Source organism: Lytechinus pictus, chromosome 3, assembly GCF_037042905.1.
Source record: "Lytechinus pictus isolate F3 Inbred chromosome 3, Lp3.0, whole genome shotgun sequence".
Lineage (NCBI taxonomy): Eukaryota > Metazoa > Echinodermata > Echinoidea > Temnopleuroida > Toxopneustidae > Lytechinus > Lytechinus pictus.
In genome coordinates, this window is record NC_087247.1 from 61,877,663 (window position 1) to 61,949,751 (window position 72,089).

At 34.2% G+C, this 72,089-nt stretch overlaps 2 protein-coding genes across 3 annotated transcripts; both read right to left on the reverse strand.

Moving 5' to 3' along the window:
- Window positions 1-461: 461 nt before the first annotated feature.
- Window positions 462-38,833, reverse strand: LOC129255436 (multiple epidermal growth factor-like domains protein 10). The gene is made up of 23 exons (XM_064096042.1): window positions 38,787-38,833; window positions 32,393-32,513; window positions 30,140-30,378; window positions 20,959-20,999; window positions 20,488-20,557; window positions 18,976-19,158; window positions 17,788-17,900; window positions 16,190-16,353; window positions 15,654-15,759; window positions 15,103-15,249; window positions 14,435-14,572; window positions 13,748-13,876; window positions 13,085-13,213; window positions 12,449-12,583; window positions 11,879-12,007; window positions 11,341-11,469; window positions 10,786-10,914; window positions 10,176-10,332; window positions 9,524-9,735; window positions 7,736-7,825; window positions 5,953-6,078; window positions 5,161-5,352; window positions 462-4,059 (listed from the first exon to the last, which is right to left on the reverse strand). The coding sequence occupies exons 1-23, from the start codon at window positions 38,831-38,833 to the stop codon at window positions 3,854-3,856; spliced, it is 3,132 nt and encodes a 1,043-aa protein (XP_063952112.1). The 3' UTR covers window positions 462-3,853.
- A 2,113-nt stretch (window positions 38,834-40,946) lies between these two features.
- On the reverse strand, window positions 40,947-64,592 carry LOC129256847 (multiple epidermal growth factor-like domains protein 11). 2 transcript variants are annotated; one of them, XR_010293138.1, is made up of 8 exons: window positions 64,199-64,592; window positions 61,753-61,949; window positions 59,360-59,461; window positions 52,469-52,569; window positions 49,145-49,237; window positions 44,600-44,710; window positions 42,493-43,583; window positions 40,947-42,159 (listed from the first exon to the last, which is right to left on the reverse strand). XR_010293138.1 is itself a non-coding variant. In XM_054895040.2 (7 exons), exons 2-7 carry the CDS (start codon window positions 61,884-61,886, stop codon window positions 43,444-43,446), a joined length of 681 nt encoding a protein of 226 aa, XP_054751015.2. In that variant the 5' UTR covers window positions 61,887-61,949; window positions 64,199-64,566; the 3' UTR covers window positions 41,424-43,443. The 2 variants fall into 2 exon arrangements, 1 of the variants encoding a protein (XP_054751015.2); XM_054895040.2 differs by having other exon boundaries at window positions 41,424-43,583; window positions 64,199-64,566.
- Between the last annotated feature and the right edge of the window lie 7,497 nt (window positions 64,593-72,089).

The window sequence follows — 72,089 nt, forward strand, 5'->3', positions numbered from 1 at the left end:
AGCTCCGAGTATTTATCTTGCACTTTCAGGGATTTGATATTCAGAATCTACAAAATGTATATCCTGATATTTCCAGCCCAATCCATGCTTCCGGTATATCAAATGAAAAAACAGATATTTTATTTTGATCGGGCACCAGATCAAATGAATTTTCATTTCATATCCTCTACATGTCTGTTTTATGGCATATACACATTTATATAATCTGGAAATGGATTGGAAGAGTTAGAGCCTCATTTTGGTGGATTGACCAAAACTATAGATAGGCTTTAAGAGAATAGTTTCATAAAAAGCAATGGGCTTACTTAGAAAAGATGTGAATGGTCAAAGGTGGATGGGGAAATAGAGGAACAACAAATCAAGAGATCATGATATTCAAGCTTTGAGAACATGAACAGCTGCTTGTAACTCTGATGCTGATATTTTTTAACACAAAACAAAAATGAACACCAAGTCAAATGTTGCGATATGAATACTAATATTATATTTACAATTACAGTATGACATTAATATATATTTTACAGACTTAAAACTTCAGACTTCAGGCAAGTTAAGATTGCACCATACTGTACAATAACCTTCGTCTGTACAGACCATAGTCTAATGCAAGGTCAAGAATGTATAAATTTCCATACCAATAAAATCAATAATACTTAACTTTTCATAATTTCATATTATTTAATGTCAACATCAAATTTCCATTTTTGTATAAAAAACAAACTCATTGTGTACAGGATTGCTTTTGTGACATTAAAGATACGTCAACTGTCATTTGATATAATAAATATCCTTTACAATTTCTTTTTTGAAATAAGTTGCTGTTACGTTATGATGGACATTCTGCATTTTATTGGTATATATATTACACATACACTGTTTATTTGAAAATAGTCATTGAGATGATTGAGAAAATAATATAAGACCTACCAAAGACACATTTCATAAAGTTACAACTATGGGAACAATGCCATCATGGCAATTACCATGGTAACAGGGCTAAGCAGCCAATCATAATCAAGGTTACCATGGTAAAGTATAATGGCAGAGTTGTAAGTCTTTATAAAACAGACCACAGGTATCAATTATTTTATAATTCATAGTGATTGATTTGATAAAGAACAATAATAACAAAAAGCATTAATGATCTTGTTGAATCTAAATTATTTCATCTGGAAAAAATTACATTATACAAAACACAGACCATTTGGTAAATCAATGGATTGAATAAGTATAATTATATTTTGAAGAATTCAATTGATTTATTACAATATACTCAAGTAGAAAGAATTATTGTTATTGGAATATGGAGAAAGGTGATAGAATTGCTTTTGCTATTGATAATATTTCAGAATTTTTAAATTACGCACAAACATAAATGAAAGAAGATCAGAAAATATGTATGAAAATACAGGTATGCAATTAGGAAGACACATTCATGCATTTAAAGAGCAGTAATTTGCCAACCAAAAAAAAAAAAAGATTCATTAAACAATCACATTGCAAGGTCATGAAGTTTAAATTTTAGTGCTTGAAGGATTTTAATTTCTTGTCATGTATTTTAATTTGTTGTCATATTTCACTTGGGCTGACTGACAAATATTTTATATAATTCAAATGTTTTTCAGAAGAAAAATACATTGAAAGTACATTTAACAAGAATATGTTCATTTTCCCCCACCAGGTTTAAACCATTACAAAGGAATACTTCTGAGAACGACATGGAGTCCATGTTCTCTTCAGTCCACAATGTTATTAAAATTATGCAGAAGATCAGCATAACACTGGAGAAAGGAAAACATTATTGGGCATTTATTATTGTATTTTACCCAAAATATCCAGGGAAAACATTTTTCTCCAGTATTATGTTGCCGTTTTAGACCATGTTTCCTCTTTTCAATTAATGGGCAATAAAGTATATAAAAACTTTACATTTTATATTACAACTGAGCATGATTATATACACAGAAATTATAAATATTCACAATCATGAAAATGGAATTCATTCCAAGAGTTGATTTACATATAAAGTACATCATATACAAAATTATTTTTCATAAAATAGCATACTAACTACTATATTACAAGGTTTTTATAGTTAATATCAAAAAGTTGTCTTTTACATCACCAACATACAATCTAACTTTGGGATTTGCTTTGGTGGGTAGAAAATACATCTTAAAATGTATTGTTCCATATTATACATGTATATAATAGTTACAACAATGAGACTAATGTCAGAATGGCCTTGATTGGTCAGTCTGGAGGTCGTAAATACTGTATACGTAGAATATTTCACGGCATCTGTTTACAACTTCACTTTAAATAAAATTTCTTCCTTTCTGAATCAATGCAAAGTGAATGACAATGCAATAAAATTGCAAACATGGACTTGTGAATTTTTAATGTTGAAGCAAATCGTGAAATATCATATCCACAAGATGGCATATACAGTAGCTGATGACTATTATAAAGGTACATGTATAAACTAATCAAAAGCAAGCTGTCGCATTGGATGTTTAATACAAACAACTTTTAAGACTCGTACATGTTATTTATACAATTCAACAAACATATTGTACTTGTACGTTAACAAAGCATCATGTCATGTCGTATTTGGTTGAGTTCATTGGCAAGTTTACAGGCAACAGAAACGTTATATAAATATTAGAAGAAGCAAGTGGTTTTCGGAAGAAAAATAAACTTTAACCGTTTTAGAAGACAGCCAACAAGCTAATGTACATGCAAATCAAGAATACAAACAAACTTAACATGATTTTTACCCTCTTTCTATAGTACACGAGTTGCATTTTTTTTTAATTTAGAAAAGGTGAAAACATAGATGAAAAAATAGACTTTATGCCTCTCAAGGCCTGTTCTTTGCAATACTATTCAATCTTTTAATTAAGAAATTCAATTATGATAAGCCTATGACTGATTCCAAGGAGATATATTTTAGGAATTCACTTTTAACATTAGATAGGGTTGGAATCAGTGATGTCATATGAAGAAGCATAGCTACATGTACAAAATTAATCTGCATTTCTCGTACTTCAATTTCCTAGATATCATCAATTACATTTTCAACTAATTTTCATCTATGTCTAATCATTTTAATCATACTGATATTTCCAGGTTGTGATGATCAGCTAGTGAAATTTCAACCAAACGCATGTATACCAGAATTCTACTCAACAGCATTACTTGCATACATCTTTTATTGGAAATTTTTACATAGCAGTTGGCTGTATTCATCATAATTTGAAGTACTACTAATTTGGAATAAGTACATGAGCAAACGAAATACTGAAAACTAATATACACATCATACGATGAAGTCAAGTATATTGTATCAAATTGGATTTACCTTGCATCATAAATGAAAAAAGAAATGCATAAAAATTGAAATACTGATATTGGTTTGCTGAAGATTCATAAGGATCCTTTCATACAAAAACAAACAAGGCATAACTTGTTTTTTATAAACCAATTGTATCAGACAATCAATTTGCTGTATATTAATGATATGTACCATTTTCATATACAAGAATGATGACAGAGTAACTTTAACTATAAAGGTACATTTTGAAATTGAGTATACAAATTGATCCAGATTTAAAAGATTATCCAATCACTGAATGCGGGATTTGGATATCTATTTTGCCATGATCTTGAAGAAGCAGATGGCACAGAGTTTAGTGTGAGTCCTTTGGTATGCCACATTCACATGAACTAATGGAAGTGTACCTGGTAATAGTTCGGAAAGTTGAAACTAAAAACAACATCTAAGTTACAATTTTCTGTAACTCTAAAAGTATAGCAAGTATCTACATTGAAGTCTACTATTAAGTAAAGCCTATGAATTGAGAGTCGGTCTTGATCTCTTACTGAGTTCAATAAACTCATCTTCTTCAATGTGTGGTGTGGTTGGTAATGATCCAGAGAGACTGGTAGAATGTAACCCTCTCGGTGTGTTATCATACATATGAGATTGGTCTGGCAGCTGAGATGGTAACGTACTACTCTTCATACTTGATTCCTCCATTGATGATAAAAGAGGTTCTGTGAAAGAAAAAAAGACAATGCAAACATTAAAGTTAGATATTATTTCTCAAACCTTGCCTAGTCTCTTGTGAAGAAGACAAGGTTTAAATAAAATCATTACCGGTTTAATATTTAACCATTGACTATCCAATCCTCCAATTCTTATATAATTATTCAGGTATACATTATCCTCATGGCTGATGAGTTAACTTCAATAATAGTCAGGTAGATATGATCAAAATTATATGACCTTTAATTGGTGTGAACGCAATATAAATGCCTTGTGATTCATATATGTGGATTTGATTTTGCATTTGCTATTATTTGATATCAAACATGATATGTTTATGGGGGTGGCTTATGACGTCAATCTTAAAAAAAAATGCCCTAGGGTGCCCAAGTTGCACCTGTCGGATTCTTGAAGTAGACACCCTATACTACAACTTTCTTCAAAAAAATTGCACATATACACCCAACTTGACGGTCATGTTGTGGTTCTACTTGACTATAATACATTTATTGGTGATTGTGTTTACTTCTTCAAAAACATAGGGTTAAGGTTCAGATTGTTGTTTTTGAGGGAAGCAGTTTGTTTGGGGCTTCTTTGTTGTTTTTCTGTTTACAATATCATCAGGACAAAAACAGTGTTAGGTTTGAGGTTAAGTTTTAAGTTTGTATTACTGTGAAGAATTTTCCATTGATTGTCTCCAGAGCAAATAGTATACAGCCTCTTTTAATCTACTCTTCATTATATCATAAACAACATACCGTAAACATCATACACATTTACATTCAAGTCATTTCTCTACAAATATATGCCCAGCAAAAGAAAGATTCGTAATTTTCATAATGGATTGTAACCTAAACAAGCCCAAACAAACACATTGTGCTTAATATAACGAAATTGATCTTCTGTTACAAATAGACTTTCATATCCAAAGTTCCAAACAGATAAAGTTCAAGTTTGGGATAGGTCAGGATCACAAAAATGAAATCTTACATTTCAGTCCAATAAATCTGGCTCAACTTAATTTCAAAGCCTAGTTATGGTTAGTGACATACAAATCAACAACTTTATAGATCTATAAACGTTAAGAGCATCAAGAGAGTATATTATACCTTGACATGGCAATGCTGGTGTATTTCTTGGTATACTAGAATAGTTATCAGGTACTGGTGGTAATGGTTGAGAAGCTTTCCTAGCTTGAGCTAACATCATTTCATCTATATCAGCATAGATGTTCTCTGTTGAATCTCCAGGCATAGAGTAGCGGTTCAAAATCGGGCTGCTGTTCTTAGCCTGTTTAAAAACTGAAATAAGGAGAAATATTAAAGTGTCAAATTAATAAAGACTGCTAACAATGATCAATATATTTCAAACTTTAAAGTGGTCAATTATTGACTCTTTATTATAACAAAAACATATATTTTTCCTATCTACATGTAATACACGATATAAAATACTGACTAAACTATCAAATTGGGGGATTCACAATCCAAAACATAAATAAGGAACAAAACACAACAGGTAGTATCAAGTTAACAGTCCTGTCAGCTACAAGGATGGGGCTTTCAACCTTTCCACATGCATTTAGTGTATTATTTAAGAAAACCGGCAACTACAACCAATTTACTTCCAATCAAGGATGCAATTTCAACACAGCCTTTTAATCTGAAAATAACTTTATAATTTGGTTATACTTCTACTTATTTTCTGCATCAATCAAGGGCACTAGCCAATGAGAATATTATTTTATTCAAATACAAAGCAAATACAACAAACAGGCATCGATTCGGACAATGAGATTTGCTACATAACTACATCTGAAGTGCTTCCACAAGACATGGTTCAAATAAACTTGTTTTTCTTTACTTAAATGTAATAGAAACATGTGAGGATGATATACTTACTTTTTGATTTTCCAGGTTGTATTTTATTTGGTTCTTTGCCATCAAACTGATTGATATTAGTTCTAAGAGGTGGGACAGCTGGAGGTATACACTCATAAGAGTTAGTAGCTTTTTCACAGTTAGAGTCTACAGCAGGAAAGGAGATACAATATAATTTGTACAAAAGTTATGTTACTATGTATGCTGAGCTAGATTTGAAAACATAAATATTCGTTATGAAATTTGGTGGTAAAAAGCAAAATCATGATACTGCATTTTAAATCACAATGCACTTACAAGAAGCATATTGAGATTACAGGAACTCTATTTTTATATTTCTAATTAGTATGATATTTCAAACATGGTAATCTCATTGCCTTAAAAAGAATTCCACACATGTAGTTCAATTTATTATGTAATTTTATACTCACAGTATAATAAGAGATTTTTACTCACATCATCAATAATTAGATATATATATTTTCATATATGCTTCGAAACAATACAATGAAATTTTGGGGGTTACATTGGTTGGGAAAACTACATGGCATATGCCCGTTATACTGTAAATACACAGTACTGTTCCAGTATTTCAGTTTGACTCAGTAAGACATATTAACACCATCTAATCTAGTAATGCATAAGATCCACACAAAAGCAATATAATTCATAAACAAATTGCAGATTATAAACAATCCTTTGCATTTCAATTATCTGAGCATCATATCTACAAAACTATTTATCTTACACCTAATTTTTGTCTCTTGTTGAATCAATTCTAATTGTTTTGTGTTCACTCTGCACGCATCTCCCACGTATTATCCCTATGCGCATAAGGTGCAGTTTCAAAAGAGGTGGTCAATATGTAGTGGACCCACTTTAAAGTGGAATTCACACACAGACTGCTCACAAATATATTTGAGTCTCTTTGTTATCATGACATATCAATTTAAAAAAAACTTATGCTTATGCAAGTGGACATTCGAATTTGTTAAACTTAAAAGATTTGGAAGGGCAAGCCATTGTGTGAAGGGCTTGCCTTCTTACATCTTATTATATTTTGCATGGCTGATGATGTGATATGATAATAATGATGTGATACGGTAATGATGATTGCAGTGACTGTGATGACAACTGTGATGAGCATGTGACTATAACTGAATATTGAACAGAACAATAATTGGTCAAGAAAAATATAATAACAATCCCATTAATGTTACCAGTATTACACTACAAGCTATTCAATATGACACTTACATCACACTCTGATAGATATCTAATAGTATACTACACCTTAAGTGTGTTACATAGAGCTGAAATCAGGTTTGTTTATTTCAAATCAATACCTGACATATTATAGAAGTCTGCTTATTGTGTATATCACATATTAATGACAATTTCGCTCTTGTTATTACCAGCACAGCTACTACCTCTTACAGAATAAAAATACTATTAAGGTATGTAATTGATTTTTAAAAATATGATAATGAAAGTGTGCATTTTGAAGTATGACGGAGGACAAAAAAATGAATAATGATTATGAACTGATTAAAGTATTTCATTTTCATGCTGTTTCACTCTTTGGCAAACACTTGGTATGGCCATTACGTACTATTGCTGCTCATTAAGGGATAGGGAAAACAATTTGTAAACTGATGCAATGCATATTCTAGAGCATTAGTAAATGCACACACATATATAATACATGTATCAGGAATATATAACACAATAAATGAATGTACACATTGGGAGCAGTGTGTTAGTTCTGTTTTTGCCTGCAAGATATTGATTTAGAAATGTTTACCCTCTTCATAGTGATCCTCATCACCCCTCCCTGGGGGAAGAGGAGGCGGAATCGTTGTTTCATATGAGTTGTCAACCTTGTCTTCCATGACTAAAAAGCATACAACAATTTCAAAAACTCTTTATAATGGAATTTCATTTGTATTTGCAAAGTAAATTTTTGGTTGATTTCGATTCCACAAGGAATTAATATGAACTCAAACTCTATATGAATTAGCATTTTCATTTATCAATTCTCATAAAAAAAGGTTATATTTTTTAACTGAAGTGCTGAAATTTCCATGAAATATTACAACCCAACCATTTCTTTTCTTATATAATTTAATCACTATAGATATGAAAGGTAGCACTTCATACTTTAAGAAAATGTGGTTTGTTTACAATGACTTCTATGTATGTCTAATTATACCATTTAACTAATCATGCCCATTTTCTGTAACTTCCACTCTCGGGGAAAAGGGAAATAAGAACTTTAAGTAATGACAATTACTGGTGAGTTTCTAGCTAAGAGCTTGGAATATTTCCAAAATCCAAATCAACTATGTACAGCCCAATACAACTTTCATTCATCAGCATCACTAGCCTTTGGCATAGAGTCAAATATCTGAGAATCAAAACAACAAACATATATTTCATATCCTGAACATAAGTATTGGGAGCTACTTTTACAGTTTCAACAGGAAAAATAATCTATACTTAAAGGAGAATGAAACCCTTGAAACCAGCTGAATCCATATCAAAGAGAAAAATCGAAGAAACATATTGTTGAAAGTTTGAGGAAGATTGAATGAATAATAAGAAAGTTATGAGCATTTGAATATTGAGATCACTAATGCCATGTAGATCCTCCCATTGGCAATGCGACCAAGATCTGTGATGTCACACACGTACAACTCCCTCATTACTTTAGTACTTATTTCACTTATATTCTCACTTTTATAGAGTCTATCACAAGGTGAGGTGTTCTCTTTATGAGAGGACAAGTACAGAGGTTTCACAACATTATATCATTGATTAATCGTTTGTCATACGATTAGAATGAGCAAAAAGAGATGTTTTGGGGTATATTTTCAGTGTCCAAAAGGGGAGAGTTGTTCATCTGTGACATCATAGATCTTGGTCGCATTGCCAATGGGAGGATCTCCATAGCATTAGTGATCTCGACATTCAAATGCTCATAACTCTTCTATTGCTAGTCCTATTTTACTCAAACTTTTGTTGATCTTATTCTTTGATTTTCTGCTTTCACAAAAGCTAACTTGCTCCAAGAGTTTCATTCTCCTTTAATTATAAAAAGAGAGTTTATAATGGGTTACTTTTTTCAATGGATGGCCTCTACATTTGAATACATGAGACAAGGAAACAACCAGGATAAATATAACAATAATGATAATAATAATAACCAATATCTCTAACATGCTTTCCCAATTGGCCCAAAGTGCTCACGATTTGTTTACCTAATTCATACCAAAAAAATGATATTAAGTTCATTTCATTCACTTATATAATTGATGAAAATAAACATTTACTATGGTTGGATTACAATTTAATATTCACTGATATGGAAAACAATAATTATATTTATATTTTTGATGTATTTTTTCTTTGTCCTTAAATATGCTTCACAATCTAAGCTCTTAACCCATTCAACCCATAGTTTATTATGTATTATGAGCCATTAAAACAAGTATACAAAGTTAATGATCTCCCATCTCTCAATAGAAGACACCTTAATATGCAAGAATTGTGAAAGATAAAGCAATTAAATGTTACATCATACTCAACTCACCAAATGATTTGCCTCCAACAGCGCCCCCACACATGCCGTCATCTTCAATATTTTTAACTGGTGCCATAAATAAAGGATTGACATTCTGTAGTTTGAGTTTGTTGTTACCCTTAGCTCCTACAGGTGAGTCTCTGGCTGCAGGTAAACTATGAGCGTTACCATTGGATACCACAGTAGGACCAGACGAGTTCATCATATCACCTCTTGAATATCTAGAAATAAACAGAAATTTGGCCAAATAAACAGAAATCTGGCCTTATAAAAAGCTGAACCAAACTAATACCCTGTCATATAATTAATATCATCAATCCGTTTTTGCTATCTCACCAAAAAGATTGCACTTTATGTGAAAAAAAGCTATTCTAAATTTTATTACCTAAATGTACGAAGAAATGTTGAGATAAATTGTTATGAATATGAAAAACTAATCAAATTTTCATTAGTACACAATTAATACTACTGCCATCATTTTGTAAGAAGTTGAATATTGGCAGCTTAAGCTTTTTTTCCATTTTCACAAGTATGCAACTAAGAAATTGAAAGCCATTACTGCAGAAGACAGCAAAACCAATATCATGAATATACATTTTTTTAATTTTACAAAATAAGTCTTTATCATGGAAATATCATAAAAGATTCATGAAGTACTCACGAGATAGCAAATCCATAGTCTGGTTTACCTCTGTATCTTCTTCTCCATAGGAACACCAACATTAGTAGAATAATAAGAATGAAGATAATAATACCCATTATAATACCAATCATTGGTCCACCAGACATCAGACCTGTCTGTTGATTCTTGATTCCAGCTATAAACACAAATGGAAATATATTCAAGAATATACATTAAAAATTAATTGTGATTTCAATGTGGATATGTATAAAGTTATAAAGTGGTCAACAGGGGAAAATTATTAAATGCTAAAACTATGGAGGGAAATTTGCATTCTTATCCTTTTCAAATTTGAATTTAGCATATCTGAACACACCTCACTTGTTGAAATTTTTAAGTTCATAATAATGGCTTCAATTGTAAAGAAATATTTCCATGTGGCTTCAGACAAATTTGAGACAACTTAAGGGCTTGCAAATCTATGATACTATGCCGGGATACTATGGTACACTGAGTTTGACTACCTCAACAATTAAGACTGAATTATAAAATTAATCAAATACTAGTAAATGTGAAAGATACCATAAAACCCTCCAGAGCCATTTATGAATGGAAGTTGACAATATGAATTATATCACTCCACACTTACCAATATTACACTTGCCACCATAGACATTATCAGGACATACACACCCTCTGACTGAATCACATACATAGTTAGAATTAGGGCAGTTACATGTTTCCTTGCAGTTTGATCCATAGAATCCTGGCCCACAAACTATAACAGGAAAAGGATGCAATCATTCTTTATTTCTGGGGTTTTTTTTTCAAAGAGTGTAAAACACTTCCCAGTAGTTACTCCAAACAAACGTTATTCACATTTTCTCATTTCATCACAAGAATACAGATGCCTATCTATTGCATATTACTATGTTACACATTATAGCAGATTAAGGACTTTTAGTAATGAAATAGAACAATGACAAACCCTTTTGGGGGGTAAACAAAATCATAAAGAGGCTTTTCTTTTCTCTTTTTTTTTTAGTTATTTACTATCATATGTATGAGTCCACGGGATATTTTAACATTATTTACAGGAGAATAGATTTGATAAAGTAATATCTAAAAAACCAATTTGGAATGTCAAATCAAGAAAAGAATTCACTAGTTAAAACAGATGAAATTCCTGTTATTACAGACTTACCTTGTTTACAATCTTCACCATAAAAACCAGCTGGACATAAACACAGCCCACTCACATGATCACATTCAGCTTTTCCTGGGCATGAACATGTGTTATTACAGAACATACCATAGTGACTTGGTGGACATTCTGTAATAAAACAAAAGTAAAGTAGCCTTGATGTAAATATGTATATAATTGAAATAACCCATGATAGGACAGTTCTAATGAAGAACAAATCAAGATAATTAACATATTTGTAACTATCACCAGTTTTCTCCTGCCAGTTTCCTGGCACGAGAAAATGTTCTTTTGTATGAATATCTAAATTTTACCAATTTCTTTGAATATGATCATATGAAACCCATTTTTAGAACTTGATTATCATCACTTGAACAAAGACAGGATTAAAATTATAAACAGGCACTAAATCCCTTCATAGTGAAATCAGCTTTGACATTCTTATCACTTTTGTATTCAAGGAAATGTTAAATGATGTGATAACTTATCGTATGAGGGGAGATGGAATTCTAAAGATAAGATTGGTAACCCTTCTCACTTAATTGACATGTATCACCAATCCATCCAGGTGAACAATCACATTGTCCAGTTACAGGATTACAGTCTGATTGATGCTGACACTTGCAGTCAAACTGACAGTTGATTCCATATGTTCCTGGTACACACACTGCAAGAAATCAATGACGAAAACATATCTTAATTTAAAACTCACATGAATTCAAACATAAATTGAAATCTGTGCATTTTCAAGAGGGTATGATGACTCAAAGGATAATGTATTCTCATATTTGGTGTTTATTTCTTACAAATTATGTTTCTTTGGTTAATTAATTGATTGATTTTACCTAATTATTTTCAACAAATCTCTATTTTTGAGACAATCAAACTTAATTTTATCCATATATTTAAGGGGTAATTTCATTGCTTTGCAATTTAATGATTATAATGATAATATATTTACATGATAATATGATAAGTCATTCAATTTAATAACAATAAGTTTTTTTATGACAATGGGGTTATTAGCCAAATTTTCAATTGCCTCTTTATCTAAAATACTACTGGAGACAATTTTTACAATGAATTTACAATAAAGTGAATAACTCACATTTTTCACAGCGATGCCCTCTATAACCAGTGCTACAATCACAATGTCCATTCAGTGGGCTACATGATGCTGTACCTTTTTCATTGCATTCACATACAAAGTTACAGCCTTCACCATATCTTCCTTTAGGACAACCTGAAATAAAAGAAAAGACAAATTTATGAAGTAAAAATCTCTTCTCGTCATGAATCTTCAATATATCAAAACAGCTATCAAAACATTTACTGTACTACAGTAGATCAAACAATCAATCAGTCTAAATATAATCAAATTATTGCAAATTTTTACATGGTGTACATTGATAAAATTCATATAAATGACTCACTATATTTTCAATTTCCTATTTATCTTTAACAATTTCAGAAGCAATCAACTTTTTTTAATTGAAATACCTTAATGACAAAAGAAACTATCTCAGCCAATCAAATATCTTTTATGATATGGGACTAGCGAGTCTTTTGGTCGTAAATGAAGATGAAGTATATCAGAATATGATCAAGAAATGAGACAGTCACTATCACTAGAAATGATATAAATTTGTTAACACCATAAGGCTGGGGATGCACTTTATTAGCTACATCAAAACAGCTTTGTACATTCCTTCTAATTAATCAGAAATGGTATAATTGAACTTACTCTCTGTACACCTTGGTCCACCGAATCCAATAGGACACAAACATTCTCCATCATATGGCTCACAGGATGCACCTTGTGCACAGTCACATGTGAAAGAACATCCATAACCATACCGACCTTCTGGACATCCTGAATTAATCAAAATAATAATAGTTGTTTATATAGCACTCAATACTTTGTGTTTTTTAAGTGCTTTACATTGATATTATTATTACCAAGTCATCGGATCCTTGTGGCCAGCACACAATGTATGCAATTTCTCCACTCCGTGGGAAGCATTCCAACAAGAGTTCCAAGACTCAATTGCTAAGCATACTATATGGGCTTACACATCCTACCGGGTACTGTATTATTATAGGGACAAAGAATCAAAGAGGATGTGCTCCTGTAATATTTGCTCTGATGAAGAAATGAATAAAGGCAGCAAAACAATGTGTAACCTGTCATATAATTGAACATGCACAACTTTACAAATGTAATTACCCTGACCCAAATCCTACAACTTATCTCAAGTCAGGAAGCAACATTATCTGATATATTGCTTTGCAGCTTCTCTTGATTTAATGACTATTTTGTAGCCTCAATATTCACCATTGAATATAGTTAAATGTAACAGAACATGAATATGTTGAAATATCTCAAAGATAAACTCCAAGAACTTACTTTGACTGCAATCAGGTCCAATCCATCCAGGTAAGCATTCACATTGCCCAGTGACAGGGTTACATGTTGAATTCTTACTACAAGCACATTCCTGTAAACATCCAACACCATAGAATCCAGCAGGGCAAGCTGTAAGAGAAGAATCAAATGAAGAAAAAATTGTTTGTCGGTTATTACAGGACAGGTAGTTTGATCTGACCAATACTATGTAAATCTCTGGAAAATGTAATCAGAATCCAATATTACAACTTAAAACATGAAAGACAGGCAGAAGTAAATGATGGTCTCCAATAACTTTTTATTTTTCATTGATATGTACAAAATTATTCTGTGATTTAACTTCATTAATTAATGTCTTTATTCTAACATTTTTGTTTATGAAGTAATAATACACTACTTGTGAGATGTAAAATATACACAAAACCATGGATATGATTCACTGACATGGATTAAACAATTCACATATTTCATTAATAATAATAATAATAATAAGCATTTATATAGCACAATTTTTAATTTAAATTTGAATTTCTGTAAAGTTGTTGAATTCTTATTTCATTCGATTTCATTCAAAAACAAAAAATCAGTATGAATTGACTGCAAAATACAATTTTCAGCAGTATTTATATGTTCTTGATGCTATAAACCTATATTTGGGCCAAAACGAAGATAGATATATTTTCTTACGTCTATCACAGTTAGCTCCTTGATAGCCAGGAAGACAGGTACAACTCCCATCTCTTGGATGACAGGTAGCATTACCATTCATACATACACCAGGACAGGGGTACCCACAATTATAGCCGTATGTACCTTCATCACAAACTGTAACATATAACGGTTCAATGAGAAACAAAGAATATTTTATGATATATTCTTCTAGTGAAAATTATAATCAAGTTCCCTTTACTTGACAGAAAAGCTTTGAAGAATAATCATGAATAAAAGAATTTTAAAGTGATATTAAAAAGAAAATTAACCCTATAAAACCACAAACTTAGGAAATGATTTGTGTATCTTTGGTACAGAATCAGAATGAATTTATCATTTTATAATTTCAAAAATATTCAGAGCTAAAGCATTTATCCCATTATCATATCTATGATTAATTCAAATCACACAAGATCACAATCAGTTTTAAATATTTTCACAATTTCCCCTGTCATTAAAGAGACTGAGACTTCTAAAAGAAATCATAATAATTTACTAAAGCATTTATACCCTTTAAATTTGATGGATTGATTTAAAGGTACACATAATTCATTTATGTGCAAATGGATCAACTTTTCATCCAATCACTTTCCAATAGGTATTCTAATATTCTTTACCATGCTGTTGTATACTTGGCCACTTACCTAACTCACAGAACTCTCCAGTGAATCCTGGTGGACATAGACATGTCCCATTCACAGGATCGCATGAACCTTCATTCTCACAGTGACATGTCTGAGAGCAAGAAGGTCCCCAGAAACCATTGGGACAAGTACTGGAACATAGTACACCTATTGAGAAATAAAAATGGTCAAGAACATAGATAAACATACATAGATATTTCTTTACTCTAGAATTTCCTTTAGATATAATCAATGGATTATCTACACTATTAAGACTGATTCCAATGACTTTATACAATATACAATTTTTCCCCAACAATCATCACTTTAAAACATCTTCTTTCACGACATAAACATATATGTTTACCATTTGGGTAATGAGTAAAAACACATATCACTACAGTACACCTATCTAACAATACTGAAAAAATTATATGCTACTCAATGTTGACTTTAATTGACAATCAATGCTTCCTATACTATTGAATTGATTGTGAAATACATGAGTGACATACAGCATTGAATTAAGAATTAGATATTCAATTATTCTCTCTTCCATAGTATAGTCCTACCTGTGAAATGGTTATTACATTGACAGACACCATCAACATTAGAACAGGTTGAAGAATTTTCACAGTAACTACATGTATTGACACACTCAGGTCCAAAGGTCATTGGCTGGAGAAAAATATAAATATAAATAAATGCTTTGAAAGCTTCTCACATCATAAGATGATCTCAAAATGCAATGGCTTCATTCAAAAACATAATCATCATATCAATATAAGGACTCACCACTGAAATAATATTTCTTTAAACAAGAAACGTTTTCATTAATATCAAAATATTACTGTAACTGATATGGCAGACAGAATAAAGAACAAAAGTATGTGTTCTGTCTTTATAACTCATCCATAATGATATCAAAAATTGTTCAAAATAATTCAAGTAATAGTTTGCAAAGTAATGAGGTAATACTGTCCTCTACATTCTGTATGTGCCAAATGTGTACTTCTTTATTTCATATAAGCTTTAGTTTCTCTGGTCTACGAAATGCTCTAAAATTTTAAAGCATGGATATTATAACTTTCAAGCAATTATGACTCACATTGCAAGCTGTTAGACAAGAGGGTTGTAACCATCCAGGAGTGCATTCACACTCTCCAGTAACGGTATGACATGATGCTCCGTTTCCACAATCACATAATCTACTACATCCATCTCCATAGTAACCATTCTGGCATGGAAGATTACAGTGAACTCCTCTCCAACCTGAAGAGAAATAGTAAATCGACAGGAAAATTATAACATTTAGAGTCTATTCCTGAAAATACGTTCCAATGGATGTACTTCTTTAGCCTGTTCAAATATGATTTTGTATTACAGTTGACTTGACCCTATAGTAAATGGACTACCACTGAAAATGTAGACAGTACTCTGTTAAGAACTGCAAAGCAAAAGTTCTACATGTCATTCGGTACCTATGAGAGGAGTATACATTTATCATTTTATTTTTAGTTAGATTTTTAGAAGCACAGTCTTTTTTTTTTAATAGCTTGTTGTGATGTATTTTAATGCATGCACATAGAAAAAAAAATTATTGTGTTAAAAATGTTTTAGATGTCACTCACACATGATAAGAGTCATTAATAATCTTCTCAAAGCTATTAGACACAGGAGCATACTATACTTCGAGAATACTTAAGAACATATTGTTCATGCGTGAACATCTAACACCAAGCAAAAGTCTCCCTTAATCCATAAAATTTTATTTAGGTGATTATGAGGTGGTATTTCCTTCAACTAAGCAATTCATCTACAATATCTCTCCAGATTATCATGGACTAATTGAATCATTTCTGTCTGAACCAAGCTCTGCTATTTTCTTATTATCTGTTAGTCTCAACAAGTAAGATGTATATTCCCAGACAATGATGAGTAAGATCATTTTTCGGGACCCTAGCTCATGATGATTAACATGATACTTCACTAACAGTTAAGAAAGGTAAAACCCAAAGAGACACATGGGTACACTCTCCATATTCACACATCCATATTCTTTCAAACATTCTCATAATGATTTTCATATGTTAAGAGCCCTATAATAACTGCCCCTGATATCAAAACTTGGTTAAGACTATTTCAACTGCCTATTACCTAGTATCTCAGAAAATGGCTTTCAATTAAAAGACCATGTGACTGATTTGTGTCAGAGAAGGGAAAAGTTTGTTGAAGATTGAAATAAAGGTGTCACTAGATTTCATACATTATGAGACAGAATTTTCCTCATTAAAATTAACATGACAAATTTATCTTAAACCTCTAAAATACAAAACAGTATAAAACAGACTTCAGTTTAAACTGTGATGAGATCAGTTTTTACTATGTAAACTTATCCAAGTAAGAAATGCTCCTTATTTCAGTACAGACCAGTCATGGGGTTTTCCTTACTTGTGCATGTCTATTTCACAGACAAGAAACAAATCAAGAAAAGCATTCCCCGGATTCAGAATTGACCAATTCCAAACTTTTCTCTCTGACAGTATCAACTGACGACATGTCATAAGGGCACAAGATTATATTTACAAAGACTTCACAACTTTATATCCATACAACTCTGATGACAGATGCTTAATCTAAACAGATAGGAGGAAAATGAAGAGAAGATGAAGTATAAATAGAGTGTAAAGAGCAGGAGATTCTTACCTGGGGCGCAGATACAGTCTCCGTCTATATGATGACAGGTGGCTCCGTTCTGACAGTTGCATGTTGCCTGGCAACCGTGGCCGTAGCTACCAACAGGACATGTCTCGTTACAGCTGATTAACAGAAAGGGAGGGAAGTACAACGAAAGAGCAAAATTTATATTTCTTGAGAAGGCAATAGTAGGAAATATCATTAGCAATATTTGTTGGTGACCGAGGAATATGTGGGAGTTTAGATCAATGTGCAAATCAGGCATTAGTCATGGAATAGGAAGAATTTAAAGACAATAATGAATGCAGTATTTTATAAGTTTGTGTTTGAGAAGGAGTTGACATACGTTTTGGAGATTGTAGACCAAGATAAGGATGGAGTAAGGATAAGGGATAGGAAGTAAGTTATATAGGTATTGAAAGGAAGGGATGAACCTCTTGAAAAAAAACCCAGCAAAGGTCATCAGGATTGAAGTATGAAGGATTTAAAGTAATCCTATGGTCTGAGGCCTTCAAATTCACAAACAGGGTGGGTTGGAAACATGCCCATATAAGGAACAAATTCACAAAAAGGTGTTAATCACCATGAGTATGAGATTTGATCTGATCCTACCATTTGAAGTCATTGAACCATATTTAGTAAGAACCTCGAGATGATGTGTAAACACCTTTGAGAATTAATGTCTCTACTTCATGTCATAATATACATTTCCACATTAATTTTCAATAATCATTTGTTTTATTTGTTAATACCATAGACAGAGTATTAATGGGATTTAATAATATAGTAATGCTTCTATAACTTGGCCCGTCTTACAAAGCATTATGATTGATCCAATCAATCGAAACTCTGGAAATCCATCAGTGTCATCATTTTTTCTACAGAAAATTTGCACAATGTCCTTGGTAAGCAAAGAAAAGCACACTGAATTTTCAAGAAAACAATGAATATATGACTTTACATCATATCTAGAAAATATTTTGAACAAACATGCATTTTAGATGTTGATGTCGGCTTTCCATAGTTGTGATTGATCAGATCAATCGTAATTGTGATTGATCAGATCAATCTTTGTAAGATGGGACCCTGGAGTATTTGATTTAGCAGATATAATTGCTGTAGGAAACCTAATATTTGAAATCATTGACAAATACTTTTTTAAGTAGTAACTAATGTAATACCAATGGAAATACTTACATTCTTCCCTGCCATCCAGGTGCACAGGTACAAGTTCCATCTACAGTGTTGCAATGAGCTCCATTTTGACATTCACATATCTGATAACAACCATTGCCATAAGAACCAAGAGGGCATGTAAAATCACATTCCGAACCAACATACCCGGTGTTACACTTACACTGTCCAGTTATGGGATGACAACTGTATGTGAGAATGATAGAAGAAATGATTTGTTGATTAGTTGTAATATACAATGCATACAGATAAATACAGAGTGCCTCTCTTGTGATGGCCACTTCCAGTGACCAATGAAACTGTTCTCTATACACAGAGTCATCATGCTTACAGTGTGATGACTATGTCATTGTGTTTGCCTAACTCTGAAGTTCCCTGTCTAATGGAGACACTTTAAATATGATCCATGGTATTGTATTATGTCTAAATTGAAATATTCTGCACAAATTAAAAAAAATAGGGATGATCACTTGGGAAGAAAACTTGATTAAAAAATTATACTTATCCAGCAAAGTGAAAATATTGGCTTGCTACCTTCATGAGAATCATGCTCTCTCGGTCTCAATTAAAAAAGTTTAATATTGTGCAAGCCAATGAACAATAGGAAATTGTCATGAATGATTTATTTGAGGACTTGTAGTTTACTTTGCTCAACCACCATACATGTATATCATAAGATAAAACCTTACAGACTTATAAATCACATACATGTAGTTAATGTGGGCCTCCTCTTATGATACATTTATCTGTTATTGCACCTGTAAAGATTAAACAATTAATGGATGTGACAAGACACTGCTTTTTAATAGGAAGCTTTGTCTTTCTGTTCCAAGGGGTATTCTGTCATCTTGAGACATGAATCATACTATGTTACAAGATGACAACAGATTGATACCAGATGTACTAATGATCATTCCAATTCTACAATGATGCCCAATAATATGGACACCTGAAATATCTAATCCTTCAGAACATATACAAACTTATAAGCAATTAGCAGCGTCTCACAGAAAACGTTATTCAAAAGACAATTCCATGTTTTCCATGTCTTACATTACATTCAGATCAATGCTTTAAAGAAAACATTCCTTATAATTAACATTATATTAGACTTGAACCATATATCTTAATGCAAAATATCTTTGTAAGATTAACACTTTATATCTTCAACAACATATCATACACTTATTTCTGATGTGAAACAAGTGGATAGGCTGATTGCCAAATAGCACTTAGTACCGGTAATGGGAAAAATATGTTCACCCAAAACTCTTGCTATTTCTTGTCCTATGAAGATACAGATTTCTCTTTTAAGGACAAAGTTTCTTCCATGGCATTCAACTAAATAAAGTCTTGTCTTATTTACACAAGACATCTAACTTGCAACACAATAGTGTATATATACCTAGAAGCAGCTACTGTCTTATCTCTCACTCATCTGACACATGAAATGTTATTTTGGAACAACATAAATTATTCAGCTGATAGTGATATCAAGTTATATTTGATACCTACCTTGTAGAGTGTTCAACATTACAACTACAAAGACTTGAACAGTTATTTCCATACTTCCATGGGGGACATACTGCAAAGGCGAAAAAAGCAAGAAAGACCAAAAATGATAAATTTTCATATAAAGCAAACACACATTACAATCAGAATCCTATACCTTAGTCATGGTAATTTCCCATGTCCCAAAAGGTCAGCTCATTCTGAAATAAAACTCTTACATAACCAGGCAGGAACTGGCCTTATGACGGTAAAACCTAGGTACCATGTTTTTGTTATTGTTTTCTCAGGTCATTCCTCTCTGTCATAAAGACAGATGTATAGAACTATTTTGACATCAAATGGCAACTACTGTATGTTTCTTGCATTTAATTTAACATAGCAAAAAGAGATAAAAATCGAAATTATATATAATAACTTGAAAGTTCTGAATTATTTTATTTTATCAAATACCACTGAATGTTATTGAGTACATACCGCTCTCTTCACAATACTGCCCAAGGAATCCATCTTGACAGCTGACACACATGAAATAAAATGAGAAATAAGATGCATACATTATTTTAAGATCAGACAAATTCATTTCAGGTTAAATGAATTTAAGCGAGATGAAAAAAAATGATAGGGAGAGACAGAGGCTATGAGTGAGAGAGAGAGAAGGGAAGACAAGCAACAAAAAGAGATATAAATCATACCAAGACAGAAGAGTGAGCAAGAGAAACTCGAGATGTTAAGATAGACAATTAAAATAGAACGATCAAATTTATATTGAACAGAATCATGAAATGTGATAGAATAACAGGGGAAGAGACTGAGTAATAGTGACATACATAATGTAGTATAAATACAATAAGTTAGGTATGATAGACCCAATTCTGACAAAGAAACCCTCCTAACATCCCAAGAGCTGTCAGACTGATAGTATATCAAGGACAAAGCGATACATTGTAACATAGATTTGTGGTTGACCCAGATATAAATATGACTGAGAACCAATCCAATCCACTCATAAAAGACACTGTGACAAAATATGAAAGTTTGGTACCTGAAAATATTTTTGCGGTCATGTAGGAGGCAGCATGGGGTATAATATGTGAATTTCCCCATTTAAAGAAGGAACATGATGTCATTTCTAAATAGGACAATTTCATGTTATAATTTGTTCTTAAGAATACTTCTCTTCTTATGTATGCACTGGACTTGTCAACTGGACTTATCACTAACTTAAGTAGGATATTTATTGTATGAAAGACCAAGACATGACCAAAGACCAATTGATGAATAATCTTGTAATTTAGCAGAATATGGACTTCCACTATTCAAACTTAAAGATTCACTTAACATGGAACTGATGATCCATGAATTTCATAATAATGTTCCTACAGACATGAATCCATACAAATAAATAGTAAGAAAGACCCATATATGGATATCAATAAAAAGAAGTATTTTTACAACCCATTGCAGTAACATTTATATAGTGTATTGTCTGATAACCAAGAACAAAACAAATTCTTTTTGGAAATGGTCTGCATGGTCTCTTCGGCAAGCCAAGTTTTCAGAATTAATCATCGTTTTATCCAAAATACTTAGGCTCCATTACCATGCTACTGATTCTCTACTTTTTACACCCAGCTTGTCATAGATAATGTGCAACGATGCATACAAAACCTCATGTTTTGTTAAACTTGCACTTTCATGGAAGAGGAAATTTCGAATCATACATAAGTCTGAATGTCATCATGAAAATCCTAGAGAGCTTATATTACACAGCTAGATAATCTTGCTCACTAAGATAGGAATACTGTAAATATGCTCAGGATCACACTGTAGTGTTACTTTTTCGATCAGAGTATAGATAAGGTGGGACATGGTAGACCTATGCAGGTGAATTAATACTATGAATTGGATCCCTTGTAACAAACTTGATGGAAATGGTAAGTTTGAAAATTTGAGTAACATATTGCAATGTTCATGTTGATCACAGAAGATGTAGAAAATCAATTATCATCTATATTTACTTGCAATATCTTGAAAACTTACAAGACATATCAATATTGAACATATTTCTACCTTATGGAGAAAGAAAAGGAAACAACAATTCCTTGGTTATCAATGTGGGATTACTTATGACACTCTTCAGAGTAGGGATCTCTCAACTATGATTTCCTTTTCCCCCAAATGCATCATTTGACCTTTGACAAATATCTGGATGCTATTATTTCATTTCTTACTTTCCTTACAATGAGTCTCATTCATATTTTCAAGACAGTCTCGACTAGAAATGTTAGAAAGGGAACTAAATGGAGATTTCCATTGTCATTCATATTTTCAGGACAGTTTTGACTAGAAATGTTAGATAGGGAACGAAAAGGAGATTTATATTGTCATTCATATTTTCAGGACAGTCTTGACTAGACATGTTAGAATAGGAACTCACTGAAGATTTCCATTGTAATTCATAATTTTAGGACAGTCAAGACTAGAAATGTTAGAATGGAATCTCAAAGTGGATTTGCATTGTTACAAGTCACTTTACATGTATGACTAAAGGAAACAACATTAGACGATTAGCAGCATGCTGACTTTGAAAAAGACTATGAAATAATTATTCACAAAAAACACCATTCATATAATAATATAATACTACATTCATTGACCCTAAATGACATATGACCTTGATCATGTTACCCAAGACCCCCTATGTCCATATTTCATGAACTATATCCATAAAATTTCAAAGTTATGAAGGAAATTCAACACTTACCCCCAAATGGCCAATGTTCATTGACCTTAAATGACATTTAAACTTGGTCATTTGATTGACCCAAAACTCTAAAGGGATATTCAATGATACTTGATTACTCCAAGCTTTATGAACTAGATGATCTAGATCCAGAATTTTTCAAAGTTAAAGCTAAATGACAGTAGTTGCAGTAAAACACTAATTTCGTGAGAAAGTCTGTAAAACCAAGGTTAATTATTACTATATCATCGTTGATCTAGATCTGGTACAGTTTCATAAACTGAACTTTGTGAAATCATAAAATCTCGGCTGAAAAACAATCACACTGAAGATCGCCAACACAGATAGGCACACATGGGACAGTGTATATTATATTGCTGGAATAAATAGACCTGACGGAAGTGCCTGAATCCACGCTTATTTTGGTTATTTCTCAGCAATTACACAATTTCTTCCAGAATCCTTCGGCACATATTTTTTATTCATATAAACAGACACTTGGGTGGTCATTATATTGGATTCTGTAAAAAGTCATTTTGAGATCGTTACCATAACTGGCATTTATCTTTAAGATGGTATTTAACAAAAACCCCAACATATCCGTAGTCCATTGACCCTAAATGACCTTTGACCTGAATCTCAAGGAGGATATTCGGTAATACTTCATTACTTCAATACATCATGTGGAGCGTTTTGGCCCAGTGGATAAGTCTTCTGACTTTGAAACAGAGGGTTGTGGGTTCGAATCCCAGCCCATATGAATTTGTTGTGTTCACTTTACGCGCACCGTGGCAAATCCCCTATTCCGGCGTCAAAAACTTGACAAAATAGACCTATTTTCGGCTCTTTTAACTCATATCTCAAAAACCGCTCGAGCTTTTTCACGAGTTCAAACGGTTTTTTAGTCTTAGACTTGATCTTCATCTCATGATATCTGTCATTTTTCTGTCTTTTTTTTACTGAAAATACACAGTTTCTCGTGTTTTTGTGTGAGAGAAGGACTTTTTGCACTGTTTTAAGCTCGATCTTCTCTTACAGCGTCTGACTTTCGTGTCAAAATGTCTGAGTTCAAATACTATCAGATAGACAGGTTGTAACTCTTTCTTGTGATATAAAGTTCAACCTGATTGGTTGAAAAAAAACGCCGTCTTTTTTAGGTCAAACTTTACAATCCAATGAACTTTTTTGTACTTATCATGCATCATCTACGCTGATTAGTCGCACTGCGCATGATTGTCTTTTAGTACACCTATCAACTTTTTACTCTTTCCTCTCCTATCAAACATTGAAAGGGGGTACAATATCCTCGTCCTAGATATAAGAAGAAGAGAACATTTCCTTTTCATTACATGTAAAATCATGCCCATTCTTGAAAAAAACCTTCGTCACTTTTAGGTTAAACTTTACAATGCAATTGACTTTTTTGTTCTTATCATGCACAATATCAATTAATTGGTCGCTCTGTGCTCGATTGGATTTTAGTATACGATTTTCAACCTGGCAGCAGCGTGTTTTGCGTTAGATTTGGAAATCCTCGTTCCCAGACAGTGATATGTAACATGTAAGCTTTTCATACATATAAAATTCATATTGATTAATTAATATTTAGCTCCGTCAATTTTCACGTTAAATCATGCTTGTCTCATTTTAAGAAGCCAAATCCAGGGATGAATAATGTGTGCATACCGGTGCATATACGTATACGTGCAGCGCATGAACGGTGTATACACCACACAGAATACGCCGATTACATCTCTATGCAATAATCACGTACACACACAATGCGCGCAGTAGTAAACAAAGCGTCGCGAAGACAACTAAACCTGAACTCGGGAGTATATAGAGGGAAGGAGCACAGAATCAGAGAAAATTACTGTCACTTTTTGGTCAGAAAAAACATTTCCTTATATGTCAATATCTTAACATAAAAGAAGCTCCTCCATTATCCTTATGTCGTACCACAGTCATTCCCGACCTTTCGTTTGAGGACGCGCACGCTTATTTACGACGTTAGTTGATTTTGGAAGAGACTTTTTGGGCCCGTCATCATGGTCGTAAAACTCTGTCCTGCAATGCAAATTGTGTGACATGAGATTTTTTTTTCGTTTAGCATCTGCGACGGAAACATTCAATATGCGTTTCGTGTGCAAAATTCTGGTTGCTACTATGGCAACAGCGATATATCCGATTGAGGACGACTTTCCAAAGCCACATTTGACTCCTCCTAGAGCTCCATTGATTAGTGGATATCAGGAGCGACCACGCGTAAAAGGGGACAGAGTGGGCAGGTACGTTACGTATAGGCCTATGTAACGTTATAAGGGTGTCAAAACGATGTTTAAAATGCTTTAAAAAAAGGATATATATCCAATACTTGTAGGGTTTCACAAGCCAAATTCTTGTTAAGAGATGCATTTTCATAATCTGGAAAAGAATTGCTTCCCTTGTTTAGGGTACTTTTCGAAACCCCATGGTCGTGCCTGGTATATCCACTCATCAATGGAAGTGGTCCCCCCGGAATTTGAATCTAATCCCCCATTTCTGGGGAAAGTAAAACATAATGCCCATTACATCGTGTGCGAGAGGCATATCGTTTGTGTAGAAGGAGTAAACAAAAGAAACAAAAGAAACAAAAAGAAACGAGTTCAAACGTATTGCATATGGTGTGCACATATCAACTCACGCGAAATGTTTGGCTGGAGAGGTTGATCTGACCCATGAAATCAATTGCCAGTGATACACCAATAATCCACATTAAATGTAATATCGATTCGATGGACTGTAATGATCTATATCTAAGCCTTCATGCAGTAAGTTTTTCCTCACTCAATATGTACTCGATTTGTTTGAAAAACCACTTTCTTATCCATGTCATGATCTATTTTAGGTCTGCATTTCGAATATCTCCAGCCATCAGTCGTAATATACATGCATGTATGGTGCGGGTGTCGCGGAAAAGGATTTTGCACACGAAAAGCAGATCTGTAGGGCCTGTAACCCCCCTGTAACACAAAGCTTAGCATTGATTGTAGAGCAGTTTTCTACGTTTGATTCTATTGACTATAATGCACAATCAATCTTAAAAATTTAGTGTATGATTGAGCGTTAACTTTTGTGTTAGAGGACCCTAATATTAGCGTCCGTGAGGATTGCGAAAGGTCCCAAATATCATAAACAAATTACAGTGATTTCTATTATGTCACAATTAATAAACTTAATTAGGGCGATTTATGCACCCCCAAGAAGTAGTGTTTACGACCCGGCCTATCTCTACCACACAGACCACACAGACTTCGCACAGTTCGGTCAAGGCGGTAAGCGTATCATTAACTGCCAAATACAGCCGACCCAAGCTGAATAAAGCCTTCAAATTAGGTGAACAAAATAGGGGGTAACAAATTCATATGATGGCGTAATTTCCTTCAGCAAGAAATTTATCCACATTGTGCTGCACTCGACCCAGGTGAGGTGAATGGGTACCCGGCAGGATTAATTCCTTGAATGCATGAGCGCTGAACGGCAGCTCGAGCTAAAGCCGGGGTAATAATAATAATAACGCGCCTCGGAATAGAATATTTCTAGATAGATGGCGCTATATAAATGCCTATTATTATTATAATTACCCTTATATTCAAGTTTCATGATCTTGGCTCATATACTTTCTAAGTTATGATGAAATTTCTAAAACTTAGCCCTTAGGTTAAGATTTTGATGTTGGTTCCCCCAACATCTACATTGTAAGTTCATTGACCCTAAATGACCTTTGACCTTGGTCATGTGACATGAAATTCAGACAGAATGTTTAGAAATACTTTATTACCCTTATGACCAAGTTTCATGAACTAGGTCTATACACTTTTTAAGTTATGATGTCATATCATAAACTTAACTTTAGACTAAGATTTCAATGTTGACGCCGTCGTCGTCGTAAAAAAGCGGCACCTTTAGTCTTGCTCTGCTATGCAGATGATTTATAATTTATCATTGTGAACTCATAAATGAAAAAATCTTTTTCTTTTTTATCACATGGTGCAAGAATGAAATCAAAAGTAATAGTTTTTGGTAAAATTTTGGATTTTCTCGCCATAAGCTTATGTTGATAGAAAATACTATAGCCCAATAAAGGAATTAGCTATTAAGATTATGATCTCCCTTTCTTAAAAGAATTTGTTCCCTGTTTAATTCTTCTCATGGTGAATATAAATCCACACTGAGGCATCTTTATGACAGTGCCTTTAGGGATGTATCAACACCAAAACGAAGGAAGCGGTAATCAAAGCCACATCCACACACTACTGAATATAGGAAGTGTGAAAGCACCAAGGTTAAGAATCTTGATCTCAATATCGTCTGCCGTCTGTCACATTCCACTGAGTAGAGTCATTAGAAATACATCAAGGGATCACTCTAAATAAACATAGCTTCTTGATGAGTACATTATCTGTATGTGAAGATGAACACGGGACCAATGAATTGACTCATTTTCTAGCTGAGTTTAAGCAACCTTATGCCAGAATCATAATTCAAAACATAAACCTGAATCACAATACAACAGAATCAAGGATTAGATGACTTTTATTCCAATGCTGTTTCTCCTCAAATTCGGGCTGATTCAGTGTGCATCACAGTGCACAATTTGACCCATACACTGAGCATGTATGCACATACACCGGAAGTAGCCCGACACAGTGACCCGACTGACGTCACAGAATCATGATTCAAATTTTTTTCATTCGTGATTCTACAGAAATGTAGTTTCAAACGCCCCCCTTTTTTTGTGTTTCATGTTTGCGATTTGAAAGACGTTTATTTTCACTTCTGACTAAATGCACCATGATTCTGCAGAATCATGAATTGAATCATGATTCAGATCATGATTCTAGGGTAAAAAAGTGGCGCATAAATACACCCTAATAGGGATGATTCTTACACCAATGTATTAGCATTAAAATGATACCAATATAAAATATTAAAAACTGAATATCAGAGCAGAATTTAATATTTTGGCCAAAATTATGCCTTTTTCAAGTCACTTAGACATTAACATAAGCATATAAAATGGAAACTATTCACTGGGGATGCTACTGAACATTCACAAATATTCATCAACATCACAGATTGTGAGTATAGTCTCTAAGATAGTCAACTTCAAACCTATTAACAAACTGGCACAAATACTAAACACATACACTCACTAAAATACAGTCAGACTGCAGGTCCCAAGAAAGTGGCTTCTTTCATCCAAGTGATATTCATGACTTGAGATGTTTTGCATATTCAATGAGCTTGATGCGGACCAAAACACCTCTTTTCCTTCGGTCATTGCTGCTCTAATTGTGCATCGAATTTCATGAATTTGGTACCATTGTAAAGAAGAAGAATCATTCTTTCAGGTCATGTGTTTAGATTTATTCAAAGATTTTGTAATATAGGTTAAAATTTTGATCTAAAATATGCTACAAAATAAATATTTTCACCTGACAAAAGCTGCTATTTTCACACTTTATTTTTGTTTGAGCCCAAATGATTTTTATATCATGATAAAGCTGAATATGTATGCTTTGAAATGATATAGGTTTCAAAGTAAGAATTGGTTTAATCGGGTCAAGATCACACTTTTCATTTACCAAGTACATAAAGCAGCTTGAAAACAAGAATACTGCACTCTGATTGGTCAAAAAGACCACACAATGGCAAATTCCAACGATTCCAGTGCCTGGGTTCGTGGGAAGGTCACACTTCCCATGTGGTAATCTCCTCAAATACCCCGCGCCTGTTGTTCTGTGAACCTTATCCAGCCAATCAGAACTCTGGATTTCATGCAAATACAAAATTTCAGAAATCTCGTCTTGTACCTTGGTGGGAAAAGTGTGATCTTGACCCGATTAAAAGGTGCCGCATATCAAGAGTGGCATTGTGAGAAAGTACAGAAGTTCAGCTTTATGGTGATATAGATATCATTGAGGCTCAAAATAAAAAGTTTTGCACAATTTGCAAAAGAAAACAGAGGAAGAAAATTCAGTTTTGAGGCACATTTTCAGGCCAGATATTTACTTATTTAACAAAATATTGAATACAAAATAAATGACCAATATGAAAGAGTAACTTTTAATCTATCTGATGGTGCAATAATATTTCATTTAACTTGAGGTTAAAACAGGTAAATTCTTAGAGAAAGAAAATCTCACGAATCACGAGATTTTGCAAGGAGGAGGATTCAGCCACGAGATGATTTGGATGAATCTGGCCTTTTTGCTCATTAGCATAGGGACCTGCGGTCTGACTGAATAGGTACAGCCTCTATAGCAATCAACTCATAACTGATTAACATATTGGCATAGATACGGGACACATACACCCACTAAAGAAATCATCAAGTCTGCTTCAATTTGCACAATTTCACTGCCTCGCTGCACTCTATTAACTGGCAAATTTGGATTCAGACAAAAAGGGAACCAAAAAATCAACAGTACCCTAGGGATTTGTGAGAGGAAACATTTTGATCTCACAGTTTACCTAATGATCCTATCACGCTCACGCGCAGCTTCCGTCAACAAGTGGACACTTCTGACGTATTGCTCTCTTCAAACTCTAGCATTACATATCTGTACTAAATTTCCAACTGATTCTCATAGCCTAAAGTAATGGCAAAGAGATGACTATCATCTGAAAACATATTTTCAAAATAGTTACTTAAGCAAGGACAAATAATGAAGATTCATAATAACAAATCTTCATCACACTCAATTTCTCTTCAAGCACTAGTGCACTTTCAGAGCTTTAGGGCTTATGATAATTTAAAACTGAAATATATACAAAACTAACCCATAAATTCTATATAATCTCAAATCTCAGTACAAGTAATACAGCTTTGTTTGTGGAAGTTTTGATAACTTGTCCTGCAGTGCTTACCTGCAGCTGCCATCGACGGTAGAGCAGCGTCCTTCATTCTGACACTGACACTGCTGATGGCAGTTGATGCCAAAGGTTCCTGAAAGACATTGCATTTCACACTGATCTCCTTGATATCCCTCAGGACATTGACACGTGCCATTGACAGGGTTACAGGAGGCACCATTGAAGCAAGTACAACGCTGACTGCAATCCTGGCCAAACCGGCCTTTCCGACATGGCACAGCACACACTGCACCCTGTAAAACAAATAGTAACAACATGAATACTATGGGCTATAATTGTTCTCAACTGAAAACGAATCAGCTTCAGTATATATTCAATAATAAAAACTCAAAATAAAATATCATAAGTTTGATATTTGTTAAAGGAGAATGAAACTCTTGGAGCAAGTTAGCTTTTGTGAAAGCAGAAAAATCAAAGAATAAGATCAACAAAACTTTGAGAAAAATAGGACTAGCAATAAAAGAGTTATGAGCATTTGAATGTCGAGATCACTAATGCTATGGAGATCCTCCCATTGGCAATGCGACCAAGATCTGTGATGTCACACACGTACAACTCTCCCATTTGGACACTGAAAATATACCCCAAAACATCTCTTTTTGCTCATTCTAATCATATGACAAACGATTCATCAATGATATAATGTTGTGAAACCTCTGTACTTGTCATCTCATAAAGAGAACACCTCACCTTGTGATAGACTCTATAAAAGTGAGAATATAAGTGAAATAAGTACTAAAGTAATGAGGGAGTTGTACGTGTGTGATATCACAGATCTTGGTCGCATTGCCGTTGGGAGGATCTACATGGCACTAGTGATCTCAATATTCGAATGCTCATAACTTTCTTATTATTCATTCAATCTTCCTCAAACTTTCAACAATATGTTTCTTTGATTTTTCTCTTTGATATGGATTCAGCTGGTTTCAAGGGTTTCATTCTCCTTTAAATATAATGATACTTGTACAGAGTAGATCTCTAACTGTCAGTAAAGATTATACTAGATTTACAGTTTATCATCCAATTAGGTGGGATTCAAACAGATATGGCCTACAGGCTCTACTTTACAATTAACATAGCTGGTGAATAAATTAGATTTCCTATGCATCCTAACAGTTAGCTAAAGATAGTGTGAAGTACTTGTTTTCATCAAAATTCAAACCATGCCAGATCTTTGACATGTCAATTGAACTAGTACACTAAGCTCTCAATAGTCAAAGCTCCATTGTCAATAAAATCTAATAAAGTTAAACTGAATTAAAGCTTAATTATAAGGAAGCATGTTACTTTAATCTGCAGATCAGAAGCAAATAATGATATTCTTGGGTTTTTGGAAATGCAACTGTTTCACTTGAAGATAATATGTGAAGTTTGTTTGGTACTTTCTTTTTATATAATTGAGTCTTTTATTCATTTTCATAATTAACATATATATCAACAAACAAAAATACAAAAAATTACTGAAAAATAATTACATTGCTACAAGTCAAAGTTTACAAATTAAATAACAATAATGATTAAGACAGAGGCGGGGAGTCTTACTGATACTTGACAGAAATTAAGTTTTACAAAATGATATACAAGCAATTGATATACACCTCAATTAAAAATGGTTAAAAGGTCAAATCTCATTTCTTTTCAAAATTCTTATGATCCAACATAAGAGAAACCAATTCAGAAAAAAGTAAGCAAAAATTGGTTCAATTGCAAAAGTCTGGCAAGTTCCCCAAGTCTGCGCAGTCCCCCTTGTCTGAGCATACGCGTATCTGCGCAATTCTAGTAAAAGATATGCGATGACTTTACACAGACTTTACACATGCAATACATAGAAAGGTATTCATTAAAATATCTGACTCAAAATGGTGGAAAAATAATTAATTTTGTGCATTTCATGTGACAGCCTCAAAATGCAGCCTTTTTATCAAAATCCCTGAATCGTGTGCAAAGTGAATGGGTGCACAGACATGGGGTACCATTTTTTGGTTCAATCTGAAAATGACAGCCCAAGGTTTTTTTTTTTGAAAATCATATATTTCTTTTAATTTTTTATGAGATGTTTGGTACACTTACTCATAATAATATATAAGGAACATTATCAACTGAAATATTTTGTGAAATAAAAAGAAATTCATGTTAAATCTTAACTCAAATCATTAGGCGTGCAGACTTGGGGACCACCATTATATGTTCAAAGCAGACATCCATGGAATTCTTTTCTTTGACATGAGGATTGCTCATATTCCTTACCTTCCATCCTGGTTTACATGTACACTTTCCAGTAGCAGGGTGACAGACACCATTGTTCTGACATTGACATTGGCTGGCACAGTTCGCTCCATGTGTACCCTCAGGACAATAATCATGACACCTGCATCAATACAACATAACAATTTACTTCTTTAAGGAAACTCAATAGCGATGTGTATTGGAGACCTAATATTGTGTCTAGCTTCTCTAATATAATTCTTCAAGGATCAAAGAATTTTGCATACTCAAGAATATATTAATGACGAAAAATATAGCATATATATAGCATAAAATATAAGTTGATTTGGACTATGAATACATCACTACTATGAATCAGGATAATAGTGATAGCACTCATTAAACAAATAACAATCAATAATACAGAAATGGCAAAAGTGCTGCATTTACCATCATGGTTCAATGTGGTTACAACATTATTACGACATACAAATCATTTGCGATTCAGCATTTTGTATATGGACACAATAACATTGAGTGTGATAGTTGAAAATCCGAGGGATAGTAAAAAAAAAAAACTAAGGAAAAGGAAACAGACAAGGAAATGAAAGCTGTTTGTTTGCATGGCCTCATATAAACAGTTGAAACTAAAACACATTATTACTCATATATAATTGATATAAAGAGGCATTACACATTTTTATTTGATGAAACATATTATCTGAAAGAAAATTACACATTCATAACAATTCCTTATCATATAGTGCCTTTGTAATTATAAAAAAATCATTGTTTTAGATAAAATAAATCAAACATCTAATTTACCAAAGAAAAATGCCATTATAGTGCAAAGGAAAGTTTAAAGTATAATGACTCGCAATTAAAGTACGAAGCACAAGAAACTTTTTGCATTACAATGAAGTGAAATTCAGTTATAAAAAACATAATTTTCTGGAAAATGCAAGCTCTTGGGACAGGAAGGAAGGAAGGAACTTCAGAAGAAGGATACAACATGAAGAAACTTTCACCACTCAAAGATTTCCTGCACTTTACATGAACATAAGTATAATATACAAAGCCTGGGAGTGAAGAAATATAATGAAAACACCTCAAAATCTGACTTCCATGTGACTTTCATCGACCAGGAATTGAGCTGGGCTGAAATAACTTTCCCATACTTCATAAATTAAGTGATTTGGACTTTCGCAACTGTGCAATATCACAAGTCCATAAATTTAATCTAAAATGACATATTACCATCATCTTTCGGGAAAAAAATACTAATGCAACAAAACAAAAGTCTCTAATTTTATCTTGTCATTGCATTATAAGGCAAAAAAATTGAATATAATGATTGATTATATTATCAGACAATACTTAAATAATTCAAATAGTTTAAAGAATTATTTTAAAATATCAGCATAGACTCTAAAACATTTTCATCAAGGTACTTTATCAAACTAACAGGTTCACATAATCATGCATCTCATACAGTAATATCCATTTAGGTCATGACATATCTAAGCAAATTGAAAATGGCACGAATCTCTTTTTAATGGGGTACTCTAGACTGATAATATGATTTCAAGAGGTAAAGAAAAATTGAACCCTGAAAATTTCATCAAAATCGGGTAAGGAATAACAAATTTTAAAGATATGGGAGAAACAATTATATATGCATGTCTTCATGAATATCCAAAGAGCAAACTTGTTCTTTTGTATTTTTTTATATAAAATTATCTTTATTCAGCTTTTGTCCTACAAAGAACTAAAAAATGTATTGACAAATGATTTTAAAGCATTAGATATTCATTGCTGTAACAGGGAGACATACACACATGTATAAAAATATAAAATAATGATTTTATTCATGTGATAACATAAGAAAAAGGAAAGTGGGGATGTGACATCATCAGCCTATAAGTAAATTTTCATATGACGTGCATTTAACTGTTTTCACAAAATATTGCTAACTTTCAAAATTCAATAAATTTTGTTATTTGTAATCAGATTTTTTTTTTCAGCATTTTTTTAAGACACATGTGCACACTCTGGTATCAATAATGCATAAAGGATTTTCATTTATTCATGCAAAATAATCTTGCATAATCTTGAATTTTCAGCATTTTGTTCAGTATTTATATAGAATTTTCAGCCCAGAGTACCCCTTTAATTGTAGCTCTTATAATTTTGATTTCCTTGTTAGATCTTTAGGTTTAATTTTTTTTCACTTCAAAACTTGTGTGTAAAATGAATCAGTTATACAGTTTAAACATAGTCTAATTGAATGATATTCAAGGGTATTTGTGAAGAGCAAATATCTGAGCCAATGTTTAAAAATTATACCCAACAGGTTGCTATTATTAATACTGTTTTAATTTCTCCTAGTGAGACCATTAAAGGGATGCTCCGGGCTGAGAATATTTATATCTGAATGAATAGAGTAAAATTCACCGAGCAAAATGCTAAAAATTTCATCATAATTATTTTAACAAAGTTATTGAAGTTTAAACTTTAGCAATAGTTTTAAAACAGTTATATGCACATCATCATGAATATTCATTAGGTGGGCTGATGATTTCACATCCCCACATTCCTTTTTCTTATGTTACATGAAATTATAATTGTTTCATTTTTTTCATACATGTGCAAATGATGTGTCTCCATTATGATGAAATAAGTTAATAAATAGCTAATGCACGTAATCAGTTGTCAATCCAATTGTTTTAGTTCTTGGTATAAAAAATTTGAATAAACCTAACTTCATATAATTTATATAGTAAAATACAAAAGAACCAGTGGGGATATGACATCATCAGCCCACCTAATGAATATTCTTGACGACATGTCTAGAACTGTTTCACCGCAATAATGCAAATTTTTAAAATTCAATAACTTTGTTATTTGTTACCTGATTTTGATCAAATTTCAGCATGTTGCTCTGTGAATTTTACTCTATTGATATCTTCAACCTGGGGCATCCCTTTAAAATCTGTGTCCTATCAAACACTCATTTCATTCAAACTCTTTCATGGTGTCAGGATTTATGGGGTAGATATAAAGCTAAATTTAACTTGAATTTTTCTCACCGCATGTGAAAAGTATGTTTCCCTTTTAAGCTTTGAAGTTCACTAACTGCCTCGAGATGTATGTAGGCTCATTCTTTAGCTACACTTATGTACATCAGTTATTGTTAAGCCTTAAATTTTGTCTTGTAGTTTATAGCTTTAAAATTTGAAGGCTCCCCAACACAAGGCAAACCGATTTAATCATGATGCATGATTCATCCCATCCAACTGTCCCAAGTTTTTAGAACAAATGAGTTAACAGTCTGGGAGGAATTAAATTTTCAAACTCGATCTTCTTCTCAACCCCCTCAGCCCTTCATATTAGAATGAAATGCCATTCTAACAGCTATCTATTTTAAGATTAATATTCTGACTCAAATATATTCATCTTTCGGAAGTATGAAGAAGTATGAAGAAAAGGTGATCAATGTGAACATGAAATGTGGAAGTATCACATTTTGAAAACATATGTATCAACATTAGAAAAAAAAAAAGAAAACTGAAATAATTACTGAAACTTTTCTACTGTGATATTTTACACAGGCAATCCAAATGTCCACAGCACCAGAATGTAACACAGCAACAAATTAACATTTCAACATCTTTCCATCTTATACAACTTCGCTTGTAAAAAAAATAAATACTAAAATTCTACATTTCTGTTAAGCCCTTCCTCATGTACTCTATATAGAAATGAATTGCTTTTCAATCACGAATGTGAGATGATAAATATAGACTTTAAAAAAAACATACTTGCTGATTATGAAAGGTAATTACGAAGAAAATGGCACAATAGAAATTGTACTCAAACAATTAAAAAGCAATGGTCAACACTCTAAATTGCAGAGATTTAAATTCAATCCAGGTGGACAGTAGTTAGGTATTTAAATCAAAGTCTGGATTTAGTTTTATCATAAGAAAAATATAGGGATTGTAATGAAATCTGAGATTGAAAAAATGAATCTATAGATTAAAACTAAATCCAATTGGTCCCTTAATACAGTCCTGGGTTCATTTTAAATCCCTGCAATTTAGAGTGAAGGTGAGAGGAGAAGCCCCTGGAGATATCCCTAATGTCTCATTTCCACAATAGCATCCCTTCACCTCACAAAGCTCATAATGACTTCTCATTCAGACTCTACCAACAGGGAATAGTATTTTTATAAGCTAACAATATTTTCATCTTTGAGTAAGATTAGATAAGATATCTCAGACTCAGGAAAGGGGTGGGAATTCATTTTTTGTAAGGATTGTGAGAACATTTGAAAAGTAATGGTTTCCAGAGAACATTTGTTAGACTTCTTCCTTAATTTGAGAGCTATTTCTTTCTTAATCTACGATGAAGAAAGATGATATGGTTCATCCACTGCCACTATGTTTACTACTGCCACTATCAAAATAATAAACGGAATAAATTCATACAATATTTTGACTTTGACAATGACAAGTGTTATATCCCACTGCTGCCACCATGCTATTAAAGCAGAGTCTGATATGAATATTCACCTGTAATTCAAATCCAGGCTAAAATAAAACCTAACCTAAAAACCTAAAATTTATGTCACATGGAAAGCACAAAACTCTACTAGTCCATAGCTTGTTGCTTATTCAAACAAATATACTTTTCTCAGAAATCTGATTGAAATAAATAATGTCATTTCTTATTAGCAGCAAAAAACAATATGAAGTCATGTTATTATAAAAAAGTTCGGAGACATCAAACTTTCATGACAAAGATAGAGTCATCACAAAACACAATGTAAACTAAGATTGATGGAGAATATTTTTTCGGTGAAGGAAATTGCTTCAATCATTTTTGTTTCTTTCACTTTATACATGAAAAAGGTGTTTGGGGAAACCCATGCTATGGACATGTCTATTGAAGGAAGTTTGAAAACATGAACTAAAACGAAATACAATGGAAGCATACCCTGGGAATGACAGATTTATAAACACAAAGGACCCTGTTAGGTTTTATTTCAAGTACAGGGTATTTTACAAGACATGCAATATTTAAAGGGTAAAGCCCATCTTAACATTAAATCAATTTAAATAAAAAAAAATATCAACATGCACACATCAATTGTGCTCAACCAATTTAATTCCTATATCTACTGTTGATGTCCACATAAAAAGAAACAGTGTTAGCAGAGTATTGTGTTAAGCCTAGTAAAGATAATGATCAAATTACAAGACTAAATGGCCTCTGACCTGACACAAAACTTTCACTTCATCTGTCATAAATATGGGTGGGAAAAACCAGTATTGTGTCATACAAGTTTGCAAGTGAAATAATCTAAGGTAATATTTTTTGTAAGCCTAAGGGTATAATCCTACTTCTAATCTAACAAAAAAGACAATCATATGAATATAAAATAAAAGCCAAATCTGACTATAGAACTACAGAACATGTATTTTATTAATCACCATTACAGTTAATCCCTGATGATTAAATTCATATTAATATTTATGTGTAAACAGACAATGAAAGAACTATATGGGTCTATCTATCTCCTTCTTTGATTATTGCTTAGCCAATAACAAAATTTTTTTTAATCAAACACTAACAATGCTCCTAGGTTTAAATGAAAACTGTATGTACACGTACAAGTAGAAGATGTCTGCAACGTAAGACATGTATATCTCAAATAATTTGAGCTTGTTGTTACAATAATCCAGATGATATAACATTTATTAAACTTATATGCTTCGCTATCCTTCGCTAATAGTGGATAATTTTTCACATTTTTCACAGGCAGGACCATCATGTTAATCACTTCTCTCAACTCAAGCATGGTTGACACAATCATTGCCAAATTCCCAAAAGTTGCTCTCTTTCAAATGTGAGTCATGATATTCTGCATCATATCTAATAGTCAAGGGTTCAAAAATTTCTACTCAAATTTCCCCTCCTCATTCTTTATCCTAACTATGATGTAATCCATCCACTTGAAAAAAATACTTTTCCCTGTTTCTTTTTGCACAATGCACATAGTTTTACCATACAGATTTTATATTTAGATCATACATGTACATGTGTATACCATAACAGGCAAACCTAAAACATACCATGGCAATCAACATTTGAATCCATCCATTAAAAAACTAAAAAGTTTTGATATTTCTTTAAAACATCCATTATAAAATGAAATGAGAAAGACAAAATACTTCAATTATGCTAAATGCTTTAAAGTGTCACATTACTCACATTAATTTCCCTTAGTGTTGGCAGTGAACTTTTTAACCCACCATTTGACTCCAAAATAATGACAATTTCATAACATTCTACTCTTTCCTTATAAACCTCAACTCGAATAATTCCCACTGTTTGACCCACAGACACTTTTCCTTATATTACCCTCACGAACACTGATGCATCCACAGCACTGTCTGGAAGGTTATTTCCTGGCAACATTTTGCCCAAATTGACAAAATCTAAATCAGGCACCCTTTACCTCAAAAGCAAGCTCAAAACGTGACTAGGATGTCTTTGGGAAAATGAAGGCCAGAGACAGAGGATGATACAGTCATAGCATGGACACATAAAACTATTTTACATCACCGGTGGCAGATCTAGTCAAACTGGATACATTTGAGGAGTAGTATTGTTTGTGAACCATATTTAGTCCCTCCAAATGATTGTGTCTAATATAAACTGGATCCCGGGGGGGCCAGTCAAATATATTGCTGTGCACACGCGTGACCAAGGAATTTCCAAACACCCTCTAAACGAGTTTTTCTGTGTGCAAAATAACCCCCTAAACAAGTTTTTCGCGGGCTTTATCTATGATTTTGGCCCCTAAACAAGTTGTCGCCAAAATATGACCTCTGGGAAAAAGCTTGGGGGAAAAAAATACCCTAAACACGTTTGGCTAGTTTAAAAAAAAAAGGCTTTGGGGGAAAAAAACATACCCTAAATACGTTTGACCCCGCGATTGACCATTGACCAATCTTTCAAAACCACCCTTTTTCTTGAAAATCTGTGTTTTTGATACCCTTAACGAGTCCACGCGCGGACCGCGTCCAAAACTGAAAAAACACCCCTTTCAACCGTTTTTTGGTCACGCATGTGTACAGCAATATATTTGACTGGCCCCCCGGGCTGGATCCACATCTGCATAACACTGATCCTTCATTATGGAGAAGACATTGTCTAAGGAATCAAAACTTTGATATAGCTCAACTTGCTCAAGAAACTTTCAACTGAATTTGAGCATCAAATATGATTCAATAAAATGATACTTAAACCAAGAATCATAGAGGAAAATTGCCAAAATCGAATAGCCATACTGTAAAAGGAAAAGTCAAATATCATTATTTCAATTATGATCAAGTATTGCAATTGATAATTGTTATGTCATAATCTGCTTGTCCAAGACTGCACCTGTCTTTATTACATGTCACATAAGTGACAGTTTAAAAGCATAAAACTCTCAGAGAGTTTAATAAGCCAACATTGCATATTTATTAAAGAATATGAGCAAAAAAGGGATCGTAACTACAAATTGGTCAGCTCAATTCGAACTTTCATAGCAAATTAAGTCTGGCAAAATTCCAAACTGGAAAAATAAATTGCCACATAATGCTAAATAAATCAATTTCACCTTTTGGGGCATCTCATAATACCAATTGCCAACAGTAATCTTAAAAAGTTACAACAACCTGATAGAGGGGCCTATGCTGTTATGAGGAAAGCTGTTATATGTCATCAACTTGCAATGTAGTTCATGCTCTAAAACTGACACTCACCTCAAATCATTGGGAATGTCCTGTTTTTATTAGCCCAGATTTAAAAATAGCATGTAAATTGCATAGCCAACTGTAAGTTACACCAAATTCTACTTTGGAGATAAGATTTTCAAAATGGATTGATACCAAATTTAACTAAACATTTATTCAACAAACATGTGAAATCTATCAATCATAAAATTTATATTTTGTTGTTACTCTGACATTATAGCTGATAATACGTAGACACAACATTTGCTCTTGAGACAATTGCTCCGGGATTTATTTCGTCTAAGATATAGGTTTAGGGTTACAATAGGGTGTGTTGGCTCAGTTGGTAAAGCATCGGGATTTCAAACCCCGGCCGCATCATACCAAAAGATGTTAAAAGATGCTGCTACACTGTTTGGCGTTCAACAATTAAAGGGATAGAGCCTCATCAATCTGGCGCTGTACAGTGGCTGCCGGGCCCACGATCAATTGGGCAAAGCAAATTTTTGGAGTATTTCATTTCATGTCTATTTCGAACAATAAAATATGGACTTTTTACGTAAGGTTTAGGATAGGGTATACTGTGAACTCCAGGATTGAAGTTGGTCATTCCATTAGTGAGTGGAATTTACAGCAGAGCAATTGTCACCAGAGAAAATGTTATGGAACCGATATTAACAGGGCTCAGCAGCTACCGTAAAGTTCCGTGTATATGGCGCACTTATGTTCACGTCAGAAAATGTCAAAAGTTGGGGTGCGCCTTATACACGGGGACGACCGAATGGCGGCAGCAGTTCCGACATGAATGCATACATATGGGGCTGTAGAGAGCGGATAGGTGCACGGGATGTTGCGCGGTGCCATAAATGGCAAAATAGACTTCATAATGCAATATTCATGATGAATACTCATCACTTTGAAACCCGAAAAAACATGCATGTTCTTAATTCCAATAGCGCTGCACAGGGAACTGATCTACCAGCACACCGATTCGGCGGCAGGCTTTTCCCCCTCGCAACAGTACGGTCACATGACTTAAGCACGTCATGTAATTTTCGGCAATTAAAAAATAAGTGCGGGGCTCACAGAATTTCCGTAACAGGGCTCCGCTACACTGGCGGCAATATTTGGAGTTAGCTGCTGCTTTTCCTTTTCTCTGTTGTCCAATTAATTACCACTTATTTAGTGTTGAAAAGTGAGGGGGAAAATATGTAGCGCAGGTTAGGAACGTGCCGATTCTGATGGGTAATTTTTCCGGTAATGTTCATGTCTTCTTTTTCATTTTTGACAAGTCCAAAAGTCGGGGTGCGCCGTATACACGGAACTTTACAGTAATTTAAAAAAATCACGGCTTCCTTGGTAGTTACCATAATGGCTAAGTTGCCATATTAAAAACTAAGATTTTACATTATGGGTTCATGTGCATGTAGGCTTCAACACCCTTTAAAATCAATCATAATGATCTCAGGAATATGGTTTCCATCTTAATTCTAATGCTGTATTAAGAATAGAGGAAGAGGTACATATATATAATACAAAACAAAAAAAATTATATGTGAAATAAAGGAAAATCAGGGAACATGCAAAGCCCTAAATCAAAACTGTACTTTCTCAATGAATAAATACTCTGTCTCAAATCCCAAGCTCCGGACATGTTCAAGATAAAACACTCTAAAAAACTCAGGGGCCATAGAGTCATGAGTAGAGCAGTCAGCTGCTGTCTGTCCTCCATTAGGACAAGGAAATATCCCCTGATTGATAATAGACCATATCAAGCTCATAGAAGTGTTATGTACAAGGCTTTACATAATGAGGACCTCCAGAGAACACACAGTCTGAGACTGAAAATTTAAATTTCCAATTTACAGAAACAACTTATTTACTCCTGATTTCCATTTCTTACCTTGACATAAATTTTGATCATAATCTTGAGCACTAAATACTAAAACAAGTGGAACGCCTCTGGCAGTTTCGCCTGCATTACGCAATTTAATATAGCAGCAGTGCTAACTTTGAAAACTACTATAAAATAATCATTCACAAAAACACCATTCATATGGTCAAATACACCCATGTCCACATTTCATTCACTCTATCCATAAACTTTCAAAGTTATGATGGCAATTCAACAATTACCCCAACATGGCCTAAGTTTATTGACCTTAACTGACCTTTGACCTTGGTTTTGTGACCTGAAACTCACAGGGGATGTTTAGTGATGCTTGATTACTCTTATATCCCAAGTTTTATGAAATAGATCCATAAACTTCAGAGTTAGGATGGTAATTCAACAAATACCCCCAACACGGCCAAAGTTCATTGACCTTAAATGACCTTTGACCATGGTCATGTGACCTGAAACTCGTACAAGATGTTCAGTGATACTCGATTACTCTTATGTCCAAGTTTTATGAACTAGATCCATAAACCTTCAGAGTTAGGATGGTAATTTAACAAAGACTCCCAACACGGCTAAAGTTCATTGACCTTAAATGACCATTGACCATGGTCATGTGACCTGAAATTTGCACAGGATATTCAGTGGTAATTGATTAACCTAATGTCCAAGTTTCATGAACTAGATCCATAAATTTTCAAAGTTATGAAGGTAATTCAACAAATACCCCCAACTTGGCCAAAGTTCATTGACCCTAAATGACCTTTGACCTTGGCCATGTGACCTGAAACTCAGGCAGGATGTTCACTAATACTTGATTAACCTTATGTCCAAGTTTCATGAACTAGATCCATAAATTTTCAAAGTTATGATAGTAATTCAACAAATACCCCCAACTTGACCAAAGTTCATTGACCCTAAATGACCTTTGACCTTGGTCATGTGACCTGAAACTCAAGCAGGATGTTCACTAATACTTGATTAACCTTATGCCCAAGTTTCATGAACTAGGTCCATATCCTTTCTAAGTTATGATGTCATTTCAAAAACTTAACCTTCGGTTAAGATTTTGAAAATAATTCTCCCAACATGGTCTAAGTTCATTGACCCTAAATGACCTTTGACCTTAGTCATGTGACCTGAAAGTCAAGCAGGATGTTCAGTAATACTTGATTAACCTTATGGCCAAGTTTCATGAACTAGGTCCATATACTTTCTAAGTTATGATGTAATTTCAAAAACTTAACCTTAGGTTAAGATTTGATGTTGACGCCGCCGCCGTCACCGTCGGAAAAGCGGCGCCTATAGTCTCGCTCTGCTATGCAGGCGAGACAAAAATGGATTAATATATTTTTTTAATATCTAAAAGCAAATTGTTAGAGATAGAAAACTTTTCTAATTGAATTTACTTACAAGGGCAGTCGATATCCAGGGGGGCAAGAGCATGCACCTGTTACCGAGTCACATCTACCCCCATTCTCACACTGGCACTCTAAGAGGCACCCTGGACCATAAGTATTAGCAGGACATGGATCAGAACAAGTGGGACCTACAATACAAATGGGAATACAATTGTCAATATCACTACAAATAATTGAAAATACAAATAAAATGACTACTAATAAATTATGACTGCCACCTAGACTTACAAATCAAGTCTGTTTATCATTTCAATTGTGAAGTCTTGGTTCTTGTTCCCCTTCAATCAATCAAACAAAAAAAATATATTTTTTGGTAAAAGAGAGTAAAAAGATGATAAAACTCCTGTAGGACACAGCATGGAATTGCCCTTCTAATGCGTTTTCTCAGCCTGCAAACCAAATTAAAGATCAAATTCGAACAACATCAATTATTTCCATAATGGAAATATAAATGGCTAAACCTCTCTTTTAAAAAACAAGGCTAGAATAATATTTACAATTCGGACATTAAAATAAAAAATATTTCACTGAAAATGAAATAGGTTCACCCTCATCTGATCACCAACCAACATGGAGCATAACATCAATAATGCATCACAGTAGACTCATGGGAATACTCTATTATTAATGATGGTAATTTAGATTGAAAGGCACACAGTAGGACTTTGTGAATGGTTACTGGTATTCAACTTGAGATGTGAGGTTCACTGTGGGTGGGATGACAAACATTCTGTCAGGAATAATCCAATTATTATGGATCTTTAGGTGTGAATTACGAATCATAAGAAATGGTAGCAATTGCAGATGTTAACAGTAGCAGTTTTCACTGATCATTATCATAAATAAGGTCAGGAATGAGACTAGAATAGGCTTGTTAAATTTATCATCTTGTAATAAAATGTATGATCTTGCATTGTGCCATTTACTTAGTATCTGTTAATGATGTGGTTTAACAGCACCCTGTTCCTTCACTCAAGTCGACAAATCCAAATTCACATTTTATCAGATCTTTTGCCATTTGAAAAACGATTTTATCTTCGTTAGTTTACCACAGGGAAGTACATGATCATATCAATAAAGAAGTACAGGAATTATGAAATATTTGAGGTCACCATTAAATTTGGATTGTTTATAGATGATTTACCTGAAAAGCCAGCTTGACAGGAACAGCTTCCGTCCGTCGGGTCACATGATGCTCCGTTCGCACATTGACAACGATTTAGACAGTTACTACCCCATCTCTTATCTGGGCAAGCTGAGGAGAAAAAAATGAAAGGTGATATAGATCTACATCAATATATTTAGATTCATCTTGATATACCCTATAATGGCCAAAAAATTCTAACTAAAAAACTTTTTTTTTCTGCTTTAAAACAAACCATACAAGAATAAAGTAGAAGAATGATAGACAGTCAGATACACAAGATGATGAACAAGAAAAGGAACCAAAATTCTTGCAGATCAAAGAAGATTCCAAAGTGTTTTTTTTTTTTAAGATGAGCTGAAGCAATGCTCAGAAATTATGATGGATAGCAAAGGGGAAAAAGTTCAGAGTAAAATATCTGGAATTGGAATTTGTAAATGACATAGACAGAGGGAATAATTTGTACAGTATGAAAAAGAAATGTAACATATTTTAAGATACAAGAATATAAAGTACAGGATAATTAAAAAGTATACACATCATGGTTATTATTAGAATCATATATTTGGTCATTTGCCTGGCTAGTCTGCCTGACCTATATCTGAAATGTACAATGTACCTTGGCATACATAAACAAAGGGATTCACTATCAGGTAGCAAAACAAACAGTATCATAAAACTATGTCAGGTCATAACAATTTTCCTGCAGGAATAACCATGGGTGATTATTTTGTTAATGCCATGTACATTCACATATAGGCTACAAGATTCCTTCAGTGCCATCACATCAATACAATCCATGCCAAATTCTTGTACACTTTAAATTACATTCTTTATATAATCTAATGGCTCTCCAGCTATATCAAAGTCACAAAAAGAAATGGACATTTGATGAAGAAAAAAATCTTGGCACCTATACTGCTAAATAAATAAGGTAAATTATCAAATCCCTGTTGTAAACCTTGACACTTACTTCTGGTAGATTGTCAAAGTTTATAATGAAACAAGCTTTGCAGAGTCAAGCACATTTTTTTCTAAAATCCTATCCATTGTATGAATCATTTGTCTATTTTCATCCTACCTAATCTCATAGCCTACCCTCGCCCAAGTATTGCTGGCTGCATCTCATGTTCTCATACTGCCTCCAGTAAACTCACAGAATTTGCTATGAATCATAATGAGTTTTACAAAGCTTCCACACATTGTCAATCATCATAAATTAAAATTAACAAATATACATGTAGGCCTATAGCATATAGGATAAATATTCCTAAAATCCAATACAAGGAACCAAAATACAAAAGATAAGGAATGGAACATCTGAACCCTCAAATTTTAAAATGGACCATTTGGCCTCTTGAACAAATATATGAAACAGTCTATTACACCTTCATGTCTTTCATTCCACCTTATAGTCTGCAAAGTTACTTACAAATACAATAGGCCTACATGTATAGAGTACCAAAGTGATGACGTCACCAAAAAACTTCTCCATTTCATAATTTTGGATACCATATTTTGGTTGCAAAATTTGGTGTGAATTGGTCCATGTGGGCCTGAGATATGACCTCATGAATACATAATTAGCCCCATTAAAGTCAATGGTTCTAAAAGTTAGGACCCAGGCCGATAATACATTGTCTTCAATTGGGCTATTTTATGTATTCATAAGGTCATATCTCAGGCCCCCATGAACCGATTCGCGCAAAAATTTGGTAGTGGAGGTATTTCATCATGCTCTACTTAAATATACATCAATAATACTGAAATGCAAAATTGGAAGATTGATGACGTCACACTTCGGTACCGGTACTCTATTAGGCCTACGGTACCTGTTTGTAATATTGGAAATGGGAGAGTATTAAAGGGCTACAATTTTGCTAATATTAATAGAAGTATCATGTATTCACCTGTATCAGTGACTGACAGTAAGCACACCAATCATGTAGACTCATCTACTGTCAAATGTAAATGATGGCATTACAGTCCTGTCAGGCAAGATATGTGATGACATAATATCACTGGTCAGAGGAAAATACCTCCCCCATGAATATAAAAAATTCCAAAACTATTCATAACCATATCAGTCAAGTTGACCAGTCAACCTATAACCATCGTCTTAAAGAAGTGGTCACACCACCAGAACTTTGCTGGAGCAGTCCTTGAACAGTAGGGAGAGGGGGTCGAATTTCGACAATGCTCACCATGGCGTGCAATATGGAAAAAAAAAAATCGAAAACATGGGAGTTGCCTTAGCCGTGCATCGCTGAAGCCAGAATTGCTTTAGCGTTGTTTAACGGTAGCAAGCATTGGTTTAGCGGTGACACCTCCATACCAACTCCAAAGCAAAGTTCATCAGTGCAATGGCCCGACACCGTTCCAGCAATCCTGTGTATGCTTGTGAAACACATGCAACTGCTCTACCAAAGTTTGTGCAACGTTTAATCACCGCAGTGGTGGTCCAGCTTTCAAGCTATCTGCGTTGGCCTAGCAGACCCAAGCATCCACGAACTTGCATCTAGCGGTGCCAAACTTTAACTGGGTATTGTTAGAGCGGGGGTGAACTTTGCGGGAGCAAAAAATTAATTGCCCGCTCCTCACCACTCGCAATAATTTGTGCAGCTCAAAATTTTCAGAGCGGTAGGAGGGACCATCAGCGGTGGCCGAGCGTATACGGTGTTGCCTTAACAGAGGCCAACTTCTGTTAAACGGTGGTGAACGGTAACGAGCGGTGATGATTTTTTCACCGCTCCAGGACCACTCCAGCAAAGTTCTGGCAGTGTGACCACTACTTAAGATTAGAATACTTGGACTGTATATCAGTCTTCATGACATTTACTCATTCTAAGAAATTAGCAAGTTGAGCAGTCAATTCAAATTCAATTCAACTTTTATTTCTAAAGATAAAAGCATTAATACAATCTCAAAAATGTAATAACACAATTTAGTAGAAACTCTGTAAGGAGTGCTTGTGACCAGTGCACCGTGACATATAACAAAAAAGACATAACACAAACAAAAAAAACTTATCCATACAAAGTACATTACATAACAAGGGAGACAAACAAAAAAGAAAACAAATCCAGGCAACTCTGCATACATCATATTAAATTGAACAGTAAATACATCATCATAATATAATAATATTCCGCATTTATATAGCGCTTAACACATCGGAACGATGTCTCTAAGCGCTTTACAGATATATTATTACCCCGGTCATCGGATCCTTGCATGCCTGCATACAATGTATGCACCTTCTCTACTCCCTGGGGAGCATTCCAACAAGAGTTCCAAGACTCGATTGCTAGGCATACTACATAGGCTTTTGCATCCTACCGGGTACCCATTTAACACCTGGGTGGAGAGTGGCAAATTGTGGATTGACGCCTTGCCAAAGGACGTAGGCCATGGTGGGATTCGAACACACGACCCTCTGATTACAAGGCGAGAGTCAGAACCGCTACACCACGGCGCTTCCACAAACCAATTACCAACAAATGTAACTAAGCAAATCTCTCAATTTAGGGACCGGATGTAAGTTTTTTCTTAAGTTTTGTCTTCAAACAATTCAAAGATGGTGCATTTCTGATATGAAAATATAGCAAGCTCAGGTATACATGTATGGTACAAATTTCTATGATACTCATGGGTGCTATTTATCAATAGGCCTACTGTTGTCTAACTTTAATAACCTACGACAATACCCCACCCTTCGACCCATCTTTCTGCACTATGACAGTGATTTGTTCTAATAGGAGCTATTAGGGTAGTGATAGAAGACTGGGGTACCCTTTGATTAGGGTGTCTGAATACTGTTATGCTATGCATGCATGTACATGGAGTATCTTCAAAGTAGTTTCTGAAGTGACTTTCCTTGTGAAAAATATTCTAAAAATAGATGAGAATAAAAAGGCTTTTACTTCAGATGGTCCTCTTATTTATTATTCTAATTGGTATAAAATGGGCCCAAATGCTTTGCAAATTTGAACAATTCCGAATTTCTGATTATGATTTGGGTAGTGATTTTTTATCTGATTGCTAAGAAAGCATGAATGCTTGTAAGCATCCAATCAGAATATCAAACAAAATATACATAAGATAATGATCATGATAAACCATTTCCACTTAGCGACTGGATGAAAACCTTTGTGATACAGAACCCTTGTCTAAATAGTTTATTTATTTAAATAAATTATACTAGATATTTAGTTTAAAACACAGTATCTAATAAAGTTTGAAATATTTCTGCCTCACTCTAAAAGTAATACATACTTCATGAAGAGAGTGACCTTTCAATTTATTTTCTTCGACCTTTGTAGAGGTTCACAATAAGGAGAAATATAGTACGATATCCAATTACCCATGACATCAATCACTACAGGCAAACCTTTAAAGTGTAAATAAGGAAACATCACATTATATGTACATGCGAAAATATTTGAGATTTTTCAAATAAAAATAAAACCAGCTATAGCTACATTAATTATTATGCCCTTGTTAAAAACAATTATTTTTAGTAACTTTAGAAATGACTGTACTTACTACTTTCACATGTATCACCCCTATATCCAGCTTCACAGGTACATAGATCTGGAACAGAACATGTCCCATGGACACAGGGACTGGAACAAATAGCTGTAGAAAAAACAAGTTTCTTTGATGAATCTCAGATACATCCCAAACAATGCTATTTTCAAAATATTGTTAATCATCTCATCCTTATAATAATGTGTAAAAATATAGGAAGAAAACATAGACCAATTTACCGTTGTCTATGCATTGTATTGCATAATCTTCTCAAATCAGTTTCATATTTAAATGGATGAACCAAGTTAAGTGTTACATTTTTATGAAATATATATCCTGAACATATATATTTAAGTCCTGGCAGAAAATAATTCAATAGGAAATTGGGAGAAAAATCTTTTTCTACAATTTCAATTCATGGTGTAAAATCTTGTGAATCATTATCACTATAATTACATGTATTTGTATTTCACTCCTACTTTTTTTTCAATACTGGCAATGTAATAATTTCCAGTTCACATTCCTCTTAAAGGGGAAGTTCACCCTGAAGAAATGTTTGTTGTGAAAATAGCAGGAAAAAAAATATTGGTTAAGGTTTGAGGAAAATCTATTAAAGATAAAGAAAGTTTCAGAACTTTAGATTGTAGATTTGTGACGTCATAAACGAGCAGCTTCCCCATATATGTTATGTAATATAAAATGCATAAATCTCAATTTTTCAATGGTTCGTGATGATTTATTTTTGCTTCCTCTTTAGGAATGGATGTTAAATGATTTGTCTATCGATATACTGAAGGTACACTAAAAATCCTTCTCAATTTTCTGAGAAAACTACATTTCATTGATTTTTACCATATGATATGTAGGAAAGCTGCTCACATATGGCGTCACAAATCAAATAATTTAAATTCTAATAATTTTTCTTTATTCATTGATGTATTTTTCTCACACCTTTGGCAATACTTTTTATTATTTTTCCCCCTTTTTCCCCCTATTTTTACAAAAAGAAATTTGTCAGGGTGAACTTCCCCTTTAACAAGGAACTCTTTTGAGGAAATGTTGAGTTGTATTACTTGGAATGTCACTCAAACTGTAAAGTACACACCAGTTCAGGATATATATATCTAATAATATTTACAATTCAGTGTTAAAAGATATATAACTTGATCTTTCTATGATGTCAAGTAGAGAAATTGATGCTACTTATATCTTGTTTTTCTCCCATACAAATTTCCTCCTCATGAGATATATAACCCACAGTACAAACAGCACCAAAATATAATTGTTTTCAAAATGCACTGCCAAGACTAAAATACTGTTTACATATTCATTATCATATAAAGGAAAAGTTCTAATTAAGTCTCACATAAATAAGATGGGCTTTTATAGGAGCTACATTTTTTCAAGAGCGTATTATCAATGAAACATTTAGGCCTAATCCTTACACCTATCCTGCAACTTTTTTGCATTCTAAACTGAAATTAAAAGTAGCAATCTCTAGAAACACAAATTGAAACAGCAATGATGAATGAGCTAAGTGTGTATCCATGGTCAAATACAGTAGAAAGATTCCCAAATTGCAGAGTTTGGAGTTCAGGGAGAAAAACACCCATATATAGAAATTTAAATTAGTCTGACATACAGACTCAGCTCTTGCTCTTGGCTCAACATCTATTTTCTGATGATAACTTTCTCTTTTGCAAAGTGGACTTTCTTCAACTTTTTTCATTGGTCTCTTAAAGGGGGAGTGACATGTGTGTGGTCTCTCATTGACTGTATGTTATAAATACATAGTCTTGAAATAAACGTTTTCAGATATCTACTAATACTCCAGAAAATGAATTGACCTATTATTGTATTTGTATAGAGAAACTAAAATGTTTTGAGAGGAAAAGTAATTAAACTGATGTATGGTTTGATTCATCCAGGAAAAGTCTAATTACGATGGAAAAAAAAAAAAAAAATTATCTATTCATCTGGACTTACTTTGATTGAAACAGAGGACAGTTTCACGTCCAATCCGGGACGCTTCTTCAGCTCTTCTGAATTGGCGGGAAATCGTCGTTGCTGATTGGCGCCGAAGCACCGTCGATGTTATTGTCTTGGAGACGTTGAGGAATTTTTCGGATTACAGGATTGTAAATCCGAGAGAGGTTATGTCGTAATCCTCCTCCTTTGTTGAGAGATGGGTTCTCTGCGTTGACGTAGACCGCCTCACGGACCCCCTCTCAAACCAGCTAGGTTCTTTGTCTAGGATGAGCACGTCTTTATCTTTGAAGTTGTGTTTAAACGTGTTCAGGTGAGAGTATACGGCAGAATCGTATCCCGATGCGCCTGGTCTGTGATGTTGATACAAACGCTTGGAGAGGGGTTGTTTGGTTTCACCTATTATATATTATATAATTATATTGTAATCCGAAAAATTCCTCGACGTCTCCAAGACAATAACATCGACGGTGCTTCGGCGCCAATCAGCAACAACGATTTCCCGCCAATTCAGAAGAGCTGAAGAAGCGTCCAGGATCGGACGTGAAACTGTCCTCTGTTTCAATCAAAGTAAGTCCAGATGAATAGATTTTTTTTTTTTTTCCATTGTAAAGGAAAAGTAATTGTTACTTGGTTATATAATTATTGCGGTATAGGCCTACATTTATTGAGTAGTTAATTAGCATGTTATCATTCAAGTGGGTCTATATTAATAGACTACACTAGCATTATAGGTCAGGAAACTGGCCAGGTATGAGTAGTCGAGGACTCAAGATGGCGCTATTGGTTCGTATCTGCTTTAAATTTCACTTACTGATCATTCTACACATGAATAAGTATAGGGATGTAGGTAAAAAGATGTCTGCAATCCAAAGACTATAGTTGAGAGTGTGTTGTATGCTATGGACCATGTCCAGAAAAAAATTGTAAATGAATAATTCCAGGGTCATTTGCACAGGCACACTAGTATTTTACTACACAGCACACCCATGTATAAGTGTTAGGAAATTGATAAGTTTTCTTTTAGCGAAAAAAGCTAATTGACATGAATATATTTCTTGTCCAAAGAAAATAAAATTATTGATATTAATTTTATATAAAAAAATTATATTCAACATATCACCTCAGATTTGCAGAATTACCCTATATGGTCTCAAACCAGACATACAAAACCCTTTATAAAAAATCAATCATTGAGTTGAAAAAGGGAAAGATGAATGTGCAGCTTTTATATTTTCCCATGTTGCCTGAAGATATTACTGGCTATTGAGCAAGCCATTTGCACAGCTCTTGTATGACTAATGGGTAAAAAGCACCCCCACATGTATGTTAATTCTTCAAGATTCTACTCACGTATGCACATATTCTCTCTCTGATGGTACCCACTACAACATAGCCTCAACTTGCGATAGCGAGTCCTCACTTCTTGACGATACCGAACTCTGTACCTCGTCCTGTGAAACAAAAGACATTTGAGGTTTACACATACATTATGTACACTTGCACTGAAAACAGTATTCACAAGTACATCTTTAAAGGTCAAGTCCATCCCAGAAAAATGTTGATTTGAATAAATAGAGAAAAATCAAACGAGCATATAACGCTAAAAATTTCATCAAAATAGGATGTAATATAAGAAAGCTATGACACATTAAAGTTTCGCTTGTTTTTCACAAAACCATGATATGCACAACTCAGTGACATGCAAATGAGACAGTCGATGATGGCACTCACTCACTGTTTCTTTGTTTTTTTTATTGTTTGAATTATACAATATTTCTGTACCTCGTCCTGTGAAACAAAAGACATTTGAGGTTTACACATACATTATGTACACTTGCACTAAAAACAATATTCACAAGTACATCTTTAAAGGTCAAGTCCATCCCAGAAAAATGTTGATTTGAATAAATAGAGAAAAATCAAACGAGCATATAACGCTAAAAATTTCATCAAAATAGGATGTAATATAAGAAAGTTATGACACATTAAAGTTTCGCTTGTTTTTCACAAAACCATGATATGCACAACTCAGTGACATGCAAATGAGACAGTCGATGATGGCACTCACTCACTGTTTCTTTTGTTTTTTATTGTTTGAATTATACAATATTTCATTTTTTACAGATTTGACAATAATGACCAACTTGACTGAACCATATACTATTAAACAATGCTAATTCCACATTTTCGAGAGGAATTAATTGTTGTCTCACTTGACATTGAGGAGAAAATCAGAATATTTCACATTTAATATAATAAAATACAAAAGAAATAGTGAGTGGATGATATCATCAGTCTCCTCATTTGCATACCGATCAGGATGTGCATATAACTGTTTTGTGAAATAAAGCAAAATTTTAAAGTGTCATAACTTTCTTTTACATCCGATTTTGATTAAATTTTCAGCATTATGCTTGTTGGATTTCTCTTTTTATTCAAATCAACTTTTTGTTTGGGTGGACTTGTCCTTTGAATACATGTTATGTTTTCATAAATGCTAACAGATGATGTAAGATACATAGCCAATCCATCCCATTCTCTATAGATCTACCCCTACACTGATTTGTATTCAGGTAACTAAGCAAAAGCAGTAAAACTAAAATCTTTGTATAGATCTATTATCTAGAATAAGTAATTATGTTCTTTATTCCATTCACTTTATTGTGCTCATTATTTCTGCTTATAAGCCAGTTTTGGGCATCCAAGAGCAAAAAACAATCATTTTCGTAGGTTTTTTTTAAGTGCCAGAGATAAGGATAGAGATTTTAAATGAAGATGCAGAAGTCTTATGAAATACAATTCAGGTCAAATCATTCATCAGTGATATTGATTAAATGGATACTATATACATAAAAATGTTCACATTATTGGCATTTCAGAAAATCTATATCACATAGCCTTTTGAATTGTTTCTCTCCATTACTGAATACTTTTGAACAAATTAATATTGCAGAAATACTACAAGTCTACAATGCTATTAGAGCAAATATAATGATGTTTCCAGTTGATTATTCAAAGACATAGATGTATATTTGAAAGGATATCCTATCACCTCGACAGGAATTATGGGTTTTAGGAAAGAAAATTGGAGAGTTCATCGACATTTCAATTTCCTGAGCATTAATTTGATTTTGTAAAGCGACCAAGATTCCTCTTAATTGCACATTCTTACATGTGAATATCTGACTGGCAATGTATACCTCCTCACAATCAATGAAAGAGATTTAAGGACATTTGTTCCATGATATACTAGACTAAATCAAATTCATATGATATAATTATCTTTTACATCCCAAAAATATGGACTATTACTCTTTCCTTAAATACAGTGTATCATGTTGTTCATAAAAAAATCACATAGACCCCTGTTACATCTGAGAGATTCCCTACCTCGGGCCGGCCCGGGGCCTACCTCGGGTCGGAAAGAAATCAGATGTAAACATCCCAAACCTACCTCGGGCCACCTTTTAGCGAACCTACCCGAGACCACATCCAGAGGTAGTCTCGGGTAGGTATCGGGCTGGCCCCGGTCCACCGATTCGTAGATGTAAACGCACACAAGCTTTCGAACCTATCTCGGTCCGTTCGCCAGCTGTCAAATTACGTCATAGCGTGCGCTATCCCCTCCCTAGCCCCGTCGTTCTTCGAATGTTTTGCGGCATGCGACATGTGAATTGTGATTGATAAAGTCTTTGATTTTAGTGGAAAGAAGGAAGCATTTTAAACGTATCCTTTTCAAGTCGATCATAATCAACAACTAACGTACGCTATCCGATCATAACCAAATGGCGAGCTAGCAGCCGACGAGTGTAACGAAATGTAAACAGCTTCAATTAGCCGAATAGCGCGCGCAAATTATTCAGAGCCTAGATCGAGAGCGCCCTTTGGTGTCAGCAATCGGATACCGCTCGAAACCATACCGATAGGGGAGGGAATGAACGCTGTGATGTAAACAGACCACATTTCGGACTCGGTCCGTTCGCGAAGCTAATCCACCAATAATCCAGTCAAGGTTGCAAGTGGACTCGGTCTGGTCTCGGGTAGGAAACTTTCAGATGTAACAGGGGTCATAGATATAAACTGATAATATATAGACACAATGATTAGGAAACATCTCTAAAAACACACAAATACATGAAATATCAATAGAGGAAACTAAATGATGAGGCCATCCTTGACCTCAATGTACATGTATACTGTATGAAGGTAAGATTGGACTTGAAGACCAATAGTTGACAAACTTCAACCCTCAGCATGAATGCTCTTCCAGTGGTTTGAACCCACTCAGACTGGCAAATGGAAGTTCAAGGATGAGAACCATGTTGACGTCACAATCTACTTTCCATATCCCCTTAAAGGAAGATGAGGAAACAATGAGATGAAACCATCTACGGTAGTTTACAATACTGTTCTTTTTAAAAGTGCATTGCAAGATTGTAGTGATTTTTAATGAGGGATTGTATTTCCACCAGCAGGGTGTATTTATTGATGATTATTTGCTATATAACATTTTGTGTACATGCATTGAATTTAACACTGAGACTCTGAATTACACATGTGGTAGATGTAGGCAATGGAATTTAGGTCATTTCTACATGTTAAACACAAGTAGGCCTATGTATTTACAATTGCTTCCACATAAATGAAGAAAAAACAGAATATTTATCCATACAGGCATTTTACAAAAGAATGCACTGTGGTAACAAGAGAATACATTGTCATATTTGATAATAACTCACTCTAATTACCCAGAAAACCACATTTTAATAATTTTTAAAAGAAAGAACAGATGGGATACAGTATACTTTTATAAAACATAGTGTAAAAGACTGTAAGTTCTGACTGACGATGCATTTATGATTTAACTAAAAATCATTTCATTTAGAGGTATCGATTCTGCATGAAATAAAATTTAAAGTGAAATTAACATGGATACATCGATCAACTTTAACCATCCCAACAGAAATAAGTAATCTGTATTATGTGTAATGAGATGAGTTGTATCTATTTGTACTGCGCGTATGTACACCCATTTGCATGCGGGGTAAGGCGCGGCACTGTCCGAAGTTAGAAATAAAGGATTAGTCAACTTGTGTTATGAAACCTTAACAAATTGCCTTCGAGTCCTTATTTGTATGGGAATACAAATCACAACATTATGAACAATGCAATATAATATCAGGTTCCATTATAAGCTAATATCAATGGAGTCCAATAATTTTCCTAGTCCAGTAGCTATTATTACTCATAATGACTTGGTCATGAGCCAGTCTGAAATAGTTGAAATAACCTTCACTCGCTATTAATCACAACATATGTGATTAAACGCTTAACTGACTACAAACGATGTACATTATAACTAGTATCCATTAGAGATTATTCTGCTCTTTACACTGCACAGTGACAACTACAATGCACAATGGTTGATGGTGTACATCACCTCACTATGGATACAACTGCAGCGCATGATTATATGAATTTGACGAAAGTCAAACATTTCCTTAATGAACATGTTATTATTATTGACTTCCAAATTAAAAGTGAAAACTGGTAAATAATCGCACAATTCAAAGACAAGATAGTACATAAACTGTACGTTATCAATATGTTTATATGATATCAAATGAGGTCAATGATAGTCCTTCCTAATCCATATCGACAAACACTCCCTGTAACACGATCAAATGATATCTCAATTTCGTTAACATTGTCACAAGACTACATGTACAGATAAATAGCACCTATTTTCAGCATTCTCTAATTGGAAAATAAAGTTTATTTTTAATTTCTTACAGACAATTGTATGTGTGCACTTATAAAGTAAAAAAAAAAAATATATATATATATTGTATTTTGTAGTTTGTTTACTTTTTACAAAGGGTATGACTTTGAGCTCAAGAAATTAATACCATGCTGGATGTTCTTTATATGTAGTGCCTATTACATAATAATAAAATACATAGGCCCTCAAACTAATTTCCAGCCAATCTTAATTGATACTGCTTTGTGAAACCATTCCAAATTTGAGTAAACATGTGGGGGGAGATAAATGCAGGACATATCATGGCAAACACCAAATAAAACATCTCACATACCTATTATGGGTATTTTTAAAAAATCCTTTTTTTTTCATTTCATCTCTTATTTCCAGGGTGTATTTTACATAACTTTACACATGTAAGAATAGAGTTAATAAGGTTTCTAGATTAATTGGTGATTAGAAGACATAAAAGATAAAAAGAGAAGTGCATGTTTGTTGCAAGTTGTCTGAGTAAACACTCACATCACTCACAAACAATCTGAGTCATGGATGTATACTAAACCCTTAGAAAGGTCTGAAATTTCTGCTTACATGCAATGCATACATAGAGTATTGTGTTTCAATGCCCATGGTGGGCAGATTTTTAATTCCAGAAACTAGGAGCCTTCTGGGAGATAAAACAAATTTTTCATTTTAGGCCTAATTCGGTAAAAGAATCAAAATGCTGAATGTCAAACCGAACAGGATGCATGAAAATACAGAGTAAGAATTTATGAATTAAAAAAGAAAAGAAAATGTCAGACATTACCATTTGATGTATAATTTCATGATTATAGTTCAAAACAATATTGTACACATGGAATACGGGAGACTGCATTCTACGAGAAGTAAAGCCGTGGCATCAGACAGACAATCAAATAAAACAACCTTTTTTTTGTCAATAATACAAGACCTGAAGTCAGACAAGGTACTTCCTTTTTCATAACTTTATTGATTTAAATTGTCTGGTTTTCATTCAGCTTTGTCATTCATGACTGGGCAGGTTACCAATAATACCATCAGCACATTAATTTCTGCCTTTCTTTTGTTTTCAACTTGGCCTCAATCCCAAACATACCTGGTTTCCTTATACCTTGGTCACATTTGCTCTACGGCGGCCGTACGGCGAGTCAAAAACATCCGTTTAAAAAAATTTGTGTCCAACTACATATAGGTGATTTGAATTAAAATGAATAAAACGGCTGTTTTCGACTCGCCGTAAGGCCGCCGTAGAGCAAATGTGACCAAGGTATTACTAGCTAGTATTTACTGATAATTTACTACAAGGATTGTAAACATAATCATATTCACAGTTCTGATACCATTCAGCTATTAAACCTGCATACATACCCATTGGTGGAAGACGGTGTGCAGGGGCCGCGGAAGAGGGGGGGGGGGGCTAGGGGGACTTCAGCCCCCCCCCCCACTTTTTTCTAAAACCGTGTACAAAAAAAAAAATTTTTAATACAATGATTGTGATTTTTTGCATGGTCAGCCCCCCCCCCCCCACTTTGAAAACCATTCCGCGGCCCCAGGGGCCCGTTGCATAAAACTTTTTACCGGAGTTTTTACCGGAGTTTTTGCCCTGTGTTAAAGTCAATGGCAGAAATCAGACTAACCTTAGTTTTCAGTTTTTACCAGAGTTTTCTCAGGTAAAAAGTTTTATGCAACAAGCCCCAGTGTACTAGAAAGTGATAATTTGGTAATGAATGGATTACAACTTAGCAGGCTTTTGACAAATATGGAGTGGGATCATGTATGGTTATGGTAACTTGACATTATGACTACCACAATCATCACTATTATCACTATGGCAAATTCTATGGCATTTTAAAAGTTTCACTTATTTTTCACATAACAGTGATATGCACGACTCAGTGACATGCAAATGAGTCAGTTGATGACGTCCATCACTCACTATTTCTTTTATTTTTTATTGTTTGAATTATACAACATTTCATTATTTTCAGATTTGACCGTAGGGACCGACTTGACTGAATCATATAGTATTAAACAATGCTAATTCCACATGTTCAGGGAGGAATTAATCACTGTTTCACTTGACAATGAGGAGAAAATTAGAATATTTCATATTTCATACAATAAAATACAAAAGAAATAGTGAGTGGATGATGTCATCAGTCTCCTCATTTGCATACCAACCAGGATGTGCATATAACTGTTTTGTGAAATTAAGCGAAACTTTAAAATGTCATAACTTTCTTATTTTACATCCGATTTTGATGAAATTTTCAGTGTTATGCTTGTTGGATTTTTCTCTTTTTATTCAAATCAATTATTTGTTTGGGTGGACTTGAGGAAGAAATGCTTTCAATTTCAGTGAAGCTATTCAAACTTATATCTACCTTCTAGATTCTTAATCAAATTAATCAGTATATCTTATATCATTCACTTTATACTAACAAAGTCTGATATCTCACCTTCTTCTTGTGCACTTGAACCAGTTTGTGATGTCTGTACACTTGGTATAGTATGTCTGATCAAATGGTTCTCTATATGATGCTGTCAGGGTCTGGAAATAACTATGATAAAGATATAAAAAACATAGACATCAGTTCACAAAATGATTTAGATATTTTTAATCTTTACAATATACCTCATACATCACATTTCCCAAGATGTCATAAAATGGGAGTAATTTAGTTAAAAATAACACATATATTCATTATGGCCAACTATGAATAATATTCGATTTAAACAAATGAAATTACAAGTGCTCTAATATGCTTTTCATACTGCACTTTTTTCCTTAACCCCAGGAGATAGGTGGGGCTAAGGTGGGGTCTTAGCCCCCATCAATTTCCAGGGGTTAAGCCTAGCCCACTTTGGTTTCACACGTTTTAGGAAAGTGGGCTCGTACAGTAAATAGTATGGTACTATCTGGCCCTGCTAAAAAGCAGGGTTAGCCGGAATATTGCAGTGCTAAGAGATGCAGTGTGAAACAAACCTGGGCTAAGCATTAGCCAATCACAGAAGTCGAAATTGCACATTACTCACGCGCTGTATGACAAAATCATCAATATTCATGAGCTGTGCGATAATCCGGGGTTAAGGCGTTAACCCTTGGCTAAGCAAATAGTATGGAGTTAAGAAAGACAGTGTGAATCAAAAAAAGATAGTATAGGGTTGAGGATAGTCCAGGGTTAAGGATAGTATGGGTTTAGGCAGTGTGAAAAGCAAAAAAGAGTATTATAATGAAACTAACTTAAAACTACGCCTACAGTGTACTTGAGGTTTGACACCAATAATATTCATACAACATTAGTTGGGATGAGTTTGACTTATTAGCCAGTTATTATTTTCATGTTTCCAAATCTATGTGTTTCTTGAAACTGTCTTAAATATACATGATAAGAAACTTCAGCGAGGACACGATCGCGAAATTAGCAAAAAAAAATCAAACCATCACAAAAATTTCAACTCAGACAGTAGTAGATCAATATTGTGTTTTTTCTTTACCTGGAACTACATTCACAGAAATGTGAAAGTACATTTAACACATTTTTGCTGCATGAGGTTATTACAAATCATATTACAAAATGAATTTGTTAAAGAAATACCTTCTTCATGCATCTCAGGAGTTAAAACGCATTTCTTTAATATCAAGCTGTTAAAGGTAGGTACAATGGACTTTTGATACAAGTTTTACTTGACAAAAGTTGTCATGCAGGTATTGAGTATGTGACTAAAGAGATTTAAACTTTACAGTACTTCTGAAAGTGGACAACATGGAATCTGAAAGAATCTGTCATGCATGAACTGATGTTAACAAGTTTATGATATTATATGATGTTGAACAGCAGGGGCATGTAGGAGCAACTTGACTCACTCATTGCTCACTCACATCAAACATTTGTGATCTAATATTAGACCTCTCATAGAACTTGAACTTTATGGAATCTGGTAGGTGGTTCTTTAGTGATCATATTCATGACTTTTTTTCTGATGAAGGGCAGGGCCAAGAGGGATAAGACCTAGACAGGACAGGAAGAGGAATGGGGGTAAGACAAGTAGCCCTGGGGAGACGCTATAAGGAAGTAGGGAGATTAGCAGCCAGTAACAGCTACTTCAAATCTATAACCAGTGTGCCAGAGCAAATTAACTGATGAAATTGGGTAACTAAACCACATATTTTTCCAACAGTAATTACTTCATCGCTATTCAAATAATATATTCATAATTTGTTCAGTCAAGATCAAATTATTTATGTGCCACTTTGTTTCTGCATAACTATAGGGCTACATACAGTGTATAGCATTTATTTGTTTGCAATAAGTGGTTAACTACTTTATGCTAGTGAAACACACAGACAGGTGTATCACTTCCCATCATCAGGGAATTTATTCCTTGCTTTGATTTTGAATATTGGCACAAACATGGTTTGAAGGCATACATACAAATCATTTTACCATTCTATATACCACCAATTAAGAATGCCAGTATTCACCTTTTTAAGTTCCTCTAAAATGATCACATTACATCATACAGTATTGGAGAAACAAGAAAAAAACTATTTGTTGAAGTGCCCACTGCACAAGTATCTACTCAATTATGTCATTTTGGTACTCAAATTATTATCTGAACTTTATTCATCATCTACTTCAGAGGCACTTCATACATATACATGTACCTGTGTATTATTTTCAGCATCTTGTCAGCCATAATTCAAATTTAACGTCCATTAATTTTAAGCACTATCAAAATTACTCTCAATAGATAGCCCTACTTTTGTTTCCAATGCAAGGAAAAATTAAATTAAGCATTCTGAGGTCTTTATTTAATCTAAACTCAAGTGTCCAGATTCCTGTCTTACCTTTCTGTTATTGTACAGACATGGCTACCATCCACGTCCAATGACAGGCTTGCATCTCCTCTTGTAAAATACAAGGTTGTCAGAAACAACAGCACTGCTGTGCCTCTCCACACAATACTATTCCATAACTCCATGATAAAATGGCTGGTGATTCCTAAATCCTTTACTAATTGAAACCCAACTGATCCTACAGCCACCTGTGAGAGATGAAAATCAGAAATTGAAACTGAGAGGTCACATTATTCTAGTCAGACTACACTTTCACTAATATATGGAATTTATGAGTCATCCATAAGGGCACATGCACTGACTTGTGTGAAATTGATTAACCTACAAAATGGATTTAAAAGTAGGCCATCTCACTAGACTTTAGCTAGCAGCAGTTTACATGAAATGGGGCTTCCTTTTACTTACTAAAGTAGTATACAGAGCAGAATCAGATAATAGTAAAGGATCAGCATCTTATCTAAAAGAAGCCTATTATGTTGAATAAATCTTTTTGAAATTATGATATGAAGATGTTATTGTTTATCTTTTGTTTATCTTTAGGGGGAACATATTGTTTTTCAGCATTCTATTCTTATATTGCAACAATTACACAATATTCTCTGTTACTTATAATATTATTAAATGCTGCAATAGGAGCTTTCACCATTAATTTTCATGAGATTTTCCTCTAATTTTTCTGATCTTATATCGAAGACCTATATATTTTCAGGGTAGACTTCACCTTAATTAAAGAAAGGGCAAGTCACCAAACCATAAAGCAGACATACTAGGCAGGTATTTATCATCTCATAATGCAAAACTGCCTACATAGTACATAGTGTTACATCAATGAGGATAATTTCTCAATAGAAATAATTAGATTTAAGCTATAACATCAATTTCAAGTACATATATCATCAGGAACTGAATCAGTACAATGAGAATTATAGCTCTTATTTTTTTTTCACAAATGATGTTTGTGTAAATTCAGCTATCATTTTTTAACCTTGCCTATATTTGATCAAATGCTTAAATATTTGAACAACTCAATAGATTTTGTAGTTAATTGACCCATCCATGGACAGAATCAAGGGTAATAGCTTCTAATTTTTAATGACTAGACATCGTACAACACCTTTATATATTATTGGTTAATATTCTTTGATTTATTGTTGACAACACAGAAAGTACTTTCAACAATCAAAACTTCGTAAAGGAAAGGTAGAATTTTAGGTAGTTTCATGTTAAATACTAAATATAGGTAAAGAATGCTAATTAAAGGTCAAGCCCACCCCATAAAAATTTTGATTTGAATAAATAGAGAAAATCAAACTAGCACAACACTGAAAATTTCATCAAAATTAGATGCAAAATAAGAAAGTTATGGCATTTTAAAGTTATGCTTATTTTTCACAAAACTGTGATATGCACAACTCAGTGACATGGAAATGACACAGTCGATGATGTCCCTCACTCACTATTTCTTTTGTTTTTTATTGTTTGAATTATACAATATTTTTCATTTCTTACAGATTTGACAATAAAGACCAACTTGACTGAACTTCAGGGAGGAATTAATAATTGATTCACTTGACAATGAGAAAATTAGAATATTTGATATTTCATATAATAAAATAGAAAAGAAATAGTGAGTGGATGATGTCATCAGTCTCCTCATTTGCATACTAACCAGGATATGCATATAACTGTTTTGTGAAATTAAGCGAAACTTTAAACTGTCATATCTTTCTTATTTTACATCCGATTTTGTTCAAATTTTCAGTGTTTTGCTTGTTGGATTTTTCTCTTTTTATTCAAATCAAATCTCTGTTGAGGTGGACTTGTCCTTTAAGAGTATTGTATTGACATTGGTATTTCTCATGGAAGGAGCAATCAATCTTAATAATTATTAACCTTATAAGAATCAGTTTTGCTATCCCACAAAGTGTCCTCAGGTAAATATAATGCATTTTCTATTTTTGTAATGGATTTAAAAATTGTATTTTCCTTCTGAAACAATTTTCATTATTTTAATTGATGAACTCATAAAACTACCTGCTATTATTACAAGTTTAAAAATTTTGCTACCCCACATGAATGTTCCTTAAATGATTAGACCAAAAGCTTCAATGATAGTAAAAAGTCAGATATTGTTAAATAAATCCCCAGAAACGATGGTTATTCCTGTCTATACAACTTACAAGGTAGGCAGCTGGCAGCCGTCTGTTTCGAGGATTTTTTCTTTAACCTTTTTAATTTTTTTAAGTAATTGGTGAGTGGAGCCAACTGAGTTCAGCGGAGCAACCAACTTAAGAGAGACTGAAGCTTATAGTTTTAAGGATGCATTGTTTGTAACTGTGAATGTGATATATTAATTAATAATCTAAATCATATGAATTCCTGAGGAATTCAATTCAATGTCAATTCAACAAAACATTACTGAGTGCGTCAAAATTACCTGTCAAATGTTATTCCACCGACGTAACTGATTCCGCAAATATCAAACGCAGGAGGCCAATCTCATGCAGATGGACGGATGGATGGAAGGCGTGGTGGTTGTGGGTAAAGTTTACAACCCGTGCAACTGCGTTGGTCGTTGTAACCCGGCAGGACTGGTATCCAATAAATGATGAAATATCAGTGGAGATGATTGATACCGAATAAAGTTTACAATATTAGAACCATGATGAGAAAGATACAAGAAGCATCCCCATATTCAGAATGGAAAACTTGTCAATCTGTATATTTTCGCTAGAGATTTCATTCAGTGAGCTGATGCCGCTTATTCTTGTCTACTACTACTCACTAGTATCCTCTTTAATGTTTACAAAATAAAGCGGGTGCGGCGGGCCATGCGAGTGTGGGAGGTGGGAAACGGCATGCCTTATTTCCACTGGTCGCACACAAAAAATATGACGTCAGACAGCATTATTGTTGCAGGTATACAAGCCGGAATAAAAGCGTTGAAGAAAAGTGTATTTTTTTCTTAAATTTGTCCTGAGTTCTTATATATGTTTTTTAAATATAAAATTTGTCTAGAATAAATTATTATTGCTCTATATTGTTCAGAAGACACAAATATTTTATGACATAGACGGTGTTGATAATGTAACACCCCTGGAGAACAAATGAACTCATCCATAGTCTCATTCTTTTTCTTCGAACAGGGTGTGAATCAGACCTCATGTAGTATATGGTTTCTAACGGTATGTTCACGCTTGAGTATCTACATGAATGGAATTATCAGGTGAAAGTTCCTCTTTTGTTTACAAAATAAGAAATTCTCAATGAATCTGGTCACAAACAACAACAGCGCAAATTTAAAAAGTTCCTAGTGTTCCTGTTGCCGGGTCCTGTTGGAAAGCTTTTCCGAATGCCCGTAGCCTGGAAAACCAAAGCATAAGATTTCTGTGGTAGAATATTTCCTTTGCTATTTTTTCGCATAACTATTGTAAACAAAGATGGAGATAAAAGACCGACTGCAACATAATTTGTTTAATTGCAGCAGACATTTTGTTTGGCCTCACTATACATTATCTTGACTTCCTAATTCAGAGATAGGCCCTATTAACAATTTAACATCTGAAGTGAATAAGCGATTATCAAATTTTTATCAGAAGTTCTTCCCCACAGTCTATTACCACATCAAAAGGGGTTGATATGCCGGAGTATGGTGGCAACCAAACAAATATAATAATGATAAATATAAAACGGGAAAAAAAATCATCCATTACCCAAGAAGATTATACCAAAGGTAATGATGTCATCATAACAAAAGAATGTGGGCCCCCACTATCCTCCAACCTTCAAGTACAGGAAGTAGAGAGTTTTTGTATATCTTGATGTTGTTCAAAGTTTACAAGACCAATATCGTTCTCTTGTAATATTTTTTATTAATGATCCCTACCCCCTCCCCGTGCACTGAAAATGAAAGGATCGGGAATTAGTGAAATATTATATCATTTTCTGAATACTAAAAATCTAGCCCCAAATTAGATTTTTTTTTTGTCCATAAAAAGGTCAAAATTTGTGCTTACTCGCTTTACTTACTCTTAAAATTTTTGCTAAATCAGCCATACATGCCCCCTTCAATTTTTTTCTGGCTCATTACACCATCCTCCAACCCCCTTATGGAAAGGAACAAAAAATAAACAAATAAATGAATAAAAGTAGGAAGAGTGGTGAACCATGCAGAAGAGCGACGAGCACAATAAGTGGAAAAGTAAATCAGAGATTGTTCTGTCGATAGAGGGAGGCAACTATAGAAACCGCGTAGGTTGATCAATTGACTTCGAAAATAATATTATTAATTCATGGGCCATTGCCCATTGCCAAAATATTTTCTTCATTAACTTATACTTTTGCGCAGTTTTGTTGTATTTTTTTTCAAAGAAATTGGTTGGAGAGGTGCAGACACGACAACGTTGTATTTTTTTTACCAAGGGTCACTCACTATCCACAAACGTCTCGCTGTAAAGAATTTATTTCTATGCAGTTCGATTAGGAGTTGTTGTTCAGTGATGTCTTTAAACTATTAGTATCAGAATGATCACTTTTATGGTTAAATTCATTTTTATTGCAATTTATATAATTTTTAATCATAATCATGCTGCCTTTAACATATCTTTTGGGGATCTTGGCCTAAATCTATGACCTAACAATTGTAATTGTATCTCCCTTTTTTTAATCGGTCATCACATTTTTGTTCTACCTCTTCATACATATCTAAATACACTTCAAATATGAACAAAGCAAAGCAAAGATCAAGAGCACATTCTCTCTCCACTCCGGTTGACCCCGAGGCACTGGCGTACATAGGATTTTCCAGAAGGGGGGGGGGCAAATTTTTTGGAAAGGATTTCTAACCACATTGACAAACAAAATTGACAAGCAAAAAAAAAAAAAAAGTCTTCAACCACAAATAAAGGATTTCTTACCACAAAAAAAAGGTCTTCAGGTTCAAAAGAGGGGTTACACGTCTGTTTTTATTGCATTTTTACATTACAAATTATTAATTTGGCTTCTCAAAAGGGGGGCACGTCCCCTGTAGCAGTTGTGACTCGTCAGGGGGGGCAGGGATACGTCCCCTGCATGAGTTGTGACTCGTCAGGGGGTAGTCTGCCCCCCCCCCCTTAGGTACGCTAGTGCCCCGAGGTTATTGAAAATTTATTCAATTGACTTTTACTTTTTTTACATACATTATTTGCACACAAGTGGATGCTAACTTGAACTAACTCATCCCAGCATAATAATTTCACCCTATCATAATGGATGATTTCAAACTTATAAATCTCTGTTACACTTCCTTCTTATACATTTCTTCACCATTTCAGCAACAAAGATCAACATACTACCTGTGTTGTTTGTTCTATATTTGTTCCTTCCTATATGTCATCCCTAAATCAAGAAAACAAGCTGGCTTAATTCAGTTCTTTTCTATCTCTTGGCTCCCGTCTTGGGAACAAAATCCTCCATCTCTCCGAAACATCTCTTTTCTTGACCTCTTAAAAAAGCATCTTAAAACACACCAGTAAAACTATAAACCTTAACTTGTCTAATGCAATTAATAGCGCTTTGTATCCTCTTGGAAAAGCGCTCTTACTATCAAATTATTTACATCCCCGTCTTCTCCCCGCGACCCTACCCGATATGGCTAGGGGTTTGTTATGGGGGGGGGGGCTATCCATCCCATCCATTACCGGGGGCGGATCCAACCTTCGACAATAGGGGGGGGGCGAAAAAAAAATTCACTGCATATTTTCCCTGATAAGCCGCTCGAAGTTGATTTTTGTATGTTTCTTTGAAGGGGGTAGTCCTACGGTCACTTTTTAGCTTTATTCTTATAGAACATAAAAAATATGCAATAATCTCATAAGCCCTATTTAAATAGTGCGAGCGCGAAGCGCGAGCTAAAAAAATAAATTGTATTTTTGTCCTGAACTTCTGGGCAATGTTTGTGATCCTGAACAATAGATGTATGTTACTTGATAATTACTGAGCAGAATTTTTAATATACATTCTGGCCTAATCTAGTTGATGGACTGTTTGAGATAGCCATGAATACGATACATATTTTTTTTCAACAATTAAAATAAAGCGAGCGCGAAGCACGAGCGGAAATTTTTTGACATTCCGACCTAAAAAATTTACTTTCTGAGCCATTTTTGTAATCATGAACGGGTAGATAATTATAAAACTGAACAATTAATGTGAGCGCGAAGCGCGAGCTAGAAAAAGGAGATTTCAGACCTAAAAACGGGACACTATTCATGTTTTGTGAATCATGAAAAGATGATGGGTAATTGGGTATCTTCCTAAATTAATAATGCGAATGCGGATTGCGAGCAGAACATTTTTTACATTCTCATATGAAACTGGATAATTTAAGCACGTTTTGAATAAAGAACAAGCTATATTTATCTCAATAAACATGCGTGCGCGTGTTTTAGATTATAGAATCTGGGCATTCTAAATATATATTTTTTAATCATGGTAATGCGAGCGCTAAGCGCGAGCTTTTTTGATATTCAGATCTGAAAAGGGGTAATTTAAATCCTATTCCTATTTCAAGCACTGTGTAGGAAAATTAGGAAGTGGATGTGGATCGCATTTATTTTATGATATGAGTGCGAAGAGCTGATACTTTTATAAATTATTATTTTGACCCTGGACCGGGATATTCTAAGGACATTGGGTGATTTCAAGTTCAGTGTTGACCTTTTGGTGTTGGTTTTAGGTTAATTTTAACACGAGTATAACACCAAAAATAAAATGAAGATGCTCCTGAAGTCACTCACTAGTTGTTGAGATGTCAATAGTGTGATCTGGATCAATTTTACACACTCAGAATATTTTTTGGAGCTATAGGGGAAGCAATCCAAATTCCAACACCAACACCAACGCCATATGAAAATGATGACTATCTTCCTATTCTAAGCGCGGGATGAAACTTGTCCATATTCCATTCTGAAAAAGGATTTGATAAGCCTAATGAGTGCGAGAAATTTGTTAATAGGCATATTAGGGTCTGGAAACTATACATTTTAAGCACTTTTTAAATTATGAATAGGGCATGCATGCATGGGTTAATACATTTTAAACAATTAATGCAAGCGCAAATCGCAAGCCGAAATTTTTGATAAGCTGTCATGAATAGGGTATGTTAAGTTGTTTGTTATAGAATTAATATAGAGGTTTTCCTCAACTTACCAATCAAAATGCGAGCGCGCAGCGCTAGCTGATACGTTTTGACAATTAAACCTGAAAAGGGATATGTTTAAAACTTTATGGAATACACGAAGATATTAAGGTACTTGGCAAATCGAATAATGCAAGCGTGCAGCGCAATGGATTCAGACCATAAAACGGGCAGTTTACAGAGCACTTTTTTTTCTCGAATGAATTTGTTAATCAAACAAAATAATTAAAGTTCGATGTCCGAGCTGAAATATGTTTCGTATATTGGCTTCAAAACTTGATATTTCAAGCTCCATATCGGCCTAATGAGCAAGATATAATCTAATCGACCAAAAGGCAATGCGAGCGCGAATATCTAGTGACATGAAATATTTTTTATTTTATTTTCTAAGTCTTCCCCTCACCATATTTTTTTCTCGTCTTCCTCCTCTTATTTTTCCTCTTCTTTTTTCCTCCACTCTTTCCCCTTCTTTTTTTCTTTTATTCTTTCTTTTCCTTTTTTTTTTTTTTTGCTCCGCCAATATGGGGGCCCGAGCCCCTGGCCCCCCTGGATCCGCCTATGCATTACAGTGTGATGATTATGCTGGGATGAGTTGGGTAAAGTTAGCGACTACTTATGCCCCTAAAACGCACGATATATTTCCCCAGGCCATTGGCAACAATCATCATCCCCGCCCCTCCCCCAATAGCGACCAAAAATGCACTACGAATATGTATGGGTATAGCCTTCTTTCGTACACAAGCTGTTACGCACAGCATTGCTTACTGATCTTTCACATCAAGCCCTTCATCGCGCGGCAGCTGACTGAACGTGAGCAAGTTGTGGTCGTTTGAGTTACTTTTTGGAAAACTAAACTCTCTCCAAATCCAAGATAGCCTGTGAAAAGATGAGCAACGAATCAACACCTCGAAAAGTTTGCATAATCGGATCTGGCAACTGGTAAGCACCCTTTCATTTCAGTCTACATGGTGATGATAGATAAAGACCTCCTATTATTACAACAAGGAATGTAATTGTACTAGGTGGAGCGTACCCGGTAGTACAGTGTAGCGGTAGTGAACTTGAAGTGGAGTGCAGTGGAGCCTGCACGAAGGGGTCGGGACAACTCGGACCACGGGACATCTCGGACCGCGGGCCGAGTTGTCTCACCCATTACGATATTTTTTTTTCACAAATTTGCGTCTATTTTTCCGTCATTTCGAAATTTCTTGTAAAGATTTTCTAGAGATATGGTCTCACAGTCTGATGGTAATGTTCTTCACTTTCTATTACTTTTTTTTCGCTGAAATAAATAAAAAAGTGTAATTTTAGGCGTTTTTCGACAGATCGCGATTCCCATACTAGGCGCGCGTGTATTAACTGTGTTGGTGCTCGGCTCGGCCCCGCTCAACAACTGACTTGATTTTGTGATCATTTCTCCTCAAGTTACCACTTTTATCGCAGAAGATGGACTTTCTTTTATTCCATTAACTCCATTTTCTCATCAAAAGGATAAAATTTGGAGTATTTGCACGATTTTCTTAAAGTTTTTCACCTTTTCTCTCTGGTCGTAAGAAGCGAACAACCGATGAACGGTCCGCTGCTCTTCATCGCAATTCTACGTAGCTCGGCCGCCTAAACTGGCGGGGTGGGATTCAGCCCGGAATCCCCAATGGAAGTGGGCGTGCACAGTCAAAGAGCCGAGCTTGACTGAGTGAGAGAGAGTGAACTACAGCTTGAAGCTTGGCGCGCGCTAGACAGCTGGCAGCCGTCTGTTTCGAGGAGTTTTTTAACATTTTTTTATTTTTTAAATTTCTCCTCATACACAGACGGCTTGCTAGCGTGCAGCCACCATTAGGGGACTTGCAATGCAAAATCCCCCCGTCTGGGCTCTTCAATTCTTGTCTTTAATGAATAAAATTTTTGAAATTTAACGCGACCAAAATGCAAATTAATATTCCCTCTTGGCATTAATTGCCAAAAAACTGAGAAAAATCAAGTTAAAAGGAACAAAAACAGTGACTTACCTCAGCTGTCGCGTAAATTCACTTCCCCGTTTTATCCAATCTTAAGTACATAAACATATGGCCACTGAGTCCCCTGTACAGATCGCGCTAGAACTTCGGTCTCTGTATTATTTGGTGAGTGAAGCCAACGGAGTTCAGCTGAACAACCAACATAACAGAGACCGAAGCTTTTGGTCTAGGCGCGCGCTGGCAGTGTCGTATAGGCTCTGCCTTTTTTTGTGTGTGTATATATATATATATTTTTTTTTTTTTTCTATATTGATTTTCCCTGGTGTAGAGCTTTAAGATTGTAATAATTAAATATACTTTAATTTCTTTGACTGAGTGTGACTGTGGTGTGGATGTTTGAGTCGCACAAAAAATACTTTTACGTGGGTGGGGGCTCGGGGCGATTTCACTCCTGCCCCCAAAATGTGAAAAAGTATTCGCGTTGTAAATGTGTTGGCATGCCGGGCTAAGGGTAGCCATAATTTTTTTTTTTTTTTGGGGGGGCTTAATTTTTAATCAAATTGATTACTTTTAGGCCTATTTTTTTTTTTTAACATTTTATTTTTATTTTTTCATATTGAGTTTCCCTGGTGTAGAGAGCTGAGTTTTAAGTTGCAATAATCAATATGCTTCAATTTCTTTGACTCTGAGTGTGACTGTGGTGTGGATGTTTGAGTCGCACAAAAAATACTTTTACCTGGGTGGGGGCTCGGGGCGATTCACTCCTGCCCCCGAAATGTGAAAAAATATTCGCGGTGTAGCTGTGTTGGCATGCCAGGCTAAGGATAGCCATCAATAATTTTATTTTTATTTTGGGGGCTTAATTTTTAATCAAATTGATTATTTTTAGGCCTATTAATTTTTTTTTTACATTTTATTTTTATTTTTTATATCGAGTTTCCCTGGTGTAGAGAGCTGAGTTTTAAGTTGCAATAATCAATATGCTTCAATTTCTTTGACTCTTGAGTGTGACTGTGGTGTGGATTTTTGAGTCGCACAAAAAATACTTTTACGTGGGTGGGGGCTCGGGGCGATTTCACTCCTGCCCCCGAAATGTGAAAAAATATTAGGGGTGTAGCTGTGTGGGCATGCTGGGCCGGGCTGAGGGTAGCCATCAATAAAAAAATGTTTCATTTGGGGGCTTACTTTTTTAATGA

Bases quoted from the DNA above. Each gene is read 5' to 3' on its own strand.
- LOC129255436 (XM_064096042.1), bottom strand. From the start codon at position 38,833: ATGTTGCCAGGAAATAACCTTCCAGACAGTGCTGTGGATGCATCAGT. The intron at 15,250-15,653 runs GTAGGACTATAC...ATTTCTCAATAG, and splicing joins ATGTAATAACCATTTCACAG to GTGTACTATGTTCCAGTACT. The intron at 5,353-5,952 runs GTAAGTATATCA...TCCTTATTTCAG, and splicing joins ACAACCTGGAAAATCAAAAA to TTTTTAAACAGGCTAAGAAC.
- LOC129256847 (XM_054895040.2), bottom strand. From the start codon at position 61,886: ATGGAGTTATGGAATAGTATTGTGTGGAGAGGCACAGCAGTGCTGTTG. The intron at 59,462-61,752 runs GTAAGACAGGAA...TCTTTATCATAG, and splicing joins GTCTGTACAATAACAGAAAG to TTATTTCCAGACCCTGACAG. The intron at 52,570-59,359 runs GTGAGATATCAG...TTTGTTTCACAG, and splicing joins TTCAAGTGCACAAGAAGAAG to GACGAGGTACAGAGTTCGGT.